This window comes from Thalia democratica, chromosome 7 (assembly GCF_965202585.1).
Source record: "Thalia democratica chromosome 7, ktThaDemo2.hap1.1, whole genome shotgun sequence".
In the NCBI taxonomy this organism is placed as follows: domain Eukaryota; kingdom Metazoa; phylum Chordata; class Thaliacea; order Salpida; family Salpidae; genus Thalia; species Thalia democratica.
In genome coordinates, this window is record NC_139171.1 from 43,574,635 (window position 1) to 43,646,723 (window position 72,089).

At 25.4% G+C, this 72,089-nt stretch overlaps 2 protein-coding genes across 4 annotated transcripts in view; both read right to left on the reverse strand.

Moving 5' to 3' along the window:
* Positions 1-242: 242 nt before the first annotated feature.
* Positions 243-23,052, reverse strand: LOC145841381 (b(0,+)-type amino acid transporter 1-like). Its single transcript, XM_082948743.1, has 12 exons — positions 22,948-23,052; positions 19,579-19,726; positions 18,286-18,368; positions 11,448-11,607; positions 9,476-9,701; positions 7,303-7,347; positions 6,087-6,210; positions 5,842-5,945; positions 4,395-4,491; positions 3,792-3,947; positions 1,500-1,668; positions 243-376 (listed from the first exon to the last, which is right to left on the reverse strand). The coding sequence occupies exons 1-12, from the start codon at positions 23,050-23,052 to the stop codon at positions 243-245; spliced, it is 1,551 nt and encodes a 516-aa protein (XP_082804869.1).
* Positions 23,053-53,751: 30,699 nt separating this feature from the next.
* LOC145840357 (serine beta-lactamase-like protein LACTB, mitochondrial) overlaps positions 53,752-72,089 on the reverse strand; it is a 19,854-nt gene continuing 1,516 nt past the window's right edge. For 2 of the 3 annotated variants that reach the window (XM_082947595.1, XM_082947597.1), the window contains exons 3-9: positions 63,879-64,081; positions 61,744-61,888; positions 59,103-59,268; positions 57,816-57,966; positions 57,713-57,751; positions 55,578-55,670; positions 53,752-54,507 (exon numbers count right to left, since the gene is read on the reverse strand). In XM_082947595.1, the coding sequence (XP_082803721.1) occupies positions 54,190-54,507; positions 55,578-55,670; positions 57,713-57,751; positions 57,816-57,966; positions 59,103-59,268; positions 61,744-61,888; positions 63,879-64,081 (1,115 nt within the window). In that variant the 3' untranslated portion in view covers positions 53,752-54,189. The remainder of the gene's footprint in view (positions 54,508-55,577; positions 55,671-57,712; positions 57,752-57,815; positions 57,967-59,102; positions 59,269-61,743; positions 61,889-63,878; positions 64,082-72,089) is intronic. The other variant, XM_082947596.1, reaches the window with a different exon arrangement.

Consider the following 72,089-nt stretch of genomic DNA (forward strand, 5'->3'; position numbering starts at 1 on the left):
GTAGCAATATAGTATTTAATTATTATTTGTAAGCTTGTATACTATTTACATTACAAACAACTTAAATTTTATAAGATCTGGATCCTAATTTAAAAATAAGAACCGAATCTCAAATAAAAATAATAGTATTTAAACTGTTTGTATTTACTTGTTTTTTGGATTCTCTTCTGTTTTATTTGAGTAAACAGTTAAAAATATCAATTATGAGCAAAAAACTTTTTGTTTGTACATTTAAACAAACACTAAATTTTCGTTGTCATATTTGATTGAATTTCTTTACTCGCTGATTCATCATCGTCGTATTCTGAGTCATTATCTTCGTATTGTGCAGTGGGAACAACTTCTAACAATCGTTGCATAAATGAAGTAAATGGACCTGTTATATTATTTAAATTATGTTTTGTAGACGGCATAATCTTAACTAAGTTATTGTTTTTATATCAGAATACCTTAATTGCAATAATTTTATAGTCTCTTAATTTTGACGAATTGTAATGAGTAGAATAATATCTTTATGCTTGAAATTTAGATTAATTGAATTATGTGAAGTCATTAATTTTTTAAATTTAAATACAAAAAATAACTAAATTTCGTATTTTTTTATTGATACACTAAAGATAAGTTACCATTTAGTATTAATATTACTTCACGCTGTGACTTGGTTTTTAAAGAACAAACATTGTGATAGAAGCCATTGTAAATATACTTGCTATAAATTTTTATTTTTGCACTTAACTTTTTTATGCTATCAACATGACCATGTAACTGTCAAAGTCGAAGCTTTTATAAATGCTAAAAATAGAAAAAAAAATTTAATATTAAGTTACTATACTGGTTTATGTGGTTTTGGCATAAATACTTCACTAATCAGCGAACAGTTGTACAAATAAAAAAGACAAATTAAATTCTAAAAGCATTAAAAAGTTGTATTTTTTCTAAGTAAACCCGAACAACTGATCGAACACAACTGTTTACAATTTGTTAATAATTTTTAAAACTTGCTATTTACTTTTTATTATCAAAAGTGCGATTTTTTTAAGACTAAAATCTAATGTTAGTGAAGATCAAAAGAAAACTTTTTTTTTAACTTATTGATAATATTTTGTGTAAAACTGGAAACATTTATATCTTTTTAAAGCGTTTTTTCATTGATATTTTTAGTAAAACCGAACACAAATTAATTAGAGGTCGGCGAAGTTGAGTTCGCGATATAGTTTTCTGCTAAAACCTTTTTTTAACAATAAAGGTTTTTTATGGTTAAAACGAAGCTGTTAATTTATTTATTTCAACTAATTTTTGAACTAGCGATAATTCAACAAAAGTTTAAGTTATATTTAATATTTATTTTTGTCCAATAAATAAGTTTTTAAGAATAGGTTTTTTAATATATGCTTTAATAAAGAAATTAGTTTTGGTATTTTTAAGTAAAAGTTGGACAAAATATTTTTTTAGATGCTATTAAATATATACACAAACTTAAAATAAAATCATATACTCACTCATGAATTTCGGTACTTTTCCAAAGTGTATAAAGGGTATGTATACAATAAAACCTGCTAAAATGAAAATGGCGGCATACAAGTATTGTATCTTTGGGTTTTCAATAATTGGAGCTACAATTAGATAACATGAAGCAACGAAACATATGATAGGAATTACCAGCCAAACCTAAATTTATTTGATAGTAACAAAAGTTTTTAAACAAAACTCATTTAAAAAGGTAATGTGTTAAATATTTTTGTATAAAATTAACTGCCCGATATAAAATCAAAACGTTTCATTGTTAAGTAGTTATATCACGGTAAGTTTTATTGTTGAACGATAATTAGAGGTTGCTATTTTATAAGAGTAAAACAAATACTTTTTTAGCTCGTCAGTGCTTAAAAAAAAATTTGTATAAAAAAACATAAATTCATTAAAATATGAAGCAGAACAAAACTCGTATTTGGAAACAAAAATGTCTATTAGATTTCCATGATTTATAACCTATTTTTGCTTTTTTAAGTATTTAGTATTAATGAAAATTATAATAATTTATCATCAAATAAACATTTTTAACTTTTTTACTGATTTATTCTATTATCTTGTTTCGATTTGATAAACCGATTTTTTTTAAATTTTAATAAAAAACTGTTATGGTTTATTGAACGAATAAAAAAAGCGCTCAAATATTTGGTCCAAGGACCTGGTGTACGAAAAAACCTTTCGGTTATCGAGTCATACACCAGGATACAGTTTAAAGTCATATCCATGACATAAAGCACGTAAATATCACATAAAAGTAAAAATTATAATATCTTAAGCCATTTTGGTAATAAAAAACTAAAATTAACTCAAGATATAATTGATGCGTATAATAAATAAAAATTTATTAAATATAAAACTTTGAAATTATAATAAGCCCATATTTTTGTTTTATTTATGCTTTGTTGTTTTTGTTTTATTTTGATAAGTTATACGAAATTTATACACTGACCTTTTTTAATCTACTTATTTAAAAAGTAATAATTTTTAATAAATTTAAATATTTTTTTTACTAAGTAGATTGAAATAAGTTAGTGTGTGATTTTTGTATAACTTATCAAAATAAAACAAACACAAAAAACCATAAATAAATTAAAAAGCTAAATTATTTAAAAAATATATCTACAAGTAAATTAAATTTATGTTAGTATAGAATACTTAATAAAGTTTTATTTTATTTTCAGTATATTAGTAAGTAAATGTTATCATGTCTGCACTAATTATGAAACCTTTTGTTAAAGATTGTATTTTCTATAAGATACATATACAAAAAATAACTATTTATACAAAAAAGAAACAGTACAGTTATAATATTTAAACTTTTATCCATAGCGCTTTCTATTCAAAATTTAAATTGTAGACCCTTTACTACTTTTTGAAAACATTTAACAAGTAGTACATTTTATTATTTAATAAAAACTTTAGAGTTCAATTAACTTAAAACAAACAGAAACCAAATTTTAGTGAATTAAGTTTGAGCAGTACTGAACCATTTCTTAAACTGAGCAGTTAAACTGAATCAAATCATAAAAACAGGCATTAAATTCTTATTTCAAGATATAATTACATAAAAATCTTCTTAGACTTTGAAAACTCCTTCTTGAAAAATTAAAATTAAAAAAACTTTGTTCTCATCTTAATTGAAATTAGTTCAAGAAATTGATTTTTTAACTAATTACAGTAGGGATATTGAAAAAAAAAACGCAAATTGCAGACAAATTGTGGAACAGATAAAAACTATTATTATTAGACGACCTTATTTAGTTGACACACTATCAAAACTCTTGTCATTATCAAAAAAGTTTTGAAACGGTGTAAACAGAGCGAAATCTACAGCCTACAATCAATATTGTTTATGGAAGAACGGTTTAAATTAAACACGCAAATAACATTAAGTTGAAGGCAAAGATTAACAATTTACTAATCAAATTATCTTTACTTAAGTTTTATTTCCTTTATTTTAAAACTTGTGTTTGTTTAAATCCTATATTCATACGTCATAACATTTTAAACTTAGTGTTTCATCTGATAATAAATATTTTTACATTCATTTAACACATAAAAAAATTATCTAGTTTTGAAAACGTTTGTTAAATAAAAACAAAACGCAAATAAGTAACCTAAATACATACATACTTAGTTGCAAATAATACATAACATAGTATAAGATTTTAGCTTTTTATAGGTTACACTAAAGTAAAGTAGTTAAAAAAAGTAAATTTTTAAAAAAAATTTAAGTATAAAAACTTTACACTATGCATACTTACTTTATATGGCCTGTGCCAGTGAGGATATCTGTACCTTAGTATTGGAATCGAAAGAAAAGTGGCTCCATAGAAGATCCAAGAAGCAAAAGTAAAATAGTCAATTAGCGTTGAAAAGTTTGATGAATCTGGTAATATCATAACAACTGCAATGATTGACTGTTAAACAAACAATTACGTTAAATTCCTAATAAAAAAATAAGTTTATTGAACACAAAAACTGCAATGTTTAAAAAAAAATTTTTACGGACCTGGTTTAAAAAAGATCTCTCGGTCATCGAGTCGTTATAATAGCTAAGTATTTGATGAAATTTATAAAATAAGTTATATATATTTGTCTTTTCATGTTAATACTAGATATTTTTGAATTGCCATATAATTCATTGATTATTTTTCAAAAACAGCAAAAACTAATGTTTATATTTTCTAACAGATCTAATTCAAATCAAAAATTTTTATACTGAAATGTTAATTACGAGTTCAGACAATTACTAAGTTCCACCGCTGAACGGATTATCAAACTGCGATTCTTATTCAAAAAGAGTTTTTTTTTTTTTGTTCTAAAAGGAAAAATTTATAATTTTCTCTATAAAATATCATACGTACATTGAAAATTAAAGCTGGAGAAGGAGTTAATCGCTCTACACTAATATATGAAAATATTTTAAGCATGTGTCCATTTTTTGCTGCCGCATATGTCAATCTGTTATAGAAATTGATGAATTAATCTTTAGAAAAGTGTTGATTTTTAAAATTATAAGGTTATAAAAAGTTGTTGAATTAAATATATAAGCTAAAAAGACTACGATTCCTTAGATTTTTTTTTATTAAACATAATTTTGACTATTATCTAAGGATAGTAAAGATTTTTTATTTTTATACATGATATTTACTTTTTTTGTGATACTATCTCAAATTTTATTTTTTTATTGATGTATACAACCTGTTATTTTTGTTAATAGCTTAAAAACTTTTAGTTATAGACCATAATGACAGAAATCTACTTAATTTTTTTATAAACAGTTGTAAAATATTAAAAGAAAACCGTTTAAATCAGTATATTAGTCTTACTTAGTTTAAAAACAAAAAAAAACTTAATCTAAATACTCAAAATGATTTAAATATGACAACAAACACACGGTTTAGCTTTGAGTTAAAACACTAAATAATCATTTAAAAAAAATCCTAAGTGGATGATATCATCCCCTTATGGGCAATTTTACTTACCAGGGGTCAATAACACGTAAGGGCGCAAAAAAACAAATAAATAATTACTTAGTAAGGAGCGACATCTGTTAATAGAAGGCAATTATTTTTTTTAATTTCTTTTAAAAGGGCTATAATGAACACTAATTTAAAAAGATGCCTGATGAAAATAGTAACTTTATGATAAGTTAAAACAAAAATACATATAAAATTAATTTTTAAAACTAATTAACATTAGATATTTTTTGTGCTGAATATATATACTATATTTTTTAAAAGGTAAGTTCAGATCACCATAACTTATAAACAAGGTTCTTATGATTTTTTTTTAATATAAAATAAGTTTCCTTCTGAAGTAAATACTGGTTTACTTTTATAGTTTATTGAACAACAAAAAAAGAGGCTCAAATTTTTCAGTCCTAGGACCTGTTGTACGAAGAACCTTTCGGTTATCGAGTCATACACCATGGACACCTTTTAACGTCTTGCCTAGGACTATGAAAAAATTATTTAATTACTAGTAATGATTTAAACTATAGTTTTAAAGTTACAACATATAAACATGCACTAACATGGTCTAGAAATCCTTTATTTAAAAAATACTTTGATACTGAGTTTAACTATCCTCAATAATTATTTAAATAACTAAATTTTTAATTTCTATTATCTTCATAGTATCTCTACAAAAACATCATATAAAACAAACACTAAACAAACTTTAACAGTACTTAGTTTTTATAAAGAGGTATAGTTATAAGCAAAACTTAAAATATTAAATTTAAAGATGTTTTTATCAATAAACGCTATAACAACATATATGACTATTTAAATATAAATATATCTTAACCTTCCCGCTGTAAAAGCACTTCCGTTAGCTGCACCAAATGTTGAACAGGCGACAGCTATTGGTACCACAAAACTGGCTGCCCCAAAAACTCTATCTCCAAATGTCTAAACATTTCTACTATTTTTTAAATCTAAAAAGCACTGTATAAAATGTAATTCAAATTGTAACTGAAGATCCCTTAAAGGGTGAAACTGATTTTTACAAATAAAATTTTGACCAATTAATGTTGTATAAAATGTACTTACAATTGCAACTGCTGGTGATGAAAGTAGTTCCGCTGGAGTCATTACTGTGAAATAAGCAATGTTGACCAAGATGTAAAAAACTGTAGTTAATGGAATTCCTATCATTACTACTAAAGGAAAATTTCTGTTAATTGTATAACGGTTTAGTACTTAAAAGTCCCAATAGATAAAACTTAAACATTTTCTTTTTAAGTAAATACAAATCTGTTATGTAAGTTTTACGACATTATAATTAATATTATTGTTCAAATTTAATCTTATAAACGTTAGTTCTGTCTATAAGTATTTTTTTATAAACTTTGTTTAAAATAAATAAAAGGACCAAATTTATCTGTTACCCAAAAATCACATAAAAGTGAGTTTTAAATTCAGAAAAATATGTATCATTTCAATTGGTAAATTATCAAAATCCACCCGCGTTCAAAATCCAGCCGATTTTTTTTTTTTTTCGATACTTATTAACTTATTTCAACAAAAAAATATTTTTCATTTATTTATTTTTCACTATCACTGTTACCCCTAACCCTAACCCTCAATCGGTGAGCGGTTCTCAAATTTGCCCGGGTGGATTTTGATCGCGGGTGGATTTTGAACGTGTCCCATTTTAATCTGACAGTATAAATTTATTTGACTAACCTTTACTACTCTTGGATTATACTTTTTGAAACTTAAACATTTAAATAAAAAGTAGTAGAAGTTTTATAAATAAAAAAACACAGTAACAAACTTCAAACATTAAGAAAGTATAAATCATTTTCATGTCGTATCTCAAAATGTTTATGTTTATAGTTTAATTCTAAAATAAATACTTTTAAGTTAAAATGTTTTACTTACTTTTAGTACTCATTCCTTTTAATATTTAGATATTGTTTATACTAAGATTTTTTCATTTTATAAAGACTTAAAAATGAACTTAAGTAAAGTATACCCAATTTTGTTTCAAACTAAGTAACAGTATTTACATACTTGTTTATTTTAAAGATTTAATTTTAATACATTTATAAACATAAAAAAATTATCAGTTTAGTTGTATGTTTTATAAAACTTTTAAAATGAAATTTTGTACGAAGAGTATAAAGTTTGAATATAGATATTTTATCTACTTTATCAAAGTAAAACTTTTAGCTAATACTTTTTTTTGCTATTTGATTTTTTTTTCAGCTTTTAGTTTATATAAAGTTTATAAATAAAAGTTTATAAATAGTTCTTAACATACCTTACAGGATCCTTTAACTCTTCTGTGACAAAGTTTAGTTGATTCCTAAAAATTCGTATTAAGTTTATATGTCACGCAAGCTATTAGTTGTAAATCTATATTTTAATAACCAGAGATAACGTAGAAATTTTTAATTCCCAAAGATTTAGACAAAGAAAATACGAGCATAAAGTTAATTTTATAGGCAAATTTATTAATTTTTCAAAAAACATAAAACTTTATCGTCAATTATTTTCCATATCTTAAAAATTATCTAAAAATTTTTTATTTTATTTTAGAGAACGCACCTTTGTCTTTAATTAAAAAAAAATTTGGTTTGGGGTTGGAATTATTTCATGGGGTCCCTCCAAAAATAAAGGTTTTTTTTTGGTTTTTTTTATTATTATTGCCTTAAATTAAATTGCCTTGTTTAAACTCTTAGATGTTTATTTTAGAAATAATGTTAATATCTTTTACGATTTCGCCCCAAAGCAAAATGATGTATATTACACTATCATTTGCCTTGGCTATTTCCTAGATAAAGAATTGATAAAAGGAAAAAAAAAAATAATAAGAATGAGAATTACAACAAATTTAATAAAACTAAAATAATTTAATTAAATTTGTTGTAATTCACAATCTTATTAATTTTTTTTCACTTTTATCAATTTTTTATCTAGGAAATGGCCAAGGCAAATGATAGTGTAATATACATCATTTTGTTTTGGGGCCAAATCGTAAAAAATATTAACATTATTTATAAAATAAACATTTAAGAGTTTAAATAACATGCAAAGTAAGGGAAAATTAAAAAAAAAAAATTTTTTTTGGTTTTAAGGCAATAATAATAAAAAAAAACAAAAAAAAACCTTTATTTTTGGAGGGACCCCATGAAATAATTCCAACCCCAAACCAAATTTTTTTTTAATTAAAGACAAAGGTGCGTTCTCTAAAGTAAAATAAAAAAATTTTAGATAATTTTTAAGATATGGAAAATAATTGACAATAAAGTTTTATGTTTTTTGAAAAATTAATAAATTTGCCTATAAAATTAACTTTATGCTCATAAAGAAAATTTATCTAAAAATAAAACGAGCTGTTTTAAGTTTTAGTATGCTGTTTTTTCATAAAACGTCTATAACAGATGCAGGAAATACACATTACTTTTTAAAAGTTATAAAGCCACGGTTTTATAAAAGGCCATAAAAGTAACTTTTTAAGTTAATTAAGCATAGGATACAGTAGTGATTAGAACGAATACTCTGAAAAATATTGAGTGTTTAAAAATACATTTATTCAACAACCATAGCTTTTAAACATTTCAACAATAACGATAAAACACCTAACAACTAAAATTGAATGGAGTCTAAAAGAAGAAGTTTTTTCAGGATTAAAAATCTTAAGTATATTAAGTTTACATCAAAACCATTAGTAAAAAATATCAAAAAAAAAAAAGGACAAAAAATGTGTTTTACCACATTATAAATTAAGTAAAAACATAAATTAACTATGTTCAACTTTGGTAGAACTTTTAAAAAAGTAAAAAAATTTCCTAATGGATATTTTTAATTAAATGAACTAACCTAATTGTAAATATTAATTAATTAAACTAGGTATTACCACAAACTAAAAGCTCTTAGTTACCAAATTGTTTTGTGTTAAAGTTACTTATCTGTATTGTGGTTGTTATCAATCTATATATTTAGATTTTTTTGTTTTAAAAAGTATAACTTCGTATAATTATGTTATTAGTCAGTCTTATATATTAAGTTTTTGATGCTTATTGTAACTTAACTATTTTTGTTCTTTACTTTTAGTATTTGCTTTTAAAATTGAAAACACGACTCTTAGTCAGTTAAACAAAGCATATTTATTTGCGTAAATGGTATTTGCAAACTAAATCATCTGCTCCAATTTTATGTTATGCAGACTTTATTACATATTAACGTGTATATTATTTTACATCTAAAATGGTAATATAAAAAAGTTTCTTAGGAGAAATTTATTCCTATCATTACCTTGTTATTGGGTGTTAAAAGCATGACTATTTTTTATACTTACAAAATATAAAATTATCATAAAAAGTTAGCTATTTAAAAAATTCAAAAACCTTTTATAAACTAAAAATATGTATGAAGCTTTTTAAGTCATAGTTTGAGCTTATATAGAATTATACTTGAGCTAGGTATCTTACCAGCCATCATAGCTCCACAAACCACTGTAGAAAGCTACAGCAATAGCTGAAAATGAAGTTGCACTTCCTTTAAAAGCGTCAGTAAAGTTTTCTGTATTACCTTGAGCAAGCAGTACAAATCCAGATATAAAAATTGCTATTATAATAAGTAGCTTAGCAGCAGTAAAGAAAACTTGAACTGCATTTGAAACTTTGACGCTAAAGCAGTTGATTGTTGTGATTAGAACTAAAAATAAGCAAAATTTAGTTTTTTTTCTGTATCTACTATATATGTATTATATAGCTTTAATCTAAAAAACTATTCAAATTATAAATTTAAGACTTAGTTAACAAAAGATCCTAGTGAAACAAGTTCACTGGAATATATAATAATAATAACAAATTATACAGTATCATTCTTTTACTACACTGACATATGTTTCTGTGTGTTAAGTGATTAATACACTTCAACTGAGCTCTCTAAAAAAATAAATACTGTAAGGAAAGAATAGAAGCTAAAGTAGGTGTATACATGTGTTCATTAAAATAAAAATAATTGCTATATATTTCAGAGATTAATCGTTAATAATAGATAAAATACTTAATGTTAAATCCGAATGTTATAAAACTACATTATATTTGTAGTTATTAAATAAGCTAAATAGCTAACCCTAATGTTCATATATATTGTGACGTAACTATTTGATATATTTTTTCAATGATTAGCAACCAGTAAATAATTTGAATGAAATAGTTCTTTCTTCCATTTCATGTAAGTAGTTTATATTATGATATGTTTATTTTATTGTGTATTTTAATAATTAGATTAGAATAGTTTTACTTTATTCTATTTAAGTTAGACTTAATAATTACAAATATTATATAGTTTTATAACAGTCGGATTTAACATTAAGTATATTATCTATTATTAACGATTAAACTCTAAAAATCTATAGTAATTATTTTTATTTTAATGAACACATGTATACACCTACTTTAGCTTCTATTCTTTCCTTACATTATTTAATTTTTTAGAGCTCAATTAAAGTGTGATAATCTGCTAACATACAGAAACATATGTCAGTGTAACAAAAGAAGGATACTGTATAATTTGTTACAATTATAATTAAAAAATTTTTTTTTTAATTTATTAAACAAAGTTATAAACTATTTCACACTTTCTTTGTTTAAAATACATCTAAAAACTTAAAATAACGTTTAATATTTTTGATATAACTAGTATTTTTTGATTATAATTAATTAAAGAATAATTACAACTTCAAAACTAAAGTAAATTATAGTAAAGTTTATTTTTTGTCCTCTTAATGATACTATATAAAACCGTAGCACTATTTAACATTGTTTTAAGTTCTAAAAAAATAGTGGTTAGTGTTTTTTTAACTTACACATACTCACTTTATGACTTTTAAAGTAAGAAAGTTTTGTGCTTATGTAGATAAACAAAACTTATTTTTAAAAAATCAATTTGCTTTAAGAATTATAATACTATCAAATAGATAGTGTAAAATGAACTTTGTAAAATATCTTAATATGTTTTTTTTAAATAAGAACATAAATAGTATACAAAAAAGTTTATTTAGGTTTTTTTTAAGAAATTTAGAGCTAATAATTTTTCAAAGCTTAAGATTAATTGTTTTTAAAGTGTTCTGTGTTTGGTATGAATTACAGAGAAACTTTTAAACATCTTTCTTTTGTTAAATTTTTACTTAACTATAAAGAAACATTAAAGTTTATGTATACATTTTAAACAAAATTGAAAAAGCTCATAAATTAATTCAGAGTGCATAATTAAATTATAAGAGTTTAAAACTTAGTCTACTATCTATTTATTCATTGAAGATTTTATCCATTTTAAAGAAGCATTATCAAAACTATTTACTACTTTTCTAAAAGTTAGTATAAATAAAAAATAGGAAACTAGTAATATATCTATACTACAGAGTTACTGTATTAAACATTCAAACAGTCTAACTTATACAGAAAGCAGATGCACATTTTTGAATGTTTTGTGGAGCTGAGCAGCCAGGATAAAAAGGAGCCGTTACATATTCAGCGAAACCAACAGCTATAATTGCAAAAGAAGACGGTTTTGAAATTACTACGCTTGTCCATGCATACAAAAATGCCATTGCCTAAGATTTAATATTAAAAATTTTTAGCTTTATCACTATAAGAAAATCTTTTTTTTTGATAGTAAGTTAAAATAGACTACGCAAATAGTTTGCTTAATTGACAACTTTATTTACTAATCCGTTACAACTGTTTAGTTTTTTAAAGCCTCCGCTGAAAACTTTACTGGTCCACACAAAGAAACAATAAAAAACGATAAATATCTATACCCACAAAACTTTTTAAATGAATAAGATTAAGCAAAATTTGAACCAACTACTTAACGCTAGTAAATATTATAACTAAAGCTATAACTGGTTTCAAATGATAGTTAAAAAAAAAACTAGAAAAAATTTTGAATATACAATTTTCTGAAAATTACCTTATAACATATAGCTTTGTTTTACTAAAAATAGATTTAAGTTACTATTATGATTTATGAAAGCTTGATAATAAATATGTCATAATAAGTTTAAATTTAAAAAATGAAATAAATACTGTTTTGATAAGAAATTGGGAAATTAAGTTAACAAGACTTTTTTAAGCATAAGTAAATAGAAACTTAAGATGGTAAAAGGATACTACAATAAAGTATATACATTCAAGTTTCAAAATATATAAGCGGAAATTATAATTAGAAAAAAAGGCTATGAAAACGTTTGAAGTAAAATAAAATCATCGGAATTTAGTTAATGTACTTATTAAATGGGAATAAAGCTATAGTATTAAAGAATTAAAATTTTAGAAAAACTTTATTTAAATATACTTACGACATTAAAAACCAGTATCTAAACCTAAACTCAATAAAAACTTTTTAATGAAATTAAGTTTAAAAAAAATATACATATCTATATTGATTTAACAAGTTAGTACTGTAAACAAACTTTTGTTTACAAAGCTTTGGCTTATAGGTTCTTATAGAAAGATATTCTAAAACACTTAAACTATATATGATCCGTCCTTTAGTTAAAATTGTAAATTTTTCGTCATTATAAATACTTTTTTTTTGAGCATTCCGGATTGTCTAGTGAATGATCTCTAATTGCCAAAGGACTTTTGGTAGGTTTATTATCTCTATTGGCCATTCAGTTTCAGAAGGAATTTGATACATAGATAGATGGCAAATAGAGGTAATAAACCTACCAAAAGCCCTTCGGCAATTGGAGATCAATTACTAGACTATCCGGAATGCTCCAAATATCCTTTTACCATCTTAAAATTCTATTTACTTACTTATGCTTAAAAAAGTCTTGTTTACTTAATTTCCCAATTTCTTATCAAAACAGTATTCATTTCATTTTTTTAATTTAAATTTATCATGGCGTATTTGTTGTTAAATTTTCATAAATGATAATATTTTGTTCTATAGTATAGTTTAAAACAATAACAGTTGAAATGCGTGTTTTGAAAAACTGTCTACTTCAACAAAAATGCTAAGTATTTGTCGATATTCCTTATTTAAATTTTGTACAGGAAGAGGGTAATTATTAATTTGATATGTTTAAAAGACGTTTGCCAACATTTTTCTGGATCTTGAGTAATAATAATATAATTCGCTTTATAGTGTTACCTTGTACTCTGTAAAATACCTGTAAATCAAAACAAACAATTAAAGAAATTAAGTTTTTCACTTTTACAAACGTGTAAGAGTTAAAGTTATTTTATTAATGTTTTGTGATCAACTTTTAGCGACAACTACAACCAGTCGCTTTTTTGCTTTACGATTTAAAGTTTTTAAGTTTGCATAAAGTAATATTTTAAAATACATTTGGGTATTCTGAACCTGTCCGAAGAAAAAGTTATTTAAGAAAATTACTAGTTGTTTTAGAATATTTCTAATTAAGGCTATATTATTTCGGGCCTGGTTGTTTCAAACCATATTACGCATCTTATAACCCGAAAAAAAAAACTCAAAACATAAAAAATAAAAAAAAATTGCGAATTAAGATAAGGCAGTAACTAATGGTTTTTTGGCTGTGAAAATTTATATAACTAACAAAAATGGCAGCATCTCGACGCTTAAGTTTATTTGTTATCATACTTTCAATCTTTATGACTTGATAATTATAAGTACAAAAGGAAAAAATATACATTTTGCATACAAAGTTTACTAAATTACTACATTTTTTCATTATGAATTTTGCACACACCTTTAGCTTTACTGCAAACTCATATTTGCAAAATTTCAAGTTGATTTCTTATATACTTATGACGTAACCTTCATCTATAAAATAGGAACTAAAATGAGTTTTTTATAAAAAAAGTTTATTTGTTTTGCTTGAAATTATCGGAACTTGCTTTTAAAACTTCACAAAATTGTCTAGTACTATCTTACCTCAAAGTGTAAAAAGATCTTCAATATGTATAAAGTAACTGTCATCAGTAAAGTATGAACTAAAACACTTAGTTTAAATGAAATGGTCTTATTATATTTGTGTGATTCTCTTAAAATTCTCATGACTATTTAAAAACAAATTAAATATTTGTGCGTATAAAATCAATTTAATATCTTGTAAACCTATCTACAACCAGCATGTTTTTGTTATAAAATGATAGTTTTAACTAAAAATAATTATGTTTTATAACTTAAAGTTTGAAAACTAAAATTAAAATCGACTTGTAAATTTTTCAATAATTTTAGCCAATTCGTCAAACATGTTAGAATAAAAGTTTAATTACTTTGGAAATCAACATTTTTTCTAGAGGTAATTTTTTGAGTTGCTTTTACTTTAAAATTACAAAATATACATTTACGTAGTATAAAAAGTAAGTTTAAATCCTTTTAATATCAGAAAAATAAAGTTTTGGTAAAAGTAAATTTTTGTTTTAATTATTGATGTTCGAACTTTTTAGGAATTAAAAAATAATCTATTCAAACCTAATTTTTATACAATACATAGTGACATAACTAAGTTTTTAAGTTGATAATAACTTGCTGAGTTCTACTTCTACCATAATAAAGTATCATTGAATTATTGAAACTATAATTTTTTCGTTTGTTATTTAGTATTACAAGTTTTGGATCTAAAAAAGGGTTTCTCAAAGTAGACCATAGGCAGAAAAGGGGCCAAAGGGGGAGCTATTAGCAGTAAAGGGGCCACAGGGGGCTATAAGATTATAATTTAAAACTTACACTAGATATTTTGGAGTTGATGATGAAGAGGAAAAAAAGGGTCTTAGGTGTTTTTAATGGTAGCTTTTTGAATAATATTGTTGGAGGGGGCCATAGCTTTTTTAACTTCTTTAAAAGGGGCCCTTTGAAAAAATGTTTGGGAAACCCTGATCTAAAATATCATTAAGTAGATTTTAATGAAAGCTTGTTTAAAAATTACTAGTAAACTTTTTTACTTTTTTCATAATGGGTTTTTAGAATAAATTGGTATTTTGTATGTTTTGGTTTTTAAATTGGTATATATATTGTATATTGGTATATATAGTGAATGCTTTTTTTACCCTTCCATCTATATAAATAACATTTAATTTAGACTAAGTATCAAAAACATTTAGCAACTCTTAACTGCTTCTAAAACAACAAAATAAATATTTTCAGTTATATTGAAACGTAGAGGCTTTTCTTGTTTAAAAGTGCATATTAGTTGTTGCACCAAAGTTATAGATTAATAGTTAATATAGTTATTTCTTAATAAATAAGTAGATTTATATTTAAGGTTCTAAATTGAACAAAAATAGTTCTCAATTTATTTAAAAATAAGGAGACAAATATACAAGATTAATTATTCAAGATTTTAATTTGCAAAACTAAGTTTCACTCTTTAAGGGATCTTGAGTTACAATTTAAATCTGAAAAACAAAAGCAAAACAAGTAAATTAGAAACTGTAAATTATGTTAATTAGAAAATTAATCGAGAATTTGAATAAAATACTAAATAAACACTATGGGTTTAGGCTCTTAAAAAACTGAATGCGAAACTGTTACACTTAAAAAAAAACATTAGTGGCTCAAAAGTTAAGGAATAAAAACAAGGTACTTACATACTATAATATACAGAGAAACTTTTGAGTGTTTAAATTGAAACTTACTTATATTATAGGTATAACTTTTAACTTTAAAAAACATTACTAACTTAAAGGCAAAAAAACTATATAAAATTAAAATTATAACACACAAAGGATTTGAGTTTTTAATGTTTTTAAACTACTTATACTGAATAAGCTGTTGAATAAGAGTCTATAAAATATTAACACACATTAGAAAAAAAGCATGTATAAATTATGTGTAATGTTTATGTGAGTAGTAACTATAAACGAACTTTATGGTTTAAAAACAAAGTTTGGAATAAAAACATAAAAATGTCTACAAAAATTAAAAATTTAATAAAAGCATATACTAACCCCAAAAAAGCTCTAAGAATAGGCAAGTTTTTAAAAATAAAAATTAAATTAAGTTGTGCAGAAATGTTACGTCATAATAAATTAAAAAATTAATCAACAATTTATGCAGCTTAAAAACATGTAGTATTAAACTTGTAAGTGTTTGTGATTTTATATGAAAATGTTGTGAAATAAATAAGTGCATAAGTAGACAGAGTTATTAAAAGTAGAATCGTCGGTTGTAGAGACAAATATTGGATAAATCTTGCCGCTTGTTCAGAAGTAGGTCTTTATCTTCTGCTGCAATTACTGCTCTTTCTGTATTGCAAGTTGGGCAAATTCTACTTACTCCGTTGGATGCATGTTCGATCTTTGAAACAATACTCCACTCCATGTTTGGCCTTTTACCGTACCTGCGGAAAAAGCTCCAGACATAATCCGATAAACGCGTACTTTTTATTTATTTATATTTTTAAAAAGTATGTTTAAGGTTAGCATATCTATCCTTGAAACTACCTGCTGTACTTCCAATATAAATTTTATCTGGGCCCTTACTTTCAACTTTAACTTTATAAAATACATTTTTAATTAAACAATTACCTTTTAATGGGCAGTTATCTTTGTTTAATTTACGGCAATTACATGTTTTAGGCATATTACTTAACTCATTACTATTAGGGTTAGTTGGTTTTGAATATTTATTTATAGTTGTTATGTATATCCAAGTTGGTTATGTAGATTATAATAATCAACGTATAACTAGAAGCATCGCTAAAATGATAAAATAAAACTTAGAACAAGTAAGTGATAGTTGTGCCAAAAGTATAAGTAGAATGCATAACAATAATACTATAAAAAATTATTCAAAACCAACTAACCCTAATAGTAATGAGTTAAGTAATATGCCTAAAACATGAAATTGCCGTAAAATAAACAAAGATAACTGCCCATTAAAAGGTAATTGTTTAATTAAAAATGTATTTTATAAAGTTAAAGTTGAAAGTAAGGGCCCAGATAAAATTTATATTGGAAGTACAGCAGGTAGTTTCAAGGATAGATATGCTAACCTTAAACATACTTTTTAAAAATATAAATAAATAAAAAGTACGCGTTTATCGGATTATGTCTGGAGCTTTTTCCGCAGGTACGGTAAAAGGCCAAACATGGAGTGGAGTATTGTTTCAAAGATCGAACATGCATCCAACGGAGTAAGTAGAATTTGCCCAACTTGCAATACAGAAAGAGCAGTAATTGCAGCAGAAGATAAAGACCTACTTCTGAACAAGCGGCAAGATTTATCCAATATTTGTCTCTACAACCGACGATTCTACTTTTAATAACTCTGTCTACTTATGCACTTATTTATTTCACAACATTTTCATGTAAAATCACAAACACTTACAAGTTTAATACTACATGTTTTTAAGCTGCATAAATTGTTGATTAATTTTTTAATTTATTATGACGTAACATTTCTGCACAACTTAATTTAATTTTTATTTTTAAAAACTTGCCTATTCTTAGAGCTTTTTTGGGGTTAGTATATGCTTTTATTAAATTTTTAATTTTTGTAGACATTTTTATGTTTTTATTCCAAACTTTGTTTTTAAACCATAAAGTTCGTTTATAGTTACTACTCACATAAACATTACACATAATTTATACATGCTTTTTTTCTAATGTGTGTTAATATTTTATAGACTCCGTAGATCTGTTCTTAAATTTTTTTGAGAGCAGTAGTCGGAATAAAGTTTTTACACAAAAATATCTGTGGTATATATTCCGATAAGCTTAGCTTATCAGGATCTTCAGGATTTAACGCCTTTTAACGTTACGTCTTATAATTTATTTTTGAATAAATCTTAATAAAGAATTAAAAATAAATTAGCGAGTTAAATAGCTAATTTATATTGCATTGTATAAATTATTTGGCTTTTTAATATCAGTTGTATTCTACTTTTATTGCATAGGTTTTTTGCGTAATTCTGAATAAAAAGCAGCGTATTTCTACTTATTCTGCAAGTTGTTCATTATATTTTACGAAAAAAATTATTGAAATCTTTGAAAATACCTAACTAAGTAAAACTGAATTTTATCATATTTTTTGTCCTATTGTAAATATTTTTTAGTTTCTAATTATAGTTTTTTTCTGCTAGTTCAAATATTTAGTTTTTAACAAATGTAGTGTGTATACGACTTTTGCAATACTTTTGGACTTAGAAACAAATTTCGTAAAACAGTTTTAATAAACTTATAAGTAATTAAATTTTCAAATATAAATCTAAAATTTTTGCACTTGTGTTCAGAAAGTGTTTTTTTTTTTCTATCTTAAATGTTTTGATTTGAAGTGTAAAATACACTAAATATACCTTTCCATAAGCAGCTGTCAGGTATTGATACTCTCCGCCCGATTTCCTTATCATTAGTCCGAGCTCAATATAGCTAATTGCACCTTAAAAAACAAATACATGAAATATAAACGTAACTAAAAATGCTTATTTTCAAACTTAATTTGTTGCTTGTTTTAAGTAAAATATCCGTTACTTTATTTGAAGGTTTTTTATTGGAAACATAATAGTTACACAACTGATTTTTTCGGACTGTTGTTATTGTCACTTTTATATATTTTTTTATTAGTAAAAACTTGCACATAATGTTTTTTTTATTTAAAGTTATGATGGAAGACTTTTGATAAGATCTAGAAAGATTCTATATTAGAGTAAATCTGTTACAAATTAAAGAGGTTTAAAGTATAGAGTGGAGTATGACGTATGAGAGTTGTTAACGATCGGTGTATCTTTTTAATGTATCTGTTCATAATTGGAACGGGTCAAAATTGCATGAAGAAAAAATTGCACGAGTTTACTTAATTGAACGAGGGGACTAAATTGCACGAAGACAAAATTGCACGAGGGCACAAAATTGCACGAAGATCCTTTTGCACGAAGACAAACTTGCAAGAGGGGACGAAATTGCACGAAGTCAATTTTGCACAGAGAGTCATTTTTGCACAAGAATAAAAAAACAGAAACAAAAATGTATAAAAAAAACTAAAATATAAATCAAAAAATAAAACAAAAAAAAATTTCCTAACGAGGGTAAGGGTTAGGGGTAACAGTGATAGTACAAAAAAAAACCAAATTAAAAAAAAAACTATAAAATTATAATCAATAAAAAAATAACAAAAATTCTAGCCGTGCAAAAGTGTCCCCTTATGCAAAAATGTCTTCGTGCAAAAGTATTTTCGTGCAATTTTTTCCCCTCGTACAATTTTGTACGCTCGTGCAAATTTGAAAGCTACCCGTTCAAAATTGATACACCATCCAAAAATAATATATAAAAACTAATGATATTTACACTTGCAACATCTAAGTATGAATACTATTCTTTATTGATAAAAATAACTAAAAACAAGTTAAGTACGCTTTTATACTCTAACAAGTATTATTTATTATGTCATCTCTAAAAAGTATAATTAGTTTTCTGGATTTAATTGTTTACTTTAGTTAACATGCAGTACAGACCATGATTTTATTAATCTAAAAACAAAAAGAAGCTTGTTTATTATTTATAAAGACGTTTAAAAGTCATAATGTGAATATTAACTAAATAAAAAAACTTACTTTTAATCAAAATTTGATTATGGTATAAACTTAACATACTTAAAGTTGCAAGAAGACCACAAGCTCCCCAGATGCAAAGACTCGCACCAACAGATTTTGACTCTTGTAGTATTCCAGCTGGAGAAAGAAATATCCCTGAACCTATCATTGTTCCGACTACTAATGATATTCCACCAAAAATTCCTACCTGTATAGGTATTAAATTAAGTTAGTCAGTTTAACAATGATAAACAAAACTTTTCTTAGATAGATATAATAAGTAAGAATATAAACTTGTAAGTTTTTATTTTATTTTATTATTTATTTTATGGCTAATGTAGCAATACAAATGTAAAACTGTTTGATACCAAATGTTTCGGTAACTTTTTTTTTGTAAATATTTAAGTCAAACTAAAATTGCCTGAAATACAAGTAGAAAAGTAGAGTACACGATGGGCTGAAAAGGGCGGTTAGGCGACAACTGACTGTATAAATATAACTTAGGTAAACAGAAAACAAAAATATTTAAACTAACATAAACATACAGCATAAGCACTCAGTTAATTTTTTACATTCGATATTTTAAAGCTATAAACTACAGTATGATTTTATTTCAATTTCTATTCATTCTAACTTAGTAAGATACAATTTCTGATGAGCCTTACTACGAAAGTAATAAAATAAATTTAAGGACAATGAAGTGTTTTTAGTTATATTTTAAATAAGTTATGCACCGGAAAAAAGCTGTTCAAATAAATAATTTTGTTTAGACTTCTTTGAACGGACTTAATACAGTAGCTAAACTCATTAATATTAAAAGTAAAACAAAATAAAATTATGTGTTTTTTAAATATAACTTAAAAATGTTACGTAAAACTTTTTAAATATAGAATCGACAAATTTCAATACATGGAATAAAAAATAGATAGAAATTTTCTGGAAAAAAGTTATTGCAAAAAAAATACACATATAGATTATTAATTGAACATCAAAAAAAGCGCTTAAAACCTTTCGGTTATTGAGTCGCACACCACGAATACTTTTTAACGTCTTGTTCAGGACCAAGATTTATATGATGGTTAAGATTTTAAAAATTAAGTATCTTATTATATTTAGTTTTTTTTAACTATATACAATAACATTTTAATAACGAAACTGTAAACAACTTCATCTGTAATTTTAAATTTATTCGTTACTCCAAAAAAGATAAGTTTGCAAAGTAAAAAGTATGACTTTACGGTATATAGTTGTTAATCGCAAAAATGCCGTATAACTTGTTATTTTTTTCAAAAAAACTTTAGTTTAAAATATATTTTTTGCAAAAGTTTATAATTTTTCTACATGGTTTGGAAATCATTTCAACAGCTGCTATAGAATTTTTTCAACTTATACTTTTTGTCTTGAACATTTTATTTCGATCTACTGTCGTTGTAATAAATAGTAAATATGAATTTATCTTTATATTTACTACTAGTTATTGTTACATTTTATAAAAAAAAATCTATAACTTTGTAAACTTTACGTACAAAATTAACAAATGGGTTTATGAAACATATGTTTAAAGCCAAGTTTGAAACTACTAAGCTTCTTTGCACCCGCCGTATATTTTGAACTTTTGGCTTTAGTTAGGTATGCGAAGTTACACGGCATGTGAATATTATGTATTTAAAATTTTAATTCAAGAAATGAGTTTTGGATACTAGTATTTTAATTTTTTTATTGAAGAGTGGTAAAAAGTATTATGACATAAAATATTGTATCTGTATTACAATTGTTCAGCAGATAAAATTATAGTTTTTACGGTGGGAAAACTATGTATGCGGTTTTTGAATTTTATCTGTCTTTTATTTGTTAAGTTCTATCTTTTTTCATTGTCGAAATATAAAAAAAAACTTGTGATTTTATATAAAATTAAAAATCTTTCTAATATTGATAGAGTTTGATATTTTTTGCTATTTTTTTAGTAGTATTTCAAACTATGTTAATTTCAATTTTTAGTAAAAATCATGTTTAAGTTATAAAATAGTTCGTTTAAAAATAATAAATTGCCCAAATTCTTTCTAAATACTTATTAATCTTTATAATAGAAAGCAAGTCATTAGTGTATTTTTCGAAGTGTTCTTTGTTTGAATATTTTTTCTTTCCAAATAATTACAAGTTCACCAAAAGATTTAGATTATCGAAAATATTCAATACTGCAAGTTTCAAAAGGCAACTTGAAGTTAAAAGAAAGATAGAAAGGAAATACGCTAGCGAGTTGTTAGCCGACTTGTCCTTTTACTGCAGGTCCTATTTATTAACCCTTCTACATCACGTTTTATGAAATATTGGAAGGAAAGTATCGTGAAAACACTAACATGCGTGATATTTAAACTGTGAAAACAGGGGTTATAGGTCAGATTAGCACAATCAAAGTAGATTTTTAATTTTTTGAAGAACCGCTGAAAGATTTTTAACGTGTTGTTCTTCCTCGACTGCAGAAGCTGGTTGAAAGAGTATGTCATGAGTTGCAATCTGAACATAGGGCTAAAATATGTAACACAGAGATGAGTTCTTCTGTACAAAAGCTGCAAGAAAAGTTCAATGAACAGAAGGTGCTTTTCTAAAGTGTCACATTTATTGACCTCCTAAGCTTTCGGTTTAGTAAGTAGAACAGGAGTGTTTGCGATATTATCTAAGATTGGATTTCTTCTAAGTCTCTTTATTATTGTAGAGACCTTTCACACAAGCAAAAGAGCAACCATCCAATATGATAGTAGCATCTATGATTATTTTAAAATCAACAGAGAGATAAAGCAAAGCTAAAAATAAGTCTTACTAATTACGGTATTTTTATGTCAACACTATAAAACAGCGCTATCAAATAGTCAACTATCGACCTCTATAAAAAAACTGATAGTGTACTTGCACGTCTAAGAGCAAAGCAAGATGTTATAAACTTCACTGTACGTTATGTGATGAAGCTATATTTGTAGCTCAATCAGCATAAGATCTTCAGGAAGTAAGTCAGTTTTTTTTAGTAAGTTTATTATTTATTACCTGTGTGTTTTTTTAAGCATTTTTAATCTTTTTTCGCATCGCCGTTTTTAATTTTGTGTATTTCGTACATTAACTATTTTTAAGCACAAAACGCATAGCTAATTTCGGCTGATAGTGGTCTTAGTGTTATATTTCTATTTACTATTATTTATTATGTCTTTAATTTACTAGAAAACAATATTTTAGCTTAATATACTGCATTATTAATAATTTTCAGTTGTTCATAAAGTCTAAAAATATTAAACACAAATTCAAAAAAAAAAGTTATAAATTAAACTATCATAGTTAACCAGATATAAAATTTAATAAAAACTTCGAAAAAATTAGATTTTCATTCTTAAGCATCTGTTTATTATAAAGTATAAACAAATTATTTAAAAAAAAACTTGCTTCTTGCTTTAACTTCACCACATTATCGCTTTTAGCTTGTATGTCTATTTCAGAAAAGTTCGAAGTAGTATCAAAATTATTTTTACGGTTTCTTACATCGTCCATTTGAATTTTTTATCTAATTACAAACATTGAATACTACACTAAAATTAAATTTTGTTTACTACTTTTTTATTTTTAAAGCAGAATAAAAAGATAAGAAAACTAAAATATATTCACAATTTTATATACACATTTATTAAACGATTATATTAAACTTTTTCTTATTACTAAAAGTACTTAAGCATAGTTATTATTGTGTGCATTCATATTTACTTTAAGTGGCAAAATTTATTAAAAGTTTTTAATAATAAAAAATTATACAGTATCCTTCTTTTATTACACTAACTCATGTTTCTGTGTGTTAACGAATTAACACACTTCAACGGAGCTCTGTAAAAAATAAGTATTGTAAGGAAAAAATAGAAGCTAAAGTAGGTTTATAAATGTGTCCATTAAATATGAAAATAACTACTTTACTTTTTTTTTAATTGACACATGTATATACCTATTTTAGCTTCTATTCTTTCCTTACAGTATTTTTTTTACAGAGCTCCGTTGAAGTGTGTTAGTTGTACATGTGTTAATGTAATAAAAGAAAGATACTTTATAAGTTGTAATTATTATATATTCCATTGAACTTGTTTCGCTAGAATTTTTTGTTAACAAACGCTTAAATTTATATTTTGAATAGTTAAAAAGTTTTTATGTATACAATACTACAATTCAGTATTGATAAACAAACAAAGTACTATAGCCATAGCTGCACGCGATTTTCTTGTTTATAAAAAAAAAACATTGTTAACAAAAGCATTTTGTGGCAGAGAAAAACCATTATATTTGTATTTCAAATATTTATTTTTAGCTTTTTAATTTCACTTTATTAATTTTTAAAGCTAAAAACAGTTAAAACTAAAACTTACCAATAGTTAGAGGGCTATTATTAAATCGAAGTATACTATATCTTTTGTACAATAATGTAAAACTTTTTATAAATATATAAATAATTAAAAAATACTGCTGTACCTTTTACGTATTTTTAAGTTTTTTTAATCTATATTTAGTTTGTTTTAAGTTGTATGTAGTTTCAACTTTTTGGATATTGCTTGTGTTTTACTTTTTCTCTAAAACATTTGTTTATGATGCTAAAATATTAATTTTTATATACAACAATTTTTGGCAAAAAAAGTTAACTTGAGTTTTTTATGACTTTTTACGAATTTTTAAAATACTTGCATCGTAACGTTTTTAGCTGTGAAAGTCACCGATTATATTTTAGGTATAGCAAAACTAATATAAATTTTAATATAATTTAGTAAATATTAGAAATAATGAATAGTAGGATGAATAAGTTATTTTTTTGAAAAAATAACATAACTTTTTTTAATATTAATAAGTTCATAAAGTTATATGTCAACAGAAATTAACACTTATTGATTATTAATTTTTCCAGAAATTGTTTAATTTTAAACAAAAATTTCATTTTAAGCTGTTTTAGGCTTGATTGTAAAAACTATGGAAATGGACTAAAAATTAAAAATCAACTGATTTATGTTACTTATTTTACAATACTTATACTGAAATTATTAAATTTACTTTTAAATTCCATTTTAACATTTGTACCATAATAAATATTTCTTTAATTTTTATAAGGTTATATTATAAGAATTGTAATTTTAATATTGTTTTAGTCTATCAAAATAATTAAACATTAGTAGTAACAATATTGTAAATAAGCGTGGTATCTCAAGCCACTAAATTATTTAAAATTTACCATTTTTCTCTATCATAAATCAAAAACAAAAGTCTCGGGTAAAAACTATTTAACAGTGGTATACTTAGAGGAGAAGCACACATATGAATACGGTATACGTATCTGTATTTTTCATAATTATATATATACAAACATGTATAAAAAAATAACTATAGCTAGTTGTCTTTAAAAGATAAAAACATTTTTTATGTAAACTATAAACTGTTTAAGAATTCTATAATTTTATAGTCAAGCAATTTAACTTTTTAATTAATTAAAACGTACTTAATCAAACAACAACAAAAAACTGTAAATAAATCACACTGAACTATTTTGTTTCAAAACTTTATGAGTTTTCAAAAAGAAAATATTTATTTTCTTGATAAAATAACTCTTTTTATTGTTAAGTAACTTTTGTGAAAAAGGGTAAAAAGTTTAAAAAAAAGCTACGCTCACTTCAGTGTAAACAGCAGCTTTCTAAAATTTAAAAAAATTAATAGAAATTTGTAATAAATATAAACAAATAGTTTACGCATTACTATCTAATTATTAACAAAATATTTGTTTTTTACGTTGAAAAATGTTTATTATTCATCAATTTAATTTAAAAACTGAAAGTTAGGTACGTAATTTACATAGTAATCATTAACTTTTTCTTTAGTACAAAAAAGGTTAATCATTAGCATAACTAAAAATTATAACCTATTCATTAATGCAGTACTAATAGAATAGTATGTTTGTTTCTGAAATTGTTTTGTATGTCAACAGTTTTTTTTTGTGATTTGTTTTCTTGATGTTATACTTCGTGCTTAAATTAAAATATATCAAAAAGGCGACAAACTTTTGGCTTAACTTTTTATTAAAAAACAAAAACATATATAAAGACAACAACATCGAAAGTATTTATAAACAATCAAGATATTTGTAGGTTTTTTGTTATATTTTTATATAAGTACTACTTATTTCAAAAAAAAGATTATTGATGACGTTTCAACTGATTTACCTATTAAATATCTAATCTTATGGTTTAAAAAAAAAAATTAAAGTTATAATTAAAGGTTAAGTCCGATAAAATAGACTGATTATAAATCCAAGCAATCAAGGTACTAAAGTTGTATAACAAGAAATTGCTACAATAAAACTTTGTGTTATTGTATACTGGTGTTTTATATTGTTATACAGAGGCAGAAAAATCAATCTTTTGAAAGGATTTCTTCTGAAATTATACATTAACATTGTGGTGGAAGTCGCAAATTTTGATAGATTATAGCCTTTAAAACAAATTTGTAATAACTACAATATTAATAACAATAACAAATTATAAAGTATCCTTCTTTTATTACACTAATACATGTTTCTGTGTGTTAACGGATTAACACACTTCAACGGAGCTCTGTAAAAAATAAACATTGTAAGGAAAGAATAGAAACTAAAGTAGGTATATACATGTGTCCACTATAGACAAAAATAATTGCTATAGATTTTTATAGGTTAATATTTTATAATAGATAAAATACTTAATTATAAATCCGACTGTTATTAAAATATATAATATTTGTAATTATTAAGTCTAAATTAAATAGATTAAAGTAAAACTACAAAATAAAATAACAAATCATAATATAAACTACTTACATGAAAGTGAAAGAAGTACTAATTCTAAGTATTTACTGGTTACTAATCATTAAAAAAGTATATTTAATAATTAAGTTACAATAAATATCAACATAAGGACTAGCTAATTAATTTATACTACAAAGTAAGATAATTTATTCTTTATGATTGGAAAAAGTAGTAGATCGCTTTAATTTAAAAAAAGTATTATGTAATCTATTGTGAATTCAAAGAAAAACAACAAACATTATTTATTGAATTAATAAATTAAACAATAGTAAAGGCAATAGAAGCCAAAGAAACTTAGTATAATGTTTATTTCTGTTTATTGAATGTTTAAAATGGTTAAATCTAAACCATAAAAAATTTAAAGTTAGGTACAATTAGAAAGCGGGTTAAATTTAAATTAAAAAAAATAACAAAGCATAAAAATCAAACTTGATATTAAGCTTTCAAAGCCCTGACTAATAATTAAATTACAGCGCCATACATAAAACCACCATGATTTAAGCTACACATATTTTGTATGATATGTAAAATAATTATTTATATTGTAAGAAATGAGCAGTCGGTTATCTAAATTAAAGATCTTATACAGATGTTTTAAATATTTAATAATTTAACTATGTTATAAATTACGGGTTAGTGTTTAATATGAAAGTTAAAATGTAAAACATAAAATAACAATATGGTTATATGCTAAGTATAAACCTGCAGTAAAAAGCCTCTTAAGAAAGAACACACACACTCACTTAATATATATTATAGTTATATATCCTAAGTAAAAATATAGTTGTATTAATTTGTTTTTATATATTTATTTTACACATGTCACTTTCTATTCTCCGACATCTTCTATACTCATTTTATTTTTCATATTTTTATGTGCTAAGTTCCAAGTTTAATTGGAAACCTGTATTCAAATTACAGATAAACCGTGCTTTTTTACCCACTACGCCCAATAGAACGGCTAGAGGTTTATACTTTGCATATAACCACCTTGTTTTTTTATGTTTTACACTTTAACTTTCACATTAAACACAAACCCGTAATTTAAAACATAGTTTAATTATTAAGTTCTTTCAAGATATTTTAAAGCAGACTCAGTTTCAGTCAAAGACCTCTTCAGTGCTTATTTTAAAAATCTAGAAAGATATATGATAGTCATGGAAAACAGTGCTAAAACAAAAAATGAATAAAAACAAATATTCTTTACTTAAAAGCAAATCTTTACTTATAAAACAAAACTAATTAAATTTTTATCTTACAGTTTAAATTTTTTTGGGTTAGGTATCAAAATTAAAATGTTAATCAAAAAATATATGATAAAACAATAATAAGAACCTTTACACAGGTTTTTTTCTTTCTTCTTAACTTTTTTCAAAATAAACATTGTTAAAGTAAAACTGGGGTTGCTTCAAATTTCCACTACTGTTTTGGAATTACTTGAAAATCATGAGACTAGTTTGCATATTTGCTGAGTCATTAATTTTTTTTTCTTGCTTTTTTTTTTCAACAACAAAATTTTACTTTATGATTTTTTTTTTATGTTTGGGTAAGGTGGGTTAGGGTTAAGAGTATAAATATAAAAAAAAATTAAAAAATCTTTGAAAATATTTTGCTGATTCAGCAGATATGCAAATTAGTTGCATAATTTTTAAGTAATTCCAAAACAGTAGTGGAAATTTGAAGCTACCCGTAAAACTGAGCTTATTTGTTATGCAAAAGCTTTAAGTTAATTTTTTTTTTGAATTATGACGTAGCTATAGAAAATTTAAAGAATAATTTGTTTTTATTGGCTATAACAATTTGAAATTTTGTTTGGGTTTAATAATAATTTTAGATAGTTAATAGTAGTAGTCACATTAAAACTTTTAACAGCGTACATAAAACTAATATTGCGAACAATTTAAGAATCAAGTTTTGAAGAAACATATGCTTGTAATGACTATGAAAATTTGAAATTTTGCTTGAATAGTAAAAAGGCTTTTAATTTTTTGAAAATAGTATCTACATAAAAAAATACTATAAAGAAGCTATAAAATTTTTTGAAGTGGGGACTAGAATAGAACAGTTCGGAACGTTTATTTAAGTCATCCCTTCTGTCGGCATTGGCAATCGCTATTTTTTCTAGGATGCAAGTACTGCAAATACTTACGTGTTTCGGCTTTGCCAATGTGGTGGATTATTTTCCAGTCAATTTTGTAGTCAATGTTGTTATTTTAAAGTTTCCAGATCTACTTCGATATTCTGTGCCGTTCTCTTTGTAGTTTTCAAAGTCGCTAATATGGTTGTACCATCTTTTTTGAAAGTGCCACCCGTTGAGCCCAAACAGTTTTTAGTTTTGTTTTCTGATCTAATTGTCGCTTTATATATTACATTTTCAACTAAGCATTTATTTTTAAGGGGATTTATTGTTTTTTGTTCGGCAGTTGCAAAGTGTTTCGTTTTCTTTGTCGTTTTTTTTTAAGTTTATTCGGCTATGTTTTTGAATTAACATCTTGATATTGCTCATGCAGCTATATGAAATGTTACAATTATTTCTATTTATTATTCTGCTTAGTTTGTGATCTTCTTTAAAATGTGTGTCTGTTAGTTGCAGAAAAGCTTTGCCTATATTGGTTCTTACTGACTGGCAGTGGGGTGGATTAAAGTGGATTGTTTTTCTTGTTCTTGTTGTTTTCTTTTTATTTTGGTTGTGTTTTTGATTTGAGTATTTAAGTTTATCTTTGAAATTGGAGTTAGTTAGTGCATTTTGGTATTCGGTTATTGACTCTTTAAAAATTTCTTCGCTTTTTGATAGACTGTTTAGTCTTTTTTCGATCATTTGTAGAAGGTTTTTTTTTGGTAATGGACGGTTTGTTCGAATAATTGTTAATGTAATTGATGCTTGAGTTTTCTTTTTTGTATGATTTGAATGTGTTATTAGTAGTATCTGCCGATATATCTAGGAAATTACATTTAGTCGCGCCTACATCAATCGTTATTTTAAAACCGAGTTTATTAAAAGTTTTTATTGTCTTCTTATTTAGTCTTTCTAGCTCTTGGTTACTTTATTTAGTTTATTATTGCGAGGCCGTCATCCCTATAAAGTCCGATATCTTTGTAGCTTTATAAATGTCTGAGTTTGCTTAAGGCATACAGACATGTTAGGTCGCAAAGTTCTGCGCCGAAGAATGAACCCATCGGTACATCAAATTGGCTATTACCAGGGGCGTCGCGTTGGATGGAACGCTGGAGCTGTAACTCCACCTAAAAAAATGAAAAATTATGCGTATTTTTTCATTTATTTTAAAGTTCAAGTCTTTTAACACGCAGCTTAAAATGGGCTCCTACTTCAGTTGTACAACCCCAGACTACGTCAAAGTTACTTTATTTTTAAGGTGAGGAGTTCAGCTTTAAAAACATATAAATTATTTAATGTTTGCATAAAAAATAAAAAAGTTATGCTATCATGAAGTTGTACAAAAAATACAGCCAAATGAGTACATGAACTTCGTTAATTTCCCTGCTAAATTAGTTTTTTTTTTAATTTTATATTTGATGTTCGAAATGTTCGTAAAATTGGAGCTGCAAGCTTAATCGGTGTCAGCTGCATCTTAAATGTTTACAAGTTTTTCAATACAAAAAATGTTGAAAAGTTAAATTCTGGAGCTTCATAAACTTTCAGCACCATGTGAACTAAACCATGATCGTTGATTAAAATTTACTACAACGCGAAAACAATAAAACAGGATGAACTTGAGAAGGAAAAACTCGAGCAGGGAAATCTTGAGCAGGGAAAACTCGAGCTGGAACAACTCGAGCAGGGGCAACCTCGTTTTTTAAAGCTACTTGGATGTTTTTTTTTTGTTTTTTACTACTAGTTAGACAAGTCATAAAATTAAGTTAGTAAATTTATAATTGTGCAAATACAGAAACTTACATAGACATAAATAAATGTAAAAGTAGTTGTTAGGAAAGGGTGATGATATACGAAGGTATGAGATATGTGTTTTTTTTATTATTTATTTCTTATAATTTTATTTATCATTTTACTAAACAAATATTTTAATCTATTTTTTCTGAAAAGTTTGCTATTTCTTCATATTATCTTAATGATTTTAATCTAAATTATTCAAACTAGGGGACTTTTTTATTTGACAATGTGAATCTGCAGCATACCCTAACAAAAAGACCACGCGACGTTCTATCACCATAAGTTATAATTGTTTTACATGTAGTCTTTTTAGTATTCAAGCAAAATTTTAAACTATCATAGTCATTACAAGCATATGTTTCTTCAAAACTTAATTCTTAAATTGTCCGCAATATTAGTTTTATGTACGCTGTTATAAAGTTTTAATGTGACTACTATTATAATATGTTTTGGTTTTAAGAAAACAAATAGAGAGATCTCAACTGCTGGAGGAGAAGTAATATATTTATTCTTTCAAAAATTTATTTTACAAACTAAGTTTCGGTCAAAGACCTCTTCAGTGCTTAAAAAAATCTTATTCAAATAGAATTACTACTATTGACTACTATTATTAACAATCTAAAAGTATTATAAAACCCAACCAAACTTCAAATTGTTATAGCCAATAAAACAAATATTTCTTTAAATTTTCTATAGCTACGTCATAATTCAAAAAAAAAAAACTTAAAGCTCTTGCATTACAAATAAGTAAGAATATTTTAGTATTAAGTGTCTCAAATCTTCCCTTGGTTGTGTGAAGTTCTTTGTGATTTTTTTGCCTTTATCGATCGTTTTAAATAAAAAAGTTATTTTTATTTAACAAAAAAATCTACAAATTTATTAGTAAACGTTATATTGCCTAAAGTACTTTCAAAATCTTCTTCAGTAGACAATTAGAACTGATTAATTCAAAATTTTCTTGCATTTTATAAACAAAACTATATTACCACTTTACAGATAATTGACTAGGTTACTATTATTTAACATGTTTTAATATTTATAAAGTTTTTTAATTATACATTTCTAAATAACTTAACAAGTTAAGGTTATACGCCTTACTACTTTTATCGACTTATTTATTATGATTATTTACTCTATTTTTTTTGATTTTTTAACTTCAACCAACAATAAGCTCGATTACTATTTTAATTACTATTTTTATTTTTTTATTTTGATTTTACATTCTAAAATATTATAAAACATTAAATCAAACACATCAAAGTTTAACAATTTAATTTCTTTTAGTTCTTTGTCTTTGATTTTATTTCATATTTATTTATTTTATTTCAATTAGTTTTTGCGAGTTTAAACTAGAGATACTAATAAGATTTACTATTTGAAAAACTTTTGAAAGACAGACTTTTAAAACATAGTTTACCTTAAAACTTGATTTATAGTTACGTAATAATATCCTTTTTTGAACTTTTATATGCAAGAAAATTTTGAATTAATCAGTTCTAATTGTCTACTGAAGAAGATTTTGAAAGTACTTTAGGCAATATAACGTTTACTAATAAATTTGTAGATTTTTTTGTTAAATAAAAATAATTTTTTTATTTAAAACATTACAAATAAGCACAATTTTACTTTAACAATGTTTACTTTGAAAAATTTCAAGAAGAAAAAATATCCTGTATAAAGGTTCTTATTATTGTTTTATTATATACTTTTTGATTAACATTTTTGTTTTTATACTTAAACCAAAAGTATTTAAACTGTAAGATACATTTAAGCGTAAGATAAAAATTTAATTAGTTTTGTTTTATAACTAAAGATTTGTTTTTAAGAAAAGATTATTTGTTTTTATTCATTTTTTGTTTTAGCACTGTTTTCCATGACTATCATATTATATCTTTATAGATTTTAAAAATAAGCACTGAAGAGATGTTTGACCAAAACTGAGTCTGCTTTCACTTATCTTGAAAGAATTTAATAAGTATAATTTTTTCTCTAAAAGTTGAGATCTTTTTATTAGTTTTCAAAAAATCAAAACATATAATATAGTTTAATTATTAAATATTTAGAACATCTGTATAAGATCTTTAATTTAGATAACCGACTGCTCATTTCTTACAAAATAAATAATTATATTACTTATTATATAACATATATATAGTTTAATTCATAGTGGTTTTATGTATGGCGCTGTAACTTGGTTATTGGTCAGGGCTTTGAAAGCTTAATATCCAGTTTGGTTTTTGTGCTTTGTTTTTTAAGTTTTAAATTTAATCCGCTTTCTAATTGTACCTAACTTTACATTTTTTATGGTTTAGATTTAACCATTTTAAACATTCAATAAATAAAAATATACAATATACTAAGTTTCTATGGCTTTTATTGCCTCAACTATTGTTTAATTTATTAATTCAATAAATAATGTTTGTTGTTTTTCTTTGAATTCACAATAGATTACATATTATTTTTTTAAATTAAAGCGATCTACTACTTTTTCCAAACATAAAGTGTAAATTATCTAACTTTGTAGTATAAATTAATTAGCTAGTCCTTATGTTGATATTTATTGTGACTTAATTATTAGATATACTTTTTCAATGATTAATAACCAGTAAATACTTAGAATTAGTACTTCTTTCACTTTCATGTAAGTAGTTTATTTTATGATTTTTTATTTTGTGTTTTTACTTTAATTTAGACTTAATAATTACAAATATTATATACTTTTATAGTAGTCGGGTTTAACATTAGGTATTTTATCTATAATAAACTATTAAGCTTTAAAAATCTATAGCAATTATTTTTGTCTTTAGTGGACACATGTATATACCTACTTTAGATTCTCTTCTTTTCTTACAGTGTTTTTTTTTTACAGAGCTCCGTTGAAATGTGTTAATCCGCTAACACACAGAAAAATGCATTAGTGTAATAAAAGAAGAATACTGTATAATTTGTTATTATAAAAAATTCAGTGAACTTGTTTCGCTAGGATCTTTTATTAAAAAATGATTAAATTTATATTTGAATAGTTACAATATAAGTTTAAATTTCACAAGAAAATAAAAATAAATTATAGTCAGTTTGATGAAAAAATTGAAAAAAAATAGATAAAAGTAACGTTATTTATACGTAGGATAAATTAAAATTGTTTAAAGATTAGTCGAATTAATGCATACATAAGTATTTAGATTTTTAATAATGAAATAAAAGTATTTTTAACGAAAAAAAAGCGTAATATCAACAATATAATAAAATATGTTTAACCGAAGTTCTAGTATCTAAAAAAACTAAATTATTAAATTAAACTAAATACTTTTATACTCCTAATGTACGATCTCAAATAATATACGAGCTAAATAGTTGCTTACATGACTGACTTAGAGATTATTAAATCAACCTGCGGTCTCTAATCCTTTTTAATGGAATAAACACAATACAAATTTCGTACATAATTATCAAAAAAAAAAAAATTACATAAATTTATAGAATACAGTTAGCTAAAATAACATTTTTATGAACCAAATTTTTAAGTTGTTAGTTATATATCTTTTTTATATATACTTAGTTAACGTTGTTAATATTGTCAAAAATTACTAATCTTAGCCACAATCATTTCTTCTTAATAACTTCTAACGTAATAAGTAATAAGAGTACTTTATCACTAATTAAAACTATTACTTTTTTAAAAAACAAGTTTAAACTAAAATTTTTGTTTCATTTATTATCAAAACTAATTATATGATTAGCAAATCTATTTTTTTATGTTACAAATTGTTGTTTTTATTACAAATCATATTTAGATCAAGTATAGCTTTGAACTTAGAAACAGTAATTCTTGTGTTTTATAAATAAAATCGTGGTGCAGAAAACAATTTCCTTCATCTTTAATATTAGGCGTTTTTTAGAATTGAAACGATCTACTTTTATCTTTAATCATTTAGAATAGTTTTGAAAGTTTAATGAGACAAAAGATAAATTGTTAAGATTTCAAAATAACAGTACTAAAAAGTATTTCAGTACTCATATAAATACAAAATGTATATCGTATAAATACAGGATATTTTTATGGGGTTAATTTACTGAGGTCTTGTAAATCTGGTCTCCGACTACTTAAGCTAATCTGGGTGCCTTACTTACGAGTAGCTTACAATACTTATTTTACAAATAATGTAAGTCTTACTTAAAATTATCATATTGTTTATTGAACGATAAAAAAAGCGCTCAAAAAGTTTGGTCTAAGGACCTGGTGAACAAAGGAACCTTTCAGTTGTCGGTAAATAAACTTATAATTCTAAGTTATAACACACTTAGAATTGTTGGGAAGTACTTTCATTAAGAAAATACAAAATGCTTTATTAAAATAAACTGTAGTAATTAATAAACAAATAATCTATATTAATACAGTGCTGTTTAATCGTTTATTACAGTTTGCTGATAAGTATGACTATTTCGCGATTCGTAAATGTTCACTTTTGCGGAATAGTAGAAGTTACTTTAATAAATGGTTCTTTCACGTTTCAAGTATCTTTATTCTATATTTCAGCATCAACTTACTACGAGTGCGTTATTTCGCAAGTCAGTTAAGGTTTTATATGCAATAAAAAGAATTCAACACCTTACAACAACAAAAGTTATTTATTTATTCGGCGCTTCGTCCAAAAAAACTTCTTTCTTTTTTGTAACTCTTTTTAATTCTAAAATAAAATATTTCAGAAAAGTTATTAAGTACCGCATGCCCTCGGCACACTCACATTTCAAATGTTAGTTGTAAAAACTTTTGTAAAATTATAGTGAGAAATCCCTTCTTACTTTTTATATGTTTTTATTAAACTGCAGATATAACATTGGGTCGGAGTCATTTTCGCACAAAACGTCTTTTTTGCACGGATTGACACTTTTGCACGGTGTCAGTTTAGCACGGGTTTAAACTTTATTCAAACGAACTTAACCCTGACTCAACCCTAAACCTAGCCTTAACCCTAAATCTATATACAATCCTAAACCTAACTCTGACCCTAGCCCTGACTCAAAACTCGTGCAAAAGTTACGTCGTGCGAAATAGACCCGTCCCCATAACATGATGGACGATAGGTTATCAATATTTTGAGATGCTGTATTATACATAAAATTTAGTTGTATCAAAAACAATGTTAGATATTAGTTTTAACTGCTAAAATATTTTACAAAATTAGATTTCTAAAAAAAAATTTAAATTTACTTAAAGGCTACTAGTAAAAACTTTAAATGTTTTCCTTATCTTTAAGCAAAAGATAATAACAATTTATCCGTATTTTATTTCTACAAAAGTATGTAGTTAACAAACTATTAAAAATGTACTTTCATTAACAGAAACATTTATAAAATAATTGTACCTAAATTTTGTTCAATAAACGCTACCTTAATTGAAGAGTTACAACTATCGTAAGGATGTTTTTTGTTTAAATTATTTAGATTTATTATAGTTTATAAAACAAACCAGTTATTAGGTTAATTGCTAAACTTTATATAGTAAAAAAAATGTTTTAAGCAAGACACTAATAAGAGTTCACTTTTAATCAAAGACAAATCTGACTGATGATTTGATAAAGATTTTACTCCCTAATTGTAAAATTGTACGATAGTTTTTAGTAGTATTGAAAAACTGTTCGCACTTTAAAATAGTTAAAGGGCAGTTTTTTAGTGTTTTAACGTAATCTTTTTCTCATTTTTATTTTGTAAAATTTATTTAAAATTACATACTTAGATAAAAATCTATAAAATATGTTTAAGATATTTTAAATCATTTATAATTTAGCCCAAGATTATATCAATTGAAATTTTTAAACTGAATGAAAAAGTTCTGTTGTAACACAAGTTATCAGACTTAAAGTAGTAGCTTTCTTAAATGGTTTTGCTTTATACTTTTTAAAATATTCAATAAAAATTAAAAAGTAAATATTGTAGGGTGTTTTCAAAGAACAGTTCGACTGCAAATTTATTATATAGATTTAAAAAAATGATTTTTAGAGTGGAATAACTTTAATTTTTGTTTTATTATAATCTAAACATAAAAACTATTTTTTTTTTTGTTTGTTTACAAATAACCTTAATACTTGAAAGTTCACTTGAGTAAAGGTAAAAAACACTTTAATGAAATAATCGATCAAAATAGTTTTATGTAAAATAGTTTTAATTAGTTTTTGTTTAACCTTTGATTATCTTTTTTAAAGACATAAAAACTTGATCTAAGCAAAAATCTTTAAATCGGCAAGCGTAAACTGTCATATCTTTTTTAAAGCTTTAAAAGCACTAAAATCTTGTCTCTCTGGTCATCAATTTAAATGTAATATAACATAAAGTTAGGCTCTTAGCTTAATAAATAGTTTAGTTATGTTGTTGTTGAGTACGCAAATTTTAACCAAAAGCTTGTTTTCAAATATTTTTAAATTTACACAGTAAGAAACACTTTACAAAAGCTTTTTATATGTTTATTATATTTGTGAAAGTTAGTTTATAAAACTAACTGTTAAATTGGGAACGGGTCAAAATTGCACGAAGACAATATTGCACGAGGTTACTAAATTGCACGAAGACAAAATTACACGAAGATACTTTTGCACGAGAGTAAAAAAAAACAGAAAAATAATTATATATAAAAAAATAAAAAAGCTAAAAGAAAAATTAATAAAAAAAAGAAAAAAAAGTTACCCAACGAGGGTAAGGGTTATGGGTAACAGTAATAGTGAAACAAAAACTAAAAAAAAATTAAAATTAACAAAAAAATGAAAAAGTTAAAATAATTAAAAAAATTAACCCGTGCAAAAATGTCTCCGTGCAAAAGTATCTTCGTTCAATTTTGTACGCTCGTGCAAATTAGACAGCTAGCCGTTAAATTAGCTCTTCGTCAAAGACTATTATTTCCTAAGCAAAAATCAAATAGCTTACTTTCTTAGATTTGTTTAATCTACTTTTACTTAAAAAAGTAAAATTGTACAAATAACAGTAATAAAAAACTTTAATTTTTAGTAATATTATACCAAACAATGAAGTTATCAAAAACTAACGACTCGATAACCTGAAAGATTCTTTTGTACACGAGGTCCTTAGGTAAAACTTTTTGAGCGCTTTCTTTTTATTATGTAATAAACATTGTATTTAAATATCCAGCTCAAGATTAATTTTTGAAAAGTTTATACTTTAAGTTTGTTAATTGATAGCTAGTTCGTTTTCTACTCTTTAAGCTCTTGTAAGAAAAGACAGGGATATTGAAAACGTCTATTTCAAAGTGATTTATACGAATATAAAGAAGCTGATTTTTCTTTTTTTTTTGTTTCGAGTTGGCATCATTAAATATTTTTCTACTCTTTTTACAACTTTATAGACTTTTAACTTATTATCACTTTTTGGTTTAATTAGTTTAAAGTAGAATCTTATATTAAAAACTTAGGATAACATCTCTTCAAACTACTTAAGTAAAAATTGATAATTTTGTTTAATCTAAGAGATGGAAAGGATACAGCGACCGAAATTGCTCCTGCGCGTGCTTTTTTCAGGTACTGATATCACTAAGTAAACCTTAAAAGTTAAACGTTTTTTTTTTCCTTTTAACATACCATTTCTATACATAAACTCTAAAATAACTGCACATTAAATTAAACTGTTTGAATAATGTTGCACAAGTAAAGTAAAACAATAACTTTATAACAAAAAAAAAACAACAAAAAGATAACGAACGGTTTTTTTTTAAGTTTATAGACGAACAAAAACTGCAAACAAAACAATGCTTGTTTTTATAAAGAAAGTAGAAATTTTTTCTCCTTTAATGCTTAAGTACTTTTTAATTTAAATAACTTGTAGCAGTTAGTTGAAATAATACTTATACAAAAATTAAATTAAAAGGAGTTTTAGAATTTTTGCTAGTTTGTAACTTAATTATACTTGCTCGAAAAAATTTAGAAATAAAAAACTAGTCACCGGCCAGATATTTTTGCTGACGGTTCGGATAGGGCCCGAGGGACGTACGTTGCCTATCCTTAACCTATGATACATTGTAGTTAATACAAGTTACACTGACAGTACAAATAAATTAATTTGCCGAGTTAATTTGAAATTTATATCCCTAACTAAAATTTAACAACACCTTGGTTGGCAAAAATTTATGTAAATTTTTTTTATAATTTTATGAATTTCTTCCATTATAAAAAAAAAAGGTTTTTTGTCCTATTTTGATATAAAATAAAAGTAAAATTAAAAAAAATGGCGAAAACAATAAGGCAGCATATAAAAGATAATGTAAAACTAGTTTAATTGTATTTTTTAATAAAAAAACTTAAAAAATGATTCAAAAAAAAAAAATCACGATTTATATTTTCTATCTAATCAAGTTTTTGTTTTTACATTACTTCAGGTGATGTTTTTAGTGGTTTCCTGTGCGACCCTTAAAATAGTAGTATAAACGAAAAAAAAAAGCAATTGATTATTGTTTTAGTTTAAAAATTTTTACTTAAAATGTTATCTGTATGTTTTTTTTATACCAAATAAAGTTTAATTCATATTTTGAAAGAATTACGTCAAGTTTTTAATAGAAAAAATTGTATAATTATGAAAAATTCACATTTGGAAAATAAATCTTTTTATTCAAAAATAGACAATCAAAATTTAAAAAAAAAACTTTTGAACAATTTTACAATTCAAACGGTTTCATTTTTAACTTTGGAAACTTTTGACCAATTCACAAATTGTTTTTTTTTTACAGCACTAGAAAAACCGTAGTTTTACTTTCTTTTTTTCAAATTTTAAAACAATTTTAAACGTTACTATTAGTTTATTTAAAAAATATTACTTGTTTATCGTTTTTAGGTAAATTATTTTAATAGGAACTGTAGACTAATTAATATATTTACATACCATTGAATATGTTTTATCTATTAAAAGTTAATAACTAATTTTGTTTATAAAATCATTTTATTTTAGTTTCCAATGTATAAAATATTTCAATTCTTCAAAATTCATAGCAACATTTTTACATTGTCAATAAAAACAGGACTTAGATTTATATCAGGGGTTGCTACAAATGGCCCGCGGGCCGCATGCGGCCCGCAGGCATTTTTTCATTTTTAATAAGATGCTGCCTGCAAAAGGTAATTCTGTGGCCCGCGAGAATGTTTATCTGGCACACTAAAAGTTTAGTTATAAGTTGATTTTTTTGGTTAAAGTTCTGTTTTTTGGATTATTTTATATTTTGTCCCATATATAAAATACTTTACTATTTTATGTACTAATTTATTTCACAAAACTTATATATTCTTGCAAGTTTAATACTTCATGTTTTCAAGCTGTATAAATTATTGAATAATTTGTTAAAATTATTATGACGTAACATTTCTGCACAACTCAATTTAATTTTCATTTTTAAAATTTGCCTATTCTTAGAGCTTTTTGAGGTTGGTGCCTACTTTTATTAAATTTGTTTTTTTTGTAGACAATTTTATAAATTAACGCTTTTATCCCAAACTTTGTTTTTAAACCATAAAGTCCATTTATAGTTACTACCTAGATAAACACTATACATAATTATACATGCTTTTTTCTGCTTTTTTTCTAATGTGTGTTAACATTTTATAGACTCCGTAGATCTGTTCTTAAATTTATTTGAGAGCAGTGAAACGCCGTTAGTCGGAATAAAGTTTTAGCACAAGAACATCTGTGATATTTAAGTTTTATTAATTTATGATATATACCTCAATTTATGTACTTATAAATATAGTTTTTTAGCCAAAAATTATTGTTAAGAATACATCAAGTACAATATAATTTCAGTTAGATATTGGTGCAACATCATACTAAATAATTATCAAATTCACATTGGCTTTTATGCAATAAAATATATATAGGATTGCCACATACTAATGAGCTCAGAGAAATTTCAAATAATAGAAAATCTCAGGGAAAGTCACGAAGTTTTTAATTTTCTTAAACTCTGGGAAACTCAAAGCAGTTTTAAGATTTTTAAGAAAACCTCAGGAGAATTTTTTAAATAGTTTATTAAAAGTATTTAAGGATTTGAAAAAAACTCCGGGAAGGTTAAGGTTACTCACAGAAGATTTTATGACTCAAAGGATGGCAAACAAGTATATATTAGGATTTAATTTATATTATTTCTTGAAGTATTAGCTTGTAATATTTACAGTTATAGTTAGTTTTAATTAAGTTCAGGTTAAATGTATAAAATAAAGTTCACAGGGTAACTTAGGCCTCTGAATGTTTTTATAACTTTGTTTTGGATCTAAAACATTGTTTGAACAGCAGACATCTAATTTGCCACAAGAACTTTTTAAGGGTATAGGGGGTTAAAAGCCAATCACTTCCATGTTTTTGTTTATTTATATAACTATGATTCTTTCATTAAATAAGCATAAGGAAATTACAGTTGAAGCCAGGGGGTTACATCCATGTAAGATACTCACTAATTTTTTAAAACAAATATATTTAAATTTTTTCAAGTTTTATATTTAAAGGGTATCTTTAAGAAGTACGCATCTGTGTGGGGTACGCAAAAATTTTTCAAAATATTTATCTATTACATTCAAAGAGTATCTTTAAGAAGTATGAATTCGTGTAAGGTAAGAATAAACTAGGGGCATAGGGGAGTTACACTTTTTTTTGAAATAAATATTAGTTAAAGGTCAGTTATTCATTAAGAAAAAGTGTAACCCCCTGTAAAAATAAATTTAGGGGCATAGGGGGGTTAAAACACTTTTTTCGTAATGTGATCTTGTTTTGTATAGTTTTTGATAAGCTACAAGTTGCTTTTTACAGACTTTAAAAATTCAAAATAACTTTTGAGAAAAAGCCATTCAAATTCGGAGGCAACAATAGGCTCCATATGGGAGGGACAACTAAAACAGCAAATAACTAGAATTCACTAAAGATATAACTCTAGCATTTTTGAAATTACTATCACAAATTTTAAGAAAAGTTCCTTGTAATATTGTAAAATACTGGTGCAAGGAATTATTAAAATTATTAAAAAATTATATATATAAAGAATAAAACTTTTTTTTTTTTTGTTATAAAATTTTTATTTTGAAATGACTTTTATAAACATTGCAAGGAACATTTCCTAAAAATTTGAGGTAGTTATCTCAAAAAAACTAGTAAAAGATATATTCTTAGTGATTTCTAATTATTTGCTGTTTTAGTTGTGCCTCCCATAAAGAACCTATTGTTGCCTCCGACTTTGACCGGCTATATCTCAAAGATTGTTTTGAATTTTTAAAATCTGTAAATAGCATCTTGTGGCTCAGTAAAAACTATATAAAATAAAATCACATTCTAAAAAAAGTGTTTTAACCCCCTATGCCCTTAAACTTATCCTTATTATACACGGATGCGTATTTCTTAACGATACTCTTTGAATGTAATAGATGAATAATAATTGGCTTTTTCTTAATTTTTATAATTATATGTGCTTACTTACATAATTATATACTAAATAAAAATATGGAAGTGGTGGGCTTTGAACCCTAACACAGGTGTTTCTGAGCAAAAGTGCACAGCCTTAACCACTCGTCCATGTTACCTGTGGTACAGATGCACATTTTGCGTTTATTAATGTAAAAATTTTAACAATTTTTCAAAAGTTTTTGCATTGAAATATATTCATAAATACTAATTTAATAAAAATATGATAACATAATTAACTATGTACCTATTTTGTTAACATAACAAAACAACTAAATTAATATTTAAATTAATTTAATCATTATATTTAATCAAGTATAATACTTGGTATTTAAAATAATTCAAAACAACAAAACAAAAATTATACGTAATACACAAAACAAGTTAATACATAAAACACACAAGATAATTGACTTACTTAAATTAAATAAAAATAATAGTTACTTTAATTCAAACTGTTATGCCTAAGTATAAGCTTAAAATTCTAACCTACAATTAATAACCTTTTTTGAATCCTACGCTTACCCCTTACACTCATTTTTTTTCTAAACTAAATGGATCTCATAAAATGTACTCCTTTATTAAACTAACTCTTAATTATTTTTAGAGTTTTGTTTTTCAATAATTTGAAAACTTTTTCAACTATACTTTTGCGTTTATTTTCGCCAAAAAAAAAACTATTTTAAGTTTATATTAAAAACTTGCTTGAATATTTTTTTTACTATTTTTTGTTTTTATGTGATAAAAATCTCGAATCAAGATGTTTTGTAAGCGTTTTATGTTATTTTTTATTTAAAATTTTGTTTTTTCTGAGTGTTTTCAATGAAAACGGCTTAAATACAAATGAAATATATTGTTTTAAAGAACAAAGAATTAATAAAATTCATTACTAAACGGGTTATCAACCAATGAGAATTTGAAATAAAGTTTTTGGTTGTACGAACCTTGATTTAATTCCTTTGGTAAACCTGTTTTGAACATATATTTAATATTCTGTCATTTATGTATTAAAGGGTTATAAGTAGAAATCAAAATGTTTTTAAAGTGTAATCTTGTTATTTAAAACGTTAAATTTTATAAAAACTTAATTTTTCTATAAACTTCTCATCAAACCATCTTTTAATAATATTTTGATATTTACATACAAAAGTTGATCTATATATGACGTCTAAACGACGTTTTATTGTTTATTTTGTATACAAAATGTACTAAATACCATTTTTTTTTATTAAAACTAATTAAGTTATAACGTTTTTAGGTTTTCTTTTTTTTTTCTGAGTTTTAACATAAAAATTTAATCACTATTGATTATTTTATATTTTTTTACCCAAAAGTACGTTTCTTTTAATGGTTTATTTTAAAATTTACGTAAATTTGGGTTTTATATGTATATAATTATTGAAAAAATCATTAATACTTGTGGTTTATAAATACACTAATTAAATTATTAAAAACTAACTGTTTTATGTTAAATTACTTAAATTAGTTATTTTTCAAGTTAACTTAATACATCAAAGTTTAAAATATTAGAGTTGTTTTAGATTTTTAATTAACAACATGTCTGCTTTTTTTATGTTATCGCATCATTTTGTCCCTGGTTTCATAATAATTAAAAAAATTAAAACTTCTTTATTCTTTTTAGCGCTACAAATTTTAAACAAATCAGCGACGCATTGGTGGAATATTCAGCAGTTATGAGTTTTTCTTCAGAGTAGAAACATTAGGGTATTTCCTGCTTCTATTGATCTATCTAAAGTTTCTGTTACAACACTTTTCATCTTGCTTGGGCTATTCTTAGATTTGTAAGTTATTAAATTAGTACTTATTGAGTAATTTTATTAATGCACATTTTAGTAGTTTCCAATTTAATCTGAACCTTTGCACAGTATTTAAATAAAAAGGTACTTCTTTAATCACACTAAGTGTTTTGTTGAACAATTAATTTATTTGTAGCTTTTCATCAAATAACTTTTTCACTACATTTAATAATTTATTAATAAAGAAAAATTAAAAACATCATTATAAATAATGATATAAAATCAATTATCTTACCTACTTAAAGTATAAAAAAGTATTAAAAATGTATTATTGACTGTCATGTATATTAAGGCCATAGAGGGGGAAGCAATTTTCTGCATGTTAATCTTATTTTACAGATTTTTTACATAGCTAAGAGTTACTTTTTACCGTTTTGTAAAACTCAAATTAGTTTTTGAGATGTCAGGGTACAAAGTCGGAAAACTCGATAGGTTCCTTATAGGAAGACAGAATTAAAAAGTCAAAAAAAGTCATATTTCATTAAAATCTATCTTCTCTTACAGTTTTTAAACATTTTTCTCAAACTTTTTTAGTATATACTTATATTAATAATAAACAATCCTTTTGTAGGAAATTTAAAAATTTTGAGCAAAACTATCGATTTTATTTAATTAAAAAAAAAAAATTTTTGGTCCTAAAAACTTGAAGTTAATTGAACAAAAAATGAAGCAGAAGATAGATTTTTAGTGGTTAGTAGTTAGTTTTATCTTAATTTATTTGAATTTTTTTTTTGGTTCTTTAAAATTGAATTAATTCATTGAAATTAGACTTCATTTATTGTATTATACTATTACATTTTGTACTAATTTTATACTAAATAGGGCTCTCAAAAATTTAGGATAGTTTAAAATTTTCAAAGAGCTAGTATACTTTAAACTAGTTTTTTTTTCTGAAAATCTATCTAGCTTAAAATTTTTATATTGCAAATCTGTTTAGATAAAAGTTTAAATTTTTTAAAATATTTCAGCCAAGTAGTTAAGTACTTATGCAATTACTATATTATAGTAATAATAGTTTTTAGTATTAATCATTTTAATTAGCCTTTATGAATTTTAAAATACTCAAGTTAGATTACTTAGGTTAAATTTCTTGTCTCAAAATGTGGCCCTGTTTGAAAAGTAAACAGCTTTTTGAAAAGTTTAAACATTAATTGTTATAAATAACCTAATTTTATATAATACAAGTGAGTTATTTATTTAAGTTTTTTAAATTGAAAGACTTAAGTTTTATCAAGTTATTAAACATTAAGTAAGGAGTACACGACTCGATACCGAAAGGTTCTTAGACTAAACTTTTTGAGCGCTTTTTTTATTATTCAATGAATTATTATTACTTAAGTTATAAAAAGAGAATGATAAGACAATTTAAAAAAATGACCTAAAATTACAATCTAAGCTCGTTTGTTCCGTGCTAGTAGGTTATAGTTAAGTAGTTAAATTACTAAGTATGAAATTAATAGTTAATTAGAAAGATATATGTTCATTATGACAAAAATAGCAATTTTATCTTTTAATATTCAGCCCTATATGCATATATAACACGAGCATAAAGTTAATTTTATAGGCAAATTTATAAATTTTTCAAAAAACATAAAACTTAATGTCAATTATTTTCCTTATCTTAAAAGCTATCTAAAATTTTTTTTTTATCTTAGAGAACGCACCTTTGTCTTTAATTTAAGAAAAAAAAAATTGGTTTGGGGTTTGAATTATTTCATTGGGTCCCTCCAAAAATAAAGGTTTTTTTTTTGTTTTTTCTATTAAAATTGCTTTATAACCAAAAATAATTTTTTTTTTGATTTTTTTTTTTTTGATTTCCCTTAGTTTGCATGTTATTTAAACTCTTAAATAGTTATTTTATAAATAATGTTAATATCTTTTACGATTTGGCCCCAAAACAAAATGATGTATATTACACTATCATTTGCCTTGGCTATTTCCTAGATAAAGAATTGATAAAAGGAAAAAAAAATTAATAATAATGTGAATTACAACAAATTTAATTAAACTATAATAGTTTAATTACATTTGTTGTAATTCACATTCTTATTAATTGTTTAGGTATTTTTTACATGTTTTTTAAAACTAAGTTTCTTTTATAGATGTTTTATTACTAAAAGTTATATTTGAGTGGGCACAAAAACACTTAAAATAACATATTAGTAAGAAAAAAGGTTTATTTTGATTTTACTCATTTTTTTTTTTTATAAGTTTTTTTAGCACTTTAAATTAATTCCTATGCACACAAGTGTGCAAAGATGCTCATTTTTTAATCGGCATACTGACAATTCGCACTAAGATCATTTCCCACCCGATCAAATCCCACCCGCGCACAATTCCTACTCGAAAATATTTTTAACTTTCTTTATATATTCCTTAAAATTCTAAAATTTTTGTGTTATTTTATTTATTATTAATTTATGTTTTACTATCACTGTTACCCTAACCCTTGGTTGGTAAGCGGTTCTCGGATTTGATCAGGTATGAAATGATCGCGGGTTGGAAATGAGCGGTTCCCATTTTAAACCACGTTTTATTTAATAGTTAGATTTTGTCTATTTAATTCATAGTTTTCTAAAATTATTGTTTATACATGTAGTATCTAGGTGTGTAAAGACACATTTAAAACAATACATGACATAAATTAAAATATTTTTTGATAAGTATACATTTTCATTTTTCAAACAATGTTTTTTTGACAAACTAAGTTAAATTTTATGCACTAATATACACAGTTACTGAATTTTTGAACTACCTATTTAATACAAACTAAATTTAGAGATGGTAAATTTATAAGGTTTGTATATTGTTAATCAAAATAGTTCAAATTCAAGCAAATAAACAACTAAACATTGCCACACACTTAAACTATGACTATCTGTAGATTTCAAATCTCAAGTCAATTTAGTCATTTTTTCTGTTTTTGGTTTGAATAAATATTTGTATACTAAAATATTAGGCTAGTTTTTGGTCATTTAGGCTGGCTTTTTTGCTTTATGAGTGGCAAATTAAGTTTATGATGTATGTTTTGTTCAATTTACAGTGTTGGTTTGAATTATAATATATGTCAAACTTTAGTCTTGCAGGTAATAAAATTTGAAATATTATTTATATAATTGTATAGAAATAGGTGTGAACAATTAGTGTTGCTAAAAAGCTTGAATCCCGGAAAAGCTTGGAATTTGAAAATTTATGCTTAAAAATATCGGAAAAACCTTGAATTTGAGAATATGTGAAAAAAACTGGAACTTTAAACAATTTTTACGTGTAAAGTTATGAAATTTGGATTTGACACAAAAAATTTACTATATAGATATTTTTTTTAAACACATTAAAAGTAGCTTAACAGTATCTATTTAGTGTTGTTATTTTACTAAAGACATTTTTTTTATTACATGTAATTTAATTTTATACTAGTGATGTACCGGACTCACTGTCCGGGTCCGGCCGGATATTGCCATTTTTGTCTGATATCCGGATCCGGCCGGACTCTAATTTGAAAAAAAAGTCCGGATCCGGTTCCGGCCGGATTCTAATTTGAAAAAAAAGTCCGGGTCCGGTTCCGGCCGGATTCTAATTTGAAAAAAAAGTCCGGATCCGGGTCCGGCCGGATCCTAACAGAGATCCGGCCGGACCCGGATCTAGTTAGTAGAAAAGAGCATACTGAAAAGTATTTTTCAAAAACAAACCCTGTGTAAATTTATAAGAGTCATTTTCGTCAGTTAAAATTAAAAATCTACTGTGATTGGCTCATTTTGTACACGTGACTAATTTACATTTTTTTACATTTAAACTATGAAATAAACATTTAAGAAATGCAACTCTTTACGTTTGTTGTAAAATTGAAAACTTTAGAATGAACACTTGCATTATTTATTGTTTAATATTGAGCTCAGAGAATATTTAGAGTTAATACGGTTGAATGTACGAGCCAATGAGAATCATATTACGAAATGTTTCAAACTAAATACTGATGCAATAAAACATCAGAACATGACAGGCAGTTTATATGTAAGCAGTTAGTTAGTTTGGTGTACAGCTTGAAGCAACAAAATATCTTAAATTTTTTGTGAAATTTTGTGATAAGTGAATATTTCAACTAAAGTTTAATGTTTTAATATTTAAGCCAGGTTTATAGTTTAATAGTTTATTCAAAATTTTACAGTTTCTTGTTTACTAAAAGTTTTATTTAAATTTTAGTTTATTGTTTTAAGTCTTTTGATATAGATTTAAATAGATTCCAGCTTTTAAAGTGTTACCAAAGTAATTAATAATTTTGTATATGCTAGTATTTCTTGTTGTGTTTTATATAAAAGATTCATCACTCAAAACTGTCGTGTCTGATTATAGAAAGTAGTCTCAGTTAGAATTTAGTATTTGTTAGATATTAATTAAATACGGTAGGATTTAATTATGATGGGTAGTACTAATAAGTTAAGTGTACCACAATCAGTCCAAAACTTTACTACCAAATTGTCAACCTTTGCTAGCTGTTCTACTGATTGTTAGATTAAAGTAATTTTTTCAGTTTTTAAAAACCTCATTCTGACTCAGGCATGTTTATACTCACTCTAGCTAGTTTTATTGACTTAAACAGTGGCAACCCTGCTAGTTTAAAAAATTTTGGGAATGTTAGAAAATCTTGAACTGCCTCATGCTAGTTTAGTTTTTTATAATAGCTCAGGCTAGTTTTATGATTTTGTGAAAAACGCAGGCTAGTTTTTTTTTAAATTTTGGATGAGTTTGAGCTAATCCAGTTATCAATATTTGGTAATTTTCTAGTGTATTTGGTTCAAGAACTTGATTTCAGATTTTTAATTGTAAATAAAACCTAAATTTGTAAACCTTGTGGGTAGCTGTTCTACTTATTACTAGATTAACGTTTTTTTTTCAGTTTTTAAAAACCTCATTCTGACTCAGGCTAGTTTATACTAGTGATTTACCGGACTCACTATCCGGGTCCGGCCGGATATTGCCATTTTTGTCTGATATCCGGATCCGGCCGGATTCTAATTTGAAAAAAAAGTCCGGATCCGGTTCCGGCCGGATTCTAATTTGAAAAAAAAGTCCGGGTCCGGTTCCGGCCGGATACTAATTTGAAAAAAAAGTCCGGGTCCGGTTCCGGCCGGATTCTAACTTGAAAAAATAGTCCGGATCCGGGTCCGGCCGGACCCGAAATTGTGGGTCCGGTACATCACTATTTTATACCAAAAAAAGAAGCAGAAAACTATACTTTCAAAAACTTTATGTAAGTGCATTGCATATTTGCTTTTTAAAACGCCTTTACCTATTGTTGTGCGTTGGAACTAACCCAGAAACTTTTCTAAAATATCAAAGTCAGTAAAAACACCTCTAATAATAACTTTCAGATGAGCAACATTTGTTGTACCAGTTCTCTCATCTTAACAGATTGATTAAAGTTCTAATTTGATTTATGCTGCTTTATAATCTTCAGAGGTTTACTAAACACGACTTATTGTTGTCATTGAAGAAATGAACAAAAATATTTTACTACCGCCAACATAAATTCTTAAAAAAGTTTTTAATTCTAAACGGTATCTTCTTTTTAGTAATTATTTTTGCTACTATATAACTTACCTTAACAGTTTTATCTGATCAGTCTGTAGTTACTGAATATAATCATTTGCTTCGTTAAAACTGACTACAGCTACTTGTTTTTTTTTTGTTTCTCGCCATAACTCCTAACTAACGTTTTATAATTTTTATAGCTCGTATTATATTTCACATTTACTCTTTTAATACAGCATCTTTATTGCGGATAAAGAATTGCTGTAATGTTTAATAAAAAGTTAAGTTTTTCTACTTTATTAATGGCTTAATAAATTTTCAAATTTTGTTAAAAATGTTTAAGAAACTTAATTGTCCATTGAAGCTGACTTATGATATTATTTTTGCTATATATTTAATTCACTGTTAATAAACTTCGTTATTTCGTTATTTTGTGAGTTTATTTTAATAAGGGTTGTCAAACATACAGTCTAGTTTAAAAATTTGAAAAATTCAAACTAGGTTAAACCCGTTTGAGACGTTTAAAATAAACTCAGGTAAACTTTTATTTCAAACACTTTAAATAATTAATCGAATTCTCAGAATAGTTTTTATGACTGTAGTGTAGTTTACTAGATGTAATTTTTTCTGCCCTACTCATACATTGTGTACTTTTTATACTGATGATATTTTAGTTAAGTATCTGAGCTTGATTAATTGCAAGTTTTTGCACTTTTTTAAAGTGGAAACCAAGTTAAAAGCGAATTAATATTACTAATAGAGTACTTTATTAGAGTGTTCGAGCATTAGTTATGTTAAAAAAAGTACACAGTTAATTAAGACTTAAGTATATTTGTCAATGTAAATTTTACTTAAACAAATATTGATAATTAAAATAGGTGTTCTATGTGTAGCTAAAAACCATTAAAATTAGTAAAGTGAACAAAAGTAAAACTTTCTTTAATGTGACTAAAACTAAAATCAAAAGATTATTAAAATGTCACTAAAACTAAAACTGCGGCCCGCGAAGATTTTGGAAACTTGAAATTTGGCCCGCGAGCACCAACTGCCTGCCGACCCCTGACCTAAACCTAGAAACAAAGACATTGATGCAACAAAATAATGAGTTAAGTATAAAAGAGTTCTTCTGGTTCTGACTTCTCCGTTTGCTTGCATTTCTTAATAGTTTGCTTTTTAACCTTTCATACATACATAATTCGTCGTTATAATTAGCAAGCTTCCCTAACTTATTAGTGTTGACATTTAAGCTAGTTAAGTTACACTAGCAGACGTCCTTAAAATGTCGTTTTTGACAACAGCGGTTGCTTTTGCTAATGACCTACTAACAATACAATAAAGACTTGAATTCTCTAATTAAACATCCTTAGAATATGACCAAGCTAGCGAGGCCTACACTGATTAAGATTTAATTACATTGTGCCAAGACTTTGTTGGTAATCTTCCTTATCACCAAATTATAAGGATGCGACGAGGCATCAGAGGTTGAAGATGTTAACTTTTTATCCAGCACGTTCGATGTTTCGCTAGCGTACTGCACATTAAATGCTAGGCTGCGTAGGAATACTTAAACTTTGCTTATTCACTTTCAGACGAGCAAACGTGCCTAACACTATTTCGGTACAAAAATTAATTTATTCAATGAGGCCTTAACGCAAAGTATGTGCATGGTTGCCACTGATCAAGCTGAGAAAAATTTCCTAACTTTTCCTGACTTTTTACCAAAATTTTCCTGACTTTTCTAATTCAGACTCTTAAATTAAACTTATTCTAATAATCTAACATAATCTAACACTTGAAACTACATAAAGCTTTCAATCTAATTTTAATACAGGTTAAAAACAACATTTTTTTGCTGAATTCTATCATCAAACTTCTAGTACATCACTTAAACCATACATGTATGATTGATGTTTGTAATAAACAGCTCTATCAGCAAAATACTTGTATTTTAAACTTAAAAACACAGCTTGTCTTAAAAAAGACACTACTTTTTAGCATTTCCTAGCATAAATGTATCTAGATAAACAAACGACATATAAGGAATTTTTAAAATTAAAACCTTGAATTAATAACGAACTTTCACAGCTAAAATCTTAAAACAATAACAAATTTATACAGTTGAAACCTTAAAACAATAAAGAACACAATTTTTAGAATTTCCTAGCATAAATGTATCTAAAGCATCGAAATATATGGAACTTTTACAATTAAAACCTTAAATCAATAAGAGCTTTCACAACTCAAACCTTAAAACAATAACGAACTGTTACAGTTAAAACATTAAAGAACTTAATCAAATAGTGTTTTTTTAAATTTATGTACTAAAATTTATTTTCTTTGTTTTTTTATTAGCACTTCAACCTCTTCATCCAATGAAGATATATTTTCCTTCATCTGGTCTGCATTCCGCTTCAGTATACACATTAACTTGTTACATAAAATACTAAACTAACTGCTTAGTTATAAAGAACTCAATTATTTACTTAAACAAAAAACACTTTGATTCTAAAATTATGCTAGATAAACTTTTGGATATATATCAGTTTCACTATGTAAGTGTCCTTGCTACAGATCATAAATACTAAAAAGCTTACAAAATCTGCTTGTTCAAGTAGGGTACTTGTTCATTATGTTAATAGAAAATTTTAACAGTTTTATAAAGGATATTTTACTAATTTAAACCAGATGAAGAAGGCATTGGAAACAAAGATAAAATTTTTTGTAAATTTCTAGGAAAGTTTTGGAATTTTTTTTCTGACTTTAATAGACTTTTAATTAATTTTTACCATTTGAAGGCTTTGGAAAACAAGGAATTTTGTAAATTTAAACTGACAAAATCTGACTTTTTTTAAATTTCATCAAATTTCCTGACTTTTTTTCAAAACCCCCCATTTTTTCCTGACTTTTGTAATTTTTCCTGATTTCCTGACCGAGTGGCAACCCTGTATGTGTAGTAGGGGCGGGCAAAGTTTTTAATCAGTGGGCCAGGATCCGGAAAAATTTAGACCTTGATGGGCCGTAGCATTTCGTATTAGTGTTGAATCGGATTGAGTATTTTACCGGATAATGCCCTTTTAAATCCAGATCTGACCGGATCCTAATTCTAAACTACTTTTTGGATCCGGCCGGTTGCTAGTTCTGATTAATCTTTATTTCGAATTGACTAAACTCACAAAAATTTCTTACGTATGACATTTTGAGTAATTAGTTCAGAGTTTTATATCTATTATAAACCTAGGCCGAATTAATAATAATTTTAAAAATACAAAATTTTGTTTACTAAAACTTACTCGAGCGTAACAATTCAAGCTAAAACATAGAATTTTTTTTTTAAGTATGTGGAAAAATCTATTTTTGGCAACGTTTGGGCTGGAGGACCATACTGATAACAATAAATTTGTTAAAACAAATTTGTAATATCGATTTGGGCGGGCCGGATTCCATTGAATTTTAAAATTCGTCAGATTGCCGGTTATTTTTACTCCGTGGGCCTGATCGTTTGTTGCCCACCCCTAGATATAAGGTTCTTTTATATTTGACACCTTTGTCATTAATCTTGTTTGATGGTAAAATAAATGTTCCTTGGCTTAGGACTTTTAGTTTTTTAAGGCTAATTGTAAGGCCGAAATCTGAGCATGCTGACTAAAACTGACTCAGTAGAAGTTTACAAAGATTGTAGGCAGAGTGAGCTACAGCAAAGAGAAAATCTCGTGCTAAGAAGTTTTTCAACTTTCGATTTCTACACTGTCATGCAAGGTTGAAACGGCAACCATCATTTCTTGTATGTCGCTCAACTCTTAACTTTAATAGCAGGTTTCAAATAATTAAAAGATAATAATAACATTTTTTAACTTGAATTAACTATAATTTATTCCTTTAACAACTATTTTATTCTCTTCTAAATTACGTAGACTATTGTATTTATAAACATTTTATGTCGTTTACTTAAAGTATATTTTAATTGTTAATAAAATTTTAGTTTTTTTTTTAACTTTAAACATTTCATTTTTTCAATATTCAATTTTCAGCTTAGAATATATAACATTAAATTACTCTTTTCAGGGTTGCCAAATGCCTCCAGGTTTTCAACATTTCCTCCAGGCTTTTAAAAGAACACATTTTTGGGTCTATTTTTAGTTTAAAGTTAAGCTTAAGCTATGAAACTGTGTTAAATAGTATAAAAACATTAAAAAGATACTCAAAGCTATTTTATATGTGTTTTTTAATTAAATGAATTAAATAATTAAATTTATCTATATGATAGATTTTTTTAGTCACATCGAAATTTTACTATTTAACATGTTAAAAATTCCAGGTTTAATTTCTCTAATTCCACGTTTTTCCGTTTTTTTTCGGAACCCTGTATTTTATTTCACATTTTTTTGGTAATAATACTTTATTTATTTATCAAGGCATAGAATGAATTTAAAATATTTTTTTATTTTAATATATAGACAAAAATAGCGCAATACTCGATCACCTAATTAATTACACACACTGTCAAAAATCTGACATCGTACAAAACTTGAAAGTTTTAAAACGATAAAAGAAGAGTGAAGTTTACGTTAGTAAAAAAAAACTCAAATTAAAAAAAATGAGTAATCTAAATTTATATGCTCTAAAGTTGCAAATGGTTTACATAAAGTTACGAAAACTTTCCTAAAAAACAACAGTAATAAAATAGTTTAATATGTTTTTTAAATATTTAAAGGTTACAGAATTCTAACTACAACGAAATAAATACTGGCTTGGTTATATTTTGTTTAAATTTTGAAACAAAAACTATACAGTATACTAGTAATTTTGAAAAAATAGTAGTGTGTAAATAAGTAACTCATATTAGCAAAAGAGTACAATATCACTTGAAGTTTTGTTTTTCTTTGGTAGAGTTTAACTTTAACTATTTAACTACTTAAATTGTACATAATTTTATCGTCATGAAATTAAATCTTAACAGAAACTTTTTAAATGCATTTATTATTAAAACTGTTTTAATTAAATTTACATACAATAAATTATTTTGATATTAATAAATTAACTCTAAACAGTTATCTTAATGTACTAATGCATTTTTTAAACGTTTCAGATATTTTTTTTGCACAATTTTTAACAATTTTTTTTTATTGTATAACTCGTTAAGCTATTTCATTTGTAAAATTATCAGCTAGAAATTCAGCTAGTGTTTTCAAATTCAAATCTTTCATATTTGCTAAAATTACCACTACGACCCCTTTAACTCCAGTAAACGTTAATTTTTCTCTACTAATTAGGTCCTTTTGTAGTTCTTGTCTCTTTTCTTCAATACTGCGTTTGCTCTTCAGTACTTGAAAAGGGTTCTTATCTGAAAACTCTTTATGAAGATGGTTAGTTTTTAGTTTCATCAGAAGTATGTTTGAATTGCCTTGACCTGCACCAGTGTGCGAAATTTTCGTATTGTAACCATGCGATTTATCCTGTATCAAGTGTTTTTTTTTTATTTAGAATTTATAAGTTACTTAAATTAAGTTTTTTATTAACATAATGATTTAGAGATAGTTATTGATAATTAGAAAAAATAGTTTAGTCCAAAATAATGCAATGACATTTATAAATACTTATTTTAAGAGGTATGCACTAGCTATTTTCTTTTAACTAAAACATTTTAAAATAAGTCACTCGTTTAAAAAAAGGTTTAATAATTAATTTTATTTAGCGCGTCATCAGAACAATCTTGCTAAAAACTGATAATAGTATAGTGTAAATTTAGTTTTATACAATGATTTTGAAATTTTTAGCTAACAATAGTTACGTAATAAAATATAAAATATTGTTTAAAAGGTTTAAATTAGATTTAAGTTATACGTTGCTGATTTTTAACTTTTAAGCAGTTTTCAATCACGAATTTAAGACATTTTTGTTGTCTTTTACATCATCGGTTTAGCAGTGAACTTTATTTTGATGAAATATATAACTATAGAATTAACTTATGCATTTACACTCTTAATACTACACAAGCTAACTGCCTTATTGACTAACTAACATAAATGTGACTTAAATACAATTCATTGCAACTATTTATTTTTTCAAGCCTTTTTTGTTATACAAATAAAGTAACATTAATTAAACCTTTGTAAGTATTAATCAACTTAAACTTATCAGAAAAATTTTCCTTAAATTTATATTCTTATTGTTATTTAACTTTAATAAGTCACGAATATAATTTAGTTTAAAGTTAACTTAAAACCTGGTTTAAAAACTTTATCAATAATCATGTTAAACAAAATGTTTCACAATTAAATAGTTTATACGTTGTTTACTAAAGAAAAAAAGGGGAAAAAAAAAAAAAGTGATTATATAGTTGATAAACACCATTTTAAAAATTCAAAAACTTAGCTGAACTTAAAATTTAAAAACTTTATTAGTTGCAATAAAATTAACTGTAAATTATACATACTTTAGCGTTCTTCAAAAAGTGTACAATTCTTTAATGTAGATTATTCTTTAATGTAGTTGTTTTATAAATTTAAAGTAAAGCGTAGCTAACAGAGAAATATTCAATAAACCATCCAAGACCATAAGATTTCATGTAACTATTCTCATTTTTTAAGATAAAAGTTGGTGTCCACATTAATTCCACCTGCATTTTATAAAAAAAATTATTATAATTTTCAAAACTTTTTTTGTACTTTTAAACAACTTTAAATTTTTAACATGATTAAACATTTAGTCTTTATTAAGTATTTGAAAAACTAAACAAAATTATGATGTTAATAAAGAAAGCATTGAATTAACACTTTTTCTATTTTAAATAAACTATTTTTTTCAATGTTTACGAATATAGAAGTAATTTTATTTTTAATACATTGCTAAAACAAATTTATTTTTCTCATTTCAGATTAAACAAACACTAAATTTTAATCAGCTAAAGATTACAAAAACATTTTTAAATTAAAAAAAAAATCTTTAAAAAGTTGTCGTAAAATTTAAGTAAAAGTATTAAAATAGATTAAAAGCTAATATATATAAATCATAATTTTTAGTTTTCTCAAGTTTGCTTAATGAAAATTTAATGATAATGTCAAACAAAACTTACTATATAAAAATTAGTAAATAAGTGGTATTGTAACCCTATGGACTGTCTTAAGGAAATACTTTTATATATAGAGCTAATTTATTTATTATAGAATTAAATACAAGAGCTACAGAGTTATAAATAGTTTAATGTTTTTTATTTTCATTAATAAAAGCAATAAATAAATTTTCAGATACAGGTTAACACTATCAAAGTTTGTGTAAAAAACAGCTTACATCAACAACAACTCAATAAAAACATTAACCGCCAACACACAAAAATGGCCGAAAACTAAAATACAATTTAATAACAAAGTGCGAATTCGTTACAGTATATCATATGTAGTTTTTACTTTATTTGAGCTATTTTTGTTTATACTAGTAAAATAAACAGCAACTTGTGACTACTCTATTTAAAAAAAGTTTATTAATTAATTTCGTTCAGCTCAACGTCAGAATAAACTAGCTAAAAACTGATAATATTATATTGTAAATTTAGTTATAAACAGTAATTTTGAAAAAACGTAGCTAAAAATTGTTTCGTCATAAAGCATAAAAGTATGTTTAAAATGTTTAAATTAAAGTTGAGTTATACTTATGAATTTGAAGTTGTTTGTAAAACAAAAACATTTAAGATAGTAGAAATTTTACCTGAAACAAATTTACTGTTTATAACTAAATTTACACCATAATATTATCAGTTTTTAGCAAGTTTATTCTGAACATGAGCTAAACGAAATTAATTAATAAATCTTTTTAAATGAGTGACTTATGTTTAAATTTTTTAGTTAAAACCAGTACCAAAACCAATAAACTTTTAGAGTTTCTAAGTTTGGATAAAAATAACAAAACTGTAGAAACAGGCTTTTTAAGCTCTTTGTTAAGGCCTTAGAAGGGTTAGCCATGTTTTTTACAAGTTGATCTTGTTTTATAGAGTTTTTAAGCTTCAAGATGCTTTTTATCATTTTAAAAAATTTACCTTCGAATTATTTTTTGAGATATGACCAGTCAAAGTCGGGCCGCATAATAGGTTCCCTATGGGGAGGGAAAACTAAAACAGCGAAAAAAGACTATTTTATTTAAATCTATCTCCTCCTACATTTTTCAAGCAATCTTCTTCAAAATTTCAGTTTAATCTTTATAAAATAACATAAAAACGTTACTTTGGAATTAAAAAAAAAATGTAAAATTTTTTTTCTGAAAAATAAAACTTTTTGATTTTAAATTTTTGTGATAAAATTTTTATTTTCTTAATATATCAAAATTCATAAGCAACGTTTTTTTCGTTTTAATATAGGTAACATTTCCTGAAAATTTAAACAAGATTGCTTGAAAAATGAAGGGGGAGATAGGTTTTTAGTGATTTTAAAAATTTCCGAGAAAATTGACCCTGAAAAATTTGTGGTCTATACATTTGTATAAGAAACTTTTTATAAAAAATAAAATATCTCAATAGTTAAATTATATTTTTGAATTCTTTAAAAACTGGCTTGTAGTTTGTATAAAAAGCTTTCATATAAAAGCTTAAGTTAATTTTTGTAAAAAAAAAAGTATTGGACCTCCCCTATGGCCTTAATCATATTTATTTAGTTACATTCTTAAACTTACGCTTTTTGATGACAAAATAGTATTCGATCTTTCCGGGTTCTAAAAAATAAAGCACAAGTTAATTAAAAATTATGTACATTATTTAGTTTATGCAATCAGTTACCTGGTAAGCGAACATTAGTAAATTAGCAAATCTTATCAGGTCATCAGACGTTGAGGTAAAACCACCACCAGCCCATTTGTATGAACAATCAATGCGGGGTGAATTAACTACTTTATACTCATTTTTATCGTTCTTTTGCTTTGAGTACAACCTGTAAAAATTACACTAAGCATGACTTTCTAATACTAAAACTTAAACTCATATGTATTAGTTAAAACATATTCTAGAAAAAAACTTGTAGGCTAAAATACTTTTTCAAAGTTGTGGTTAAAAAAGCATATAAGTATACAATGCATATCAGTAATCACTCAATTATGGACCTAAGTTTATTTATCTGAAGTTTATGAAATTTAAGTTTATCCTTAAAATAACTTATAAATTATTGCTATTTTAATTAAAAAAGTCTTGTTTTGTAAGGAAAAATTTACAAATTAAAATGTTAATAATTATACGTACTCGTAATTCAATATAGATCATTACAAATTATAAACAGTAAAAAAATGTTTGTTTTATCTAAAATTTATAGATGATGAAAAAACTTTAAAAAAAATAAAAAAATATTTATCTTGTCTTTACCATAATGAAAGGGGTCGGCAAGTTACAGCTAGGTCAGCGAAAATTGCAACTTGAGCACTTAAAGTAATTATTGTATTTTCAAAACAAAGTGGTCTGTTAGTGTGAATAAAAAACTGTTAATTGACGCATCAGCAGTCAACACAATGCAGTTCAGTAATTAACAATCATGTTGTTTAGCAGTTAAGACATAATTTATCATTTGAAGACATTATTTTGTTGGATCAGTGTTGTTTGAAACTTTTCAACTTTGAATCAGTTGCTTGAACTGAACTGTTTCAGCTTCTTTACCAGTGGTAGATAAACCCGTGAATTAACACCACTGACAGAATCACAACTTTTTACATCTTAAATAAATAACCTTCTATTCTTTATTTCCTTCTCATAATATTCAATGAAAACTAATAATAATCTAAATAAAAATATTGTGTAAGCCTCAAAATTTTAATATTGTTTTAAAATTATACTTGTTATTAAAGATTCACATTAATGTACAAATAAAATGTTTATAACAAAAATAATGTCCGATATATTATCACAAAAATGTCAACCATCAAGCAAAAAATTAAAATCAAGAAGTTTTCTTAAAATTTTTTACTTTTTCTGGGAAAATCTAGGGAATTCAAGGGAAGAAGGAACCCTAAAAAAATTTAATTGTTTAAATATATTTTTGAAAAATAAAAGTCTGTTTTAGTTCAAAAATAGTAAAAATACCTTGAACGATTAAAAATAATGTGTTCGTTTTCATCTGGAAATGTTTGAAGTAAATGAAACTTTTTAAAATAAGCCATCATAAGGTCAATAAAATTCATTCCACTGCATTTTTGCATGGCAGCACTTAATAATGTATAACCAAAAGTTGAGTAGTTAAAATCCTTGCCTGAAAAATTAAAACAATTTAAATATTAATTTATTTAAAAGTTAATGTTAAACAATTTAACCAGTATCTATTTTGGCCATCATCAACAAAGTTGAGGTTTTTTTGCCATCCATAATAAACAATGAAATTAACCAAACGACCAACAACAGCATCTGAGTCAACCTACGACCGGTCTTGTCTTTATTAGGACTCATCAGGCAGGCATAGTCGCGAGAAACGGCTGTTGTGGTCTAACCAATCGACCTTAAGTGAATAAGCACTGAAACGACCGTTTTTGGGTAAAGTCCGAAAAATTAATGCAGCTAAATTGGTCACAGCTCAACGATTTATCGCGACTATGCCTGCCTGATGAGTCCTACTAAGGACAAAACCAATAGTAGTAGGTTGTCTCAGATGCTATTATTGTTGGTTGTGTTGTTAAGTTCATTTTTTATTTTTTAATAATTTAAGTACGCTTTAATTTTTTTCAAATCTTTATAAGTTAAAACAGTTGGTCTAAAGCAAGTCAGGAGGCAATTAACTGCAAAGGGGCCATGATGAGCAAAGTGACCATATGAGGGTACTTAGATATGTTACACAAGAAATTTGAAACTTACTTTAGCATGGTTGCCACTGATCATGCTGAGAAAAATTTCTTGACTTTTCCTGACTTTTTAGCAAAATTTTCCTGACTTTTCTAAATCAGTTTTACTTATATAAATTGTTCACATAGTTTAATAAAATACTACCCAAACTATTTAATATAAAATCCTTAAATTAAAAATCAAAAGAACATACTTAAGTAAGTGTAAAAAAAAAAGACATAAAAAAGTAAACTACATATCTGTTGTATAAAATTAATCCTCTTATCATTTAGTATAAAATTTGTAACAAATAAATATACTCTTATTTACTTTAAAAACTTAAGTTACTCTACAAAAAATACAAATAATAAGTAAACTTAATCTTGGCATATACCTCTCTTATAACTTAATTTATAAATTTAAACAACTTTAAAAAAATTATAAAGAGGTAAAGTATACACATTAACTTGTTACATAAAATACTAAACTAACTGCTTAGTGATAAAGAACTCAATTATTTAAACAAAAAACATTTTGATTCTAAAATTATGCTAGATAAACTTTTGTGTATATATCTCAGTTTCACTATGGAAGTGTCGTTGCTACAGATCATCAATACTAAAAAGCTTACAAAATCTACTTGTTCAAGTAGTGTACTTGTTCAATATGTTGTTAGAAAGTTTTTGCAGTTTTATCAAGCATATTTTACTAATTTATACCAGGTGAAGGCATTGGAAATAAAATTAAATATTTTTGTAAATTTCTAGGAAAATTTTGGATTTTTTTTCTGACTTTAAAGGACTTTTAATTAATTTTTACCATTTGAAGGCTTTAGAAAACAAGGAATTTTGTAAATTTAAACTGACAAAATCTGATTTTTTTTTTAATTTTATGAAATTTCCTGACTTTTTTTCAAAACCCCCCATTTTTTCCTGACTTTTGTCATTTTTTTTAAATTTTTCCTGACTTTTCCTGATTTCCTGACCGAGTGGTAACCCTGCTTTAGATACTCTGGGGTTTGTATTGAAGAGTATGCATAATAAAACAGTCTTCAGCACAACTTACGAGAGGTACAAATATTCAAAAAAAAATTATAGTTAGTAAAATTTATACTATACTAATGTAACTTCTAAGAAATCTATTTTGTTAAGCGCTAAACAGAATTAGTAAATAAACTTTTGAATTTTCAAAATAAGTGATAAACGTATAAATAATATAATAAAATCCTGCCTATATTAAGTTGTCATAAAATTAATTATCAAAATTTAAAATATCCGAATTAAATGTGGTAATTCGAATTTTAGGAATTTGTCTTAGTTTGAGTTGCTATGTTTGATAGCTTTAAATGACGCTTTTAAACTGTCATAATTTTAAATACTGTATTTTAAGTTTGTGGAATTTAAATTGTTGTAATTTGAGTTATCTAGTATTTCAGCTTTAAGTATTTTAATTGTCATGCTCCTACTTGGCTGTTTTAAATTCTGAAAACTTAAATATATCAATATTTTTCTCTGAACCTTCTTACTGTTAAGAAAAATGCTTCTATTTCATTTTTTTACATTTGTAAAACTAAACAAACTATAACTTTTTACGTTAACAAACTAAATACCTGATAAATTTAGTTTTAGAATATAATTGTAAAACATTTTTTCATTTTAAATGAAGTAAGACGTAAATAAAATCTTGTTGAAACATTTAAGTTTCATTCAAGTTTATAAAGTTTACAAGTTTATCTTAAATTAATAAACTAATTCAAACTCGTAAAGATATAATGTTAATTATAAATTTCAAATACTTTCTTTTTTATTACGCGCAACTGAAAAAGTTTGTACTTAAGTTTTATTTTATGGTTTTTATGTCTATTTACTATCTAGTTTTTTATAAAACCAAACACAATAAATTAAAATACTACCTGGAAAACTTACAAGTTCATCGTTTTTGAAAAGGTCTAAGCTTTTAATAACATCATATTTCTCATAAAGAAGTCCTTCATCGTCATGCTTATAATGTCGAATCCCAGATGTGTGTGAAGCAAGTTGTTTTATTAAAACTGAAGCCTGTTTAATATATAACATTCAAATAGTTTAAACAGTAAATCAAGTTTACATAAATATATGTTTACAAAAATACAGTTTACAGAATTTATTTTAGTTAAGTTAAATATATTTTTGTTTAACTTTAATATACAAATCAATTTTTAAAGAAAAATATTAATTTTTCTTAAAATATATTGTATACGAACTTAACACAGCTAAAATTGAAAAACTTAAATTTTATGGAATTAAAGCAGGGGTCAGCAGCCTTATAAAAGTCAATGGCTAATTTTCTTAGAGATAGTTGGTTGTGGGCAGCATTCTACGGAAAAAAGTATTCGCAAGCCACAGTTATGCTAAAATAATTAAAATAAACTGTGAAAATACTATAATAAACCAAAAATATCCTAAATTAAGCAACGAACGAGTAATTATTAAATAAAGAACCTAATTTAAAGTTTATACCACGAAAATTTTCTTGTTATTAATTTTAGAAAGTATGCATTTAGCTCGAAAGTTTCTCATGGGCCGCAGGTTTTGGCTTTGAGAGCCCTTGATTAGATTTTTTTTCATGTTTGTAGATTATTAAAAATAATATTAAACTACGTCTTTAGTTATAATTATAGCAAGGTTGCTGAGAACTTTTCGATGATGCGATATTATATGGTAAAAAAAACAATACTAAGCGCTCTACTTTGTAATAAAGACTTAAAAAGGTAATTAAACATTTCAGACTGTTTGAGACTACTTTCCATTTTCTTTTATTTACCTTTTTTAATGAGTTATTACAATGCATTCTTATAATAAATTTTGTGTTTACTTTGCTAAAATAACTTCCGACTTTAAATAACTGTGTATTAACATTTAAACATATAGTTAGTTGTATTCTGAAAAAAAAATTCTACCGTATTTAGTATGAATAAATACAGTTTTTATCAGGTACAATAGGATATTTTTTATAGACTATTTTACAGCAGTGTTGATCAATAGATTTTGTGAACATACTTATAGAAAAATGAGAGCCTAAGGCACGCACTAAATCAGTAGCCTAGACTAGCATGGCCTGTAAATTTCGAGTTGTTCCGTTTAAAATTTATGATGTAATACAGGGTTGCCACTCTTTAAGTCAAAAATATGTCCTTGGTGACCTTTCGTTGTCCTAAAACATCTTGAGTTCTTTAAAATTCTTTTTTTTTTCAAAATCAACAAAATAAAGTTTTTCAAATACATAGGTTATAAAATAACAAAACAATGTAACGAAACCAACTAATCTCATAGAAAATCTAGAAAAAAGATTTTCGGAAATCTTGAAACTATCCTGAGTTTTTTATAAAAAATAAAACTATCCTGAGTCAGCTTGAATTAAAAAAAAAACAAATTTGAAAATCCTATGTTATCTTGAACTATACTGAGTCATCCTGAGATTTTCAAAATGTCCTGAGTTATCCTGAGTGTGTATCAACCCTGCTCATAGCAAAAAATATATAACTTTATAAACCCGAAGATTATTTTTTTAATGTACAAACTTGAAATTAATTAAGGTAAAATTAAGTATTTCTTAATAATTAAGGTAGTTAAATAAGGTAATTAAGGTTTTCTACAGTATGCATACAACTTTTTTTATTTATATGTAGTGCACAGTTACTTTTGAAATAAAAAGGTTGTTAACTAAAAACATCTTTTAATAATGCCATAAGTACAAAATGATTCAACTTGAAATTTAAACACGGTTACCGCTAAAAATATACGTTTTTTTGTATCTAGTGTGGTAAGTTGCAAGTAATTTTTTCTAAATTAATTGCAACTGGCCACACTCACTTAATTGCAGCTGACCACATCATTACCTATAAAAAGATGTCATTTTTAAATTAAAAAAAAAATCTTAAAAAAATAGATATATTTTAATACATAAAAATAAAAGAACAAAATAACATGCTGCTAATATGATTTTTTGTAGGGATCTAGTAAGTTTTAAGTAAATTTGAAGGTTATAAATACATTTGTATTGACAAACCTCTTCAATCTCATTGTCTTTGATTAAAAAACTTTTAGGGAACTCTTCAACATGTTTAGAGACATCATCATTTAGGTGCAATAAATCAAGTTCTATTAACTTCATAAGGACTGCAACTGTGATAGGCTTGCTAATACTTGAAATCAACATTGAAGTCTCTGTACTACAATGCACATGGTTTTCTATGTCTCTTTCACCATAACCTAAAATAAATCATCATGATAAAGTTTAAAACTACTAATAAAATATATACACTACAAAATTACACATTACTTATAAGCATGCTTTGTTTTTTATGAGATACTTTTTCAACTCCTAGTTGCTTGTAGGGGTAGGGAGTACAGCACATTTTTTTGGTCATAATGTAAATTTCTTATGAGGATATATGATTTGGATGTGTTTTGGCTTCATTAGGGAAAAATTAAAAAAAAAATTGCAAAATAAACAGTCGCTGCCTAAAAAATTATTTTCAACCCTAAAAGTCACATATTTTTTGATTTTTTGTCTTAAACAGTAATAAAATCACTTATACATGTCTTAGACTTATAATTTATATCTTAAATGAAAGCTTATAATTGTAGGCATAAATTAAAAACATTTCAACTGCTTTTGATGTACTATGACGTCATTATTACACAAAATATGCAAATTTAGTCGGTAAAATTGAACTTTTATTTCAATGAAAAAAGCAAATTCTTCTACTGTTTTTACTATTAGTCTTTTTTATTTTGAATGTAAAATGTGTGAAGTCAGCTAGCCAGAAAAATATTACTTATGTAATGTCATTTCAATTGCATGTTGATAAAGATATAAAATGCATTTTAATAACTTTCCGTTATTGTAAGTTATGATTATTGAGAGCACCTGTCTAAGAGTAAAAGATCTAGACCTATTCACCATAGAAACTGCATGTAAATTTATTAAAATTAGTCTTATTTCGATTTTATTAAACAATAACTATTTATCTGTATAAAGTATTTTATTTTAGCTATAAGTATGTTATTTTTTCACATTACCATTAGTTTTAGTTTATTAAGTGTTATTCATTTAAATTAGTTAAAATTCAATTTGTTAGTTTGTTTAAATGTTTCAATTCTCTAATAAAAAAGTCTAGTATCAAGTCCTTTTTAGTTTTAAACTTATAGCAGTTTATCATTATTGAATTTACTTATACAAATGCTATTTACAAGACTGAGCACTTAGCAAGGTGTAAACTTTTATCTATATTACATATAAAAGCTTATACCTCAATAAGTGCTATATTATTCTGCACATATTATTATTCTACTTATAATAAAATTCTTTTTTACTAGGTATTGAGTTGATATTAACTACTGTTTAATCTATTGCTAATTAATAAAAATATAACCTAAAGCATATTCATAGTAGAAAATGTTATAAGAAATCTGATTTGGTAGTAGATGTGATTTACTCTTTTGTTAAATAGTGTATTATTGTTTCTTGAACACTTTTTTTTTGATTTCTCTAGGAATTGTTTCAGAAATTTTAAAAGTTAAAAAATCTGAATCTCTAAACAAACGAAACGAATTACAAACTGGCCGCATACATTATCGAAAACAATTTATCTAAAAACTATGTTTATAATTTTGTCTAAAATCAACTAACTATTCTATTATTACGTAATACCTAATTTTGTACAATTTTATTACTGTACTTACAAGTTTGTTTTTTATTGAATAAAACTTGGCTGAAGACGCGTTTTAAACGCAGAAACAGCTGTCCCAAGCAAAAGTTTATTTTGTGTATTTTAGTTGTATATAATAGTATATATATTATGTATATTATATCCCTTAGCAAGATATAAGCTTTTATATATTATTAAAAGTTTATACCTTGGTAAGTGCTCAGTCTTGTAAATAGCATTTGTATAAGTAAATTCAATAATGATAAACTGCTATAAGTTTAAAACTAAAAAGGACTTGATACTAGACTTTTAAATTAGAGAATTGAAACATTTAAACAAACTAACAAATTGAATTTTAACCAATTTAAATGTATAACACTTAATAAACTAAAAGTAATCGTAATGTGAAAAAAATAACATACTTAAAGCTAAATAAAATATTTTATAGAGATAGATATTTATTGTTTAACTAAATAAAAACTCTTCATATTTAAAATCAAAATTAGACTAATTTTAATAAATTTACATGCAGTTTCTATGGTATATAGGTCTAGATCTTTTACTCTTAGACAGGTGCTCTCAATAACCATAACTTACAATAACGGAAAGTTATTAAAATGCATTTTATACTTTTATCAACATGCAATTGAAATGACATTACATGAGTAATATTTTTCTGGCTAGCTGACTCCACACATTTTACATTCAAAATAAAAAAAAACTAATAGTAAAAACAGCAGAAGAATTTGCTTAATATATTGAAATAAAAGTTCAATTTTACTGACAAAATTTGCATATTTTGTGTAATAATGACGTCATGGTACATCAGAAGCAGTTGAAATGTTTTTAATTTATGCCTACAATTATAAGCTTTCATTTAAGATATAAATTATAATTCTAAGACATGTATAAGTGATTTTATTACTGTTTAAGTCGAAAAATTGTCCGCTTGGAGGGCCTGGTAGCACCGGCGGAACAGGTACTGCCTCTGAGTCACTTCTAATGGCTGCATGGCTCTGGCCAGTACCCTTCTCTTGACTACGTGTACAGTGTCTCTTACTCATATTCATTCAAAGTTTATATAAACAATATATAATATATACAAATATCAATAATATATCAAATATGAATATCAATATGTGACGAATATGAACATAATAATATCAATAACAACAGAAGTAAAAATATCAATATTTAAAAAAAAACTTTATGTTAATTAATAACTACAGAAACTTAAACCTTAAATATTACTAAAAATCAATAATAGATTATAAACAACTATAAAATTACAAAATGGCCCAACTTTTATAAATAAAGAAAACTTATACCTTTATTATCACTAAAATAGTACTGAAAATCTCTAATAAGATATATACAACTATAAAACTACTAAATTTATTATCAAACAAAATAACTATGAGGTTGCAAATAATAAAATGTAAGCAGAAAATAAATAAGGACTAACAGTTGCTTTATTTACTAAGAATTCTTTCTTGCAGAGAAAACTAAACTTAACTTTGGCAACACACTAACTCAAAATCTCCAAACTTAAAACTGAAGACATGTTTTAGCATACCTAGAGTTTTTATGACTATTTTGGCCTTTTAAGAAAAATAGCCCAACATTACAAAATCAAAAAAGATTTAAAGTTTAATTTTTTAAAACAAAATGTATTTAAAAAAAAGTTTGTAAACACTTCATGTAGCTTATTTATTGTATATATAATAACAGATTAAAAAGGAATTGGTGCAGGAACAACATTCTAGTAGATCATTTTGATAGGTATAGATATTACCCGCAGTCTGAATGTTTTTTAAAAGCAGAACTATAATTTTCTTGCTTTTAATTACATAACTTAGTACTAGTATACTTTAATGACAATAAATAAGTTTAATTAACAATTCTATTTATATCACAGATGTTCTTGTGCTAAAACTTTATTCCGACTAACGGCGTTTCACTGCTCTCAAATAAATTTAAGAACAGATCTACGGAGTCTCAAAAAGCTCTAAGAATTCTATTTATATATAGTTAAAAATTTGTTTAAAACTGAACAAAAAAAAATCTACAATATTTAAATGTTATATAGAAAAATCCAAGTTATTTTTGTAAAATCAGAATTATCAAGGAAACCAAGTGGGAACCCTGATTTAAACTTTTTAGTGTATTTTTTATTAAGTCTTTAAAGTCTATCTAAAGGAGTTGTTAACATTTTTTAAATAATCTGTCGCTATCCGGGATTCTACTTATACACAGATATGGGCCTGATTTATAACGCAACGTGCGCTTTAACTTGTATAGTAGATGCCCCAAGATAACGTTTAAATTATAGTTGACTTAATTAAACTATTATGACTTACTATTTACTAAAGGTTTAATAAATCAGTTACTTATACTAATTTAAACGTAGTTCGAATCTGTGATAATGATTATATTTACAATGAAATTGCAAAACGAAAAGATGATAAATTACTGCACAACTTAAAACTAATAAATCGAATTATCAATTCTTTTTAAAGACGAACATACTTGAATCAAAGAAGCTAAAAACTAAACGTTTAAACCAAACTCAAAAAGTGTTCTAAAATTGAAACAAACTCGACAAACAAGATTGAAACCACTAACAACGAAATGCAGCGAAAAGCCGCCATGACTTAAGTTGCTGCTACGCAGCAACAACTAAAAACCCAAATTACGCGCGATTTTTAAATTTATACTGCGCTTAAAGGAAAAAGAAGAAAGTAAATAAGAGACAATTACCACGAGAGTGGCACATTTCCTTTCCATACTTTCGTACTTAAAAAATTTATGCTTGACTTTCCGAAAAAAAAAACATTAATTTTTATTCATTAACACTTGTAAGAATGCTTAAAACTCTCTATATAGAAAAATGAACAAAAAAACGACCGCCGACTTTTATCTCCTTAGTTTTTAAAGTTTTACTTTACTTTGAAAACTCTATAAATTGGTTTAAAATACACAAAATTAATAAAATTATGATATAATTTTACAAAATGACAAAAAAATGTAGAAAGTTTAAAAAATTTCTTCACTGCTGGAAGTCGCTCCACCCTTGTACATCTCCTCGTTGTTTGACCGGTTTATCGGTTTATGCTGATCCTTCTGTCGGCCTCACGTCACTCTCTGATCGATCTGTTGGCACTACGGTATCCTCTGATCCGTCTCCTGGCCTCACTTAAGCGGTCTGTTGGCGCTACGGAATCCGTCTCCTGGCCTCACCTAACGTTCTGTTGGCGCTACGGAATCCGTCTCCTGGCCTCACCTAACGGTCTGTTGGTGCTACGGAACTCGTCTCCTGGCTCACCTAACGGTCTGTTGGCGCTACGGAATCCGTCTGTTGGCTTCACCTTAGCGGTCTGTTGGTGCTACAGAATCCTCTGATCCGTCTACTGGCCTCACATAGCGGTCTGTTGGCGCTACGGAATCCTCTGATCCGTCTCTCCGTACATCTCCTCGTTCCACTCCTTGTACATAAAGCTCGGTCTCATCGCCAATTCGTTTCTTGAGCCGTTCGTGCGAAAGTCCAAATAGAATGTACGTAACACTACTTGATTTCAATTTTAAAAACAAGTTAAAACATTAAAAAAAATTAAATTTATAAACTTACATGCTATTAGTTAGCAACAACATTTGTCAATTAGTTTATTTATATTTTATCTTTAAAGTCTGTTTTGTTTTAAAATAATTGAAAAACATTTATGGCTCTAATTAATACGAAGTAATTCTCTACAAGATTTAACATAAAAAACATTTCACATTTTACACGAGTTAGTTGACAAAACAAGCAATTTCATGCGTCTCAAAAGTTTAAACTTCTTTTCGTAAAAATATAAAGCCAGTGAACTTGTACTGATTTTAAAAACTTTAATATTCTTACAAATTTTAAACAAAATTGTTTTTTATTTTCTGATTTTAAATACCGGGTAAGACATTTGATAGCTCGAATGACCTAGTTAAAATGTTTTTTATAAGTACGGTTAGATTTAAAACAACAAAAAACATGCTTACAAAGTTTGTTACTAGTATTTAAACTTGAAGTTGTAAAGAATTGTCATTTAAGAATGAACTTCCTTTAACAATACCAAAACTCTTTCAGCAGTAAAAACATTGAGTTTGAGGTTGTAAAATTTCTGGTCATAAAGTTTAAACTTCCTTTGACATAACGAAAACTCATTAAACAGTAAAAGTTCGAGTATATTGTAATTAGTACAGTACTTAGGCGAAAAGAACTTTTTTAAATGTACTGGTACGAAACATTGTTGTTGCTGAATATAAAATTAAATTAAGTTTAATAAATTTAAGACATTTCACTTTAATAATCGATTATACACTCGAAAACAAGTTTTAATAACCTCATACAAGTATTTTTACAAGGACGAACGAAAAACAACCAAGTTTTTACATGCAGTTTAAAAAGTTTATTATCCGTTATAGTTCAAATTAAAACGATTGTTTGAAAACAAAAAATTAAACTTTACATTTGCTAACTTTTAAAGACGTTAAAAACTCTTGATGTTATAATAAAAGTTGTATTATTAGAAGCCTTTAATTTTATTCTAATTTTTATTGAACATTTCTCTTTTAATAAAACGTGTTAATGAATAAAAAGATTATTAATTTATTTGACGAGACGGGGGAACAACTGAAAAACAAGACTTTTGTTTCAACTTGCTCGTACAAGATTTAAAACTCACTTTAAAAAAACGCTTCAACGATGAATTGAGATAATATCATACACCACAAATACATTTTACTTCTAACACATGTCGATTAGCCTTTCCCAAACCACTTTAACATAAAACTAAACACAATAAAACTAATTAACATTTGCAAAAAAAACAACTCAAATCTATCACAAACTCGAACTACTTTGTTGTTTTTCCAACTAAAAATTTTAAACTCATTTTTATAAACTATACAGACCTGATGACTGGGTTAAATAAATGCAATTAAGTTTATCGAACTTATACTATTATTAAATCAGGTTTATTTTACTCTGTTTTTAAGTCACCATCTACAAAACGTATAAATTTCAATAAAGGTATCTGTGTTCAATTCCAGCTATAACTAACTGGCCGTCCGGATCATCATGTCGCTATCCCAGGCTTCTACTTATACACTAATACTTATAATTATACTTATACATTAAACGTAGTTCGAATCTGTGATAATGATTATATTTACAATGAAATTGCAAAACGTAAAGATGATAAATTACTGCACAACATAAAACTAATAAATCGAATTATCAATTCTTTTAAAAGACTAACATACTAGAATCAAAGAAGCTAAAAACTAAACGTTTAAACCAAACTCAAAAAGTGTTCTAAAACCGAAATAAACTTGACAAACAAGATTCAAACCACTAACAATGAAATGCAACAATTAAAAACCCAAATTACGCGCGATTTTTGAATTTATACTGCGCTTAAAGGAAAAAGAAGAAAGTAAATAAGAGACAATTACCACGAGAGTGGCACAAATCTAAAAAAATTGATTATTTTTTTAACTTTTTAATTTTGAAACTGATTGAAAGGAACATTTCTTTTAAATTTAAGATGTATTTCTCAAAAATAGCTGATGAAAAATACCTTTTTTTAAGGTTTGTATTGTAAACTTTTTCTACAGATATATTTATTTAGGATTTCCACTCTTTGAGTCAAAAAAACTGTACCAAGTGAACTTAAAATGCCATGAGTATAAATTTTAAATATACCTAAAAATTTTTCAAGTTCTTAGAAAAAATATTTTGCCTAAGGCGCAGACAACTTATACCTCATGCTCATTTTTCTTCTTAATAATTATAAAGAAGGTTGTATGTTATGCCAGCAGTCTTCAAAATGTGCACCAGTGTACACAAAATTTATTTTGGGGTGCACAACACTTTTTGGGTGCTTGAAATTTGTTTTGGGGTACATGAATTGTAACTTGGAAAATTATCCTAAATTTTGAAGCTTATACTAGATATTCAAGAGTTGATGATGAAGAGCAAAAAAAAATTGTAGGTGGTTTTAATGGTAGGTTTGAAACTTATACTATTTCTATTAATTTTACAAGATATTATAAAAAAAAAGGAAATTTAGGAAGCCACAAGGCCATAATTTGAAGCTTACATTAGATATTCGAACATCTGGGTATACAGAATTTTAATTTTGCATTTTAGGGTGCACAGATTTTAATTAGCTTGAAGACCACTGTGTTATGCTATTGCATTAGATGTTCATTAAACTTATGAGAAATACTGCTTTTGAAAATTCAATGTTAAAAGTTTAAGTTGATATTAAAAGACAAAATTTGTGAATACTTTTATGTAATCATGTTAGTAAGATTTATATATGATAGAAAATAGTTTGACCTTTTTTTGACATTTTAATTACCAACTTTAATCTTACCAAATATAGTAATAACTTAATGCATATTTATTAACTTTAATGTTAGCCTTAATTTTAATCAACAATTAAATATAAACTCAAATCTTGATAAATATTATTTAAATTTTAAAATAAAATCTACAAATTTATTTCTATGAATATTGAAGAACTAGC

Coding starts and splice junctions, on each gene's coding strand:
- LOC145841381 (XM_082948743.1), bottom strand. CDS start 23,052: ATGGACGATGTAAGAAACCGTAAAAATAATTTTGATACTACTTCGAAC. Junction 19,727..22,947: donor TGGTGAAGTTAAAGCAAGAA/GCAAGTTTTTTT, acceptor ATACCTATACAG/GTAGGAATTTTTGGTGGAAT. Junction 1,669..3,791: donor ACTGGCACAGGCCATATAAA/GTAAGTATGCAT, acceptor AAATAAATTTAG/GTTTGGCTGGTAATTCCTAT.